The sequence below is a fragment of the Papaver somniferum genome, chromosome 6 (assembly GCF_003573695.1).
Source record: "Papaver somniferum cultivar HN1 chromosome 6, ASM357369v1, whole genome shotgun sequence".
Taxonomy (NCBI): Eukaryota; Viridiplantae; Streptophyta; class Magnoliopsida; order Ranunculales; family Papaveraceae; genus Papaver; species Papaver somniferum.
Genome location: NC_039363.1, coordinates 89,289,397 through 89,340,512, shown reverse-complemented (window position 1 = coordinate 89,340,512; position 51,116 = coordinate 89,289,397). Strand labels below are relative to the sequence as shown.

General features: G+C 37.6%; 2 protein-coding genes, 1 long non-coding RNA gene, 2 other non-coding genes and 4 pseudogenes across 6 annotated transcripts; 4 read left to right on the top strand and 5 right to left on the bottom strand.

Moving 5' to 3' along the window:
- Positions 1-25,971: 25,971 nt before the first annotated feature.
- LOC113285849 (glutathione S-transferase F13-like) lies at positions 25,972-26,598 on the bottom strand. Its single transcript, XM_026534590.1, has one exon. The coding sequence runs from the start codon at positions 26,506-26,508 to the stop codon at positions 26,146-26,148; it is 363 nt and encodes a 120-aa protein (XP_026390375.1). The 5' UTR covers positions 26,509-26,598; the 3' UTR covers positions 25,972-26,145.
- A 433-nt stretch (positions 26,599-27,031) lies between these two features.
- Positions 27,032-27,224, top strand: LOC113292129 (annotated as a pseudogene).
- A 916-nt stretch (positions 27,225-28,140) lies between these two features.
- LOC113291962 lies at positions 28,141-28,279 on the top strand (annotated as a pseudogene).
- Positions 28,280-29,050: 771 nt separating this feature from the next.
- On the bottom strand, positions 29,051-31,283 carry LOC113285848. Of its 2 annotated transcripts, none has more exons than XR_003328976.1 (3): positions 31,134-31,283; positions 30,228-30,297; positions 29,051-29,474 (listed from the first exon to the last, which is right to left on the bottom strand). It is a non-coding gene; the product is annotated as an uncharacterized LOC113285848 (long non-coding RNA). The 2 variants fall into 2 exon arrangements; XR_003328977.1 differs by having other exon boundaries at positions 31,196-31,283.
- Positions 31,284-31,413: 130 nt separating this feature from the next.
- Positions 31,414-31,611, top strand: LOC113292304. The gene has a single exon (XR_003331785.1). It is a non-coding gene; the product is annotated as a U2 spliceosomal RNA (small nuclear RNA).
- Positions 31,612-32,660: 1,049 nt separating this feature from the next.
- Positions 32,661-32,787, top strand: LOC113291974 (annotated as a pseudogene).
- A 7,698-nt stretch (positions 32,788-40,485) lies between these two features.
- Positions 40,486-40,556, bottom strand: TRNAG-GCC. The gene has a single exon. It is a non-coding gene; the product is annotated as a tRNA-Gly (tRNA).
- Positions 40,557-41,058: 502 nt separating this feature from the next.
- On the bottom strand, positions 41,059-42,117 carry LOC113291035 (protein ACCELERATED CELL DEATH 6-like). The gene is made up of 2 exons (XM_026540615.1): positions 41,908-42,117; positions 41,059-41,712 (listed from the first exon to the last, which is right to left on the bottom strand). The coding sequence occupies exons 1-2, from the start codon at positions 42,115-42,117 to the stop codon at positions 41,059-41,061; spliced, it is 864 nt and encodes a 287-aa protein (XP_026396400.1).
- Positions 42,118-47,816: 5,699 nt separating this feature from the next.
- Positions 47,817-47,900, bottom strand: LOC113292256 (annotated as a pseudogene).
- Between the last annotated feature and the right edge of the window lie 3,216 nt (positions 47,901-51,116).

Sequence of the window (51,116 nt, the reverse complement as noted above, 5' to 3'; positions counted from 1 at the left end):
GTTGCAGGCGCCTTTTAGACGGAGAGGTAATGATATCCTTAAGTTACACCTTTGAAGAGTGACCTTGTCGTGGCTATGAATTTTGGGTTGACCGTGTATCTTGAGCTTTTTAGTGGTTGTTGCTATGGTAAAGCTCTGGCTGGTATCTACAAATGAACAGCAACAGTTCTTGGCAGCAGATGTGATCAGAAGAGACTACATTATCGTGTGAACCAAAATAGGTTGGCTGGAATTGCATGGGCGTCCATGGAAGCAAAGGGATTGGCTGGATGCGTAGGCGATTAAACTGTCCACGACCACGAGCTTTGGCGAGATGGATCAAAAAGTGTCCACAACTAAGAACCTTGGCTGGCTGTGGTCACGATCCTTGACAGGGAGGAGTGTGGCGGCTACGGCACGATCCTTGGCAAGGAAGAGTGGCGACTTCTGGAGAGAACGTTGAAGCGGATTATGGAGAGAAAAGTTGAAGCGGAGCGGCTCCTGGAGCGAAACGTTGAAGCAGAGAGGCTTCTGGAGCGAAACGTTGAAGCTGAGCGGCTCCTGGAGCGAGAAGCGGAGCGGCTTCTGGAACGAAACGTTGAAGCGGAGTGGCTCCTGGAGTGAAACGTTGAAGCGGCCCCTAGATGGAAAAGTTGAAGCGGAGCGGCTCCTGGAGCGAAAAGTTGAAGAGGCTCTTTCTGAGTTGTAGCCATGTCCGTCTGAGTTTTGGAAAGAACTTCCCGTCTCTCCATTAAATCGATAATAGTAATGGGAAGGTTGGTTTCCTCTGGCTCCTACAGTCTCTCGTCCCGACGAAGAAGTGGTGGCAGCCCTGGTGATGGTTGGAGGCGTCATGCTCGAAGAAATATTAGGAGTAGCGGCGGCTCTAGCTCTGGTAATAAGAGGCGTCACGTCAGAGGGGATGCTTCCGGTGCTGCTGGTGTTGGTGGTAGAGGATGTAATGCCATGGAACGTGTTGTCTGCGCTTGCGGATGGTATATTGGTGTTGGACATTCCCTTTATGCTCTCGTCCGATACAACCACATACTCTATTCGCTTAGGATCTCTCCACAAAACTGAATTTTCAGATTGCAAATCCGAGTTTATTGTGTGGCGCAATCCTGGTCGCGAGAAGTCCCCAGTCATCCTTTATCATCTCTGTACATTTCTATGTATTTCCGCGACAAGGTGGAGAACCTCCAGTCCACAGGCGTAATTCCCCAGAATCAATCTTTTTTCCTGGACAATGGGCTTCAAAGTTTCGCATTCGTTGTTAGGATGATGAATAAACCTGTGATAGTGGCAATATCTTGAATCTAGCATCTCCTGATCAGTTGGTGGATGCCATACCGAGGGTAGCTGGACTACTCCCTCTCGTACCTAAATTTCCAGTAACTCTATAACTCTTCTGATAGGAAACGAGAAGCGTGGATATTTTGAGTTTGGCTTCTCGCCCATCAGTAGTTGTTGTGGCGGAAATTCTTGCAGGCTTTGGCATGGAGCTCTCTTTGAGGGTGGAATTGACGCTTGAGCGATCATTGATTCATGAGCGGACCGTTTACTTCTGCCGTATTGCTGAAAGGTAATTTCTCTTGAGGAGCCTGCGTCAGCGATGACGACACGCAATGGCTGAATGGATATTGTTCATTGGAGCAGTGTTCGTTTCCATAAGCATCTTGGTAGATTTCCCTCTCTTCAGGTGCTTTTCCATTCAACAAAGCAGTCGTGTTTGCGTACTGTTGGACGACTCTTTGAACTTCTGTGAGGGTGTGAAGATAAATGTTTTCCAACAAGGCTTCATAGGCCGGCTCTTTACCTTTGTCTTGAAGATGTTGTGGCGCACCTGGAAAGTCTCCTCCCCTGGTCTTGTGAAATTGTCCTGGCTCTATGTGTTGGTAGAATCCAATTTTCCGCTCTTCTGCTGCTCCTTTATGATGTGGCTATGTGCTCCATTAGCATCCTCATTGGTAGAGGCGCATTCTTTAGCCAAAGATCTAACATACTTTGTACTACTCTTGAAATTGGCGGGATCTTTCGGATAAGCCTTTGTTGATTCTTTCCATAATCGTCTTATTATACTCTTCAAGATATGAAACGTCTCATTTTGCCGCCTGATAATATCAACTTAGCTGGCAACCATATCCTCTAACATTTTTTTCACGTCTTCCACGGCAGTTGGCTTTCAGCTATTCATTGTTTATGCAAGGTTCGAATGACCCGAATACATCTGGAATGAATCTTTAACTGAAATGGGTTTCAATTAACGATTGAATTGAGCCTAAGACCAATTGGGATGGAAATTAAATTGAGAATTGAATTTGCAACCGAGTCCCACTCTGGTCGCCAATTGTTTCTGGGTAAAAACCGCTTCTGCTGGTTTTGGTAAATTTGGGTGTGTGGATGAGAAACGAGTCTAAACCTAAAATAAATGCACTGCACAGGAGTACTTTAGATTCGAGAAATCAATCTGTACAATCCTGGCCTAAACCAAGAAATGGTCGTTCCAGTCTTGCTTCGGTCACAAAGTAAAGTAGAAGGGTTGGTCTTAGGGAGGGAACCAAAGAAGGTGTTGAGACCAGAATGGTTAATTCTGAAGGTGTGGCTGTTTTATGACTTGTATCAGAATATGGAACTGGCTTGCGGAATGTAAGCTATCAGTTCTTTGGTATTTTCTGTATACTGTGTTGTTGTTCTAACCAAAACTTGTTTTTTGGTCGAAATAGGTAAAACCTATTTATACAAGTTATATTGCATGCACCCTGATCTCGTAGAAAGTGGGAATGATTGAGTGATGGAGAAGTGGGGTCGTGTGTAAATGCCAGAAACCACGTTTCCACTATGAAGGAGAAGGGTTAGTTTACACCCACTACTTCTTGTCGCCACTAACTGCCCTGCTTTCTGACACTTTCTTATAATGGTCGTGTTGCACGCCGCACGCTGTAAACCGGCAGACCAATACCCTTGTAAGTATCCCCCAGTTTGTGACATGTTTGATGTCTCGAGTGTTTTCGTGGAAAACGTGTAGCAGATTGTTATGTGTGGCAAGTCAAAGTCAGGAGACTTGCCTCATGAGAATAGCATGTGATGCTATTAGGCTTGTCTTGGCCGGTTGCCTAAAACTTGCCACAGGCCTGTCAATTATGTGGAGAATTTGAACGGCTGAGATTGTGGCCTATGAGAAAGGGTGACCGTTGATTATGGCAACTTCCAATGGTATAGCAAAGTGGCGCCATTGGCATATGTTAATCGTATGATTGTGTATTTAAAGTATGCCAGTGGCATAGTGGCGCCTGGCGTAGCCGTGCAATAGCGGCATGCTAGTGGCATAGTAGCGCCTGGCGTAGCCATGGTATAGCGGCATGCCAGTGGCATAGTGGCGCATGGCGTAGCCGTGGCAGCTATTTTGGCATATTAGTGTTAGACCCAAATATGGCTCCGGCAACATTGGCCCTGTTGCTACATTAAACTTAAGGCCTTAGGAGAATCATTTGACCTAGTTGGCATGACAACTTTAGCTAAATTAGGTTTGGCGTATCAAAACCCTAATTAGCTCGTGCAGTATGGTTGCGGCACGGTGGTGCTTTATCCAATCGGTGCCATGGCCACACTAAAGGAATTATGGAAGGCCATAATATGGAAATAACCACAGGCGCAAGGATGTCCACAAGTGATTATAAAATGGCGCCAATTTTAGGGTTTGTCGGGTCCCACATGGAGCGTGGCATGTTGTGGGGCCAAAGTGGCGTAATCGGTCCGCGACTCAAAATTAGGGTTTCGACTAGCGCTCTGCCGTGTAATACCCTAATTGAAATATATCATGACGTTTGGACATGAGCAAGAAGTGGGTTAGCACGTTGATGCGCTATTTATGGTACGTTGCCACGTTCGGTATGCTTCTGTGGCAAAGTAACACGTTTAGCATGTTTGACATGCCAATTAGCGCATTGGCGTGACTTTGGAAACCCAATTTTTCATTTTGACCATCTGGCGCAATTTTTCCTCTTTTAATATTGTGGCAGGTTTAGAGCGACCTGATTGGTCGATTAAAAGAGGGGGTCGGCCAAACGCGGGTGTGGCTACACTTCCGCTGTGCGTGTGGAGGATTTAAAGCGACCTGATTGGTCGATGGGAAATAGGTCCTGCAAGTATGGTCCCAACTCATGTGCATGTGGCGGGTTTAAGGCGACCTGATTGGTCGACAGGAAATAGGGGCCGGTCGAGCAACATGGGGTGTGGCCACTTGCAAGTGGCGCCGGCTGGCCTATGGAATGGCCACACCTTCCTTTGTTGCTGCTCCTATTCCGCTGTTCCTTTTATTCCTTCTTTTCTGATTTTGAGTAGGATTTTGCACCTACTAATCCATGGAGGATTAATTACCTAGTTCTCCTAGGCTTAATTTCGACAGGCAAGGTCTAATATACTGCGCAGGGCGCAAAACCCTAATTTTTGCAAATTAGTCAGGATAATATCTGAATATTGTGAATTATCACAAAATTGATTGAATTATATGTGTTGAAACAGAGTTCTTTAAGTTCATTTCCAGAGAGCAGTATGCTTTCCGATTGAATACTTTATGCAAGGACCTTATCCTTGACACTTGGAAATTTGTGCTACTCTGCTGCAAGTGAACACAAATTGCCATGCCATATCAACATTAAGGGTTCAGCCGGGGAACATGGCACAAAAGGCATTCAAAGAAACTTATATTAACTGAATAATACAGGTAAGGTGCCAAAATTTACAGAATATCTGGGATTGTTTCTACATGCACCAGTCTGGATAAATTTCATGTGAATATATTGAGTTGCTCAATAAATGCGCCAGTGGAGAGGTTGGACATTCATCACTTTTATCCATTTCTTTGCAGAGTAACGGCACATTAAATTCAAGGTTTTACAAATTTATCCCTGAACTAAAAACCACCATCAACACATGTTAAAACTCATTTATTTATTTTTACTTCTAGAGCACCTATAGATGTCAACGAACTTAGAATTATGGATGTTAATCTTTTTACTTTCTGAATCTAATGAGAGAGCGTCAGGTACATAATACTGATTGAGATAAATAAATAAAAAATTGAACAAAACAGTAAAGACTTTTTTGTAAATTTAGAAGTAATAGAATTAGAGTATACATGGTCATACTGTCTGCCTCCAAACTTCCCGTCCTACTGAGATACACAGTTTTTCCAATCCCCTTGGTTACCCACCAGAGTATTCTAGTAAGTATCATCTTGTTGCTCAACTTTATTTGAATATATTGCTTGAGAAGAAATATCATTTCTGGTTCCTTTTGTTTTCCTAGCATTAGAGTTCTCAGCACCATCAAATGAACCTTGTCTGCACAATGTTGAAATCTTATAACCATATTCTGGAACGACAAATGGTTTATTTTGGATATTTCTTATTTTGTTATCCTTCTTTGAAGAAATGTCGATGGTTTCTCCCAAATCAAAAGTTGGATTATTATTCTTGGATCAATGATTTCACAAAAATCCTCCCCAAACTTGAATACGTATCCAGTAATAGTTTTAACATGTCCAGTATTTTCTTCACGGTCCCCTTCAACATGATATGCAATAAGATATGATGGACAAAACTTTCTTGGATGATTATTTGAGTTAGCAGGATTTCCATATTTAAAGTCCATCTTGAGAACTTTTCCAGTGATGCCTTCTATTTGGTAAGTAACTTCTTCATAGAGGAATTCTGGAGGAAGCTTCTTTAAGATAATGAGATGGCCATCAATATTCCAAGGGTGCCTGAAAAAGAGAGAGTTTAACAACCACACCCAATATTTCGTTCGACAATCTGTATGGACTAACTCCAATATAATTCCAAGATAATGAGCTAGACAGTCAGACTCAATCAAGGAAATATATCCAAGAGTTATATCTCTGCTTCTCAATGTAATCAGCAAATCAAACAAATAGAAATTAGTGAGCCTGATTATTATGAGAAACAACTTGAAAGGTACCAAAGACCAATGTTCAAGTGTCAATCAATTTTAATCAACAACTAAAGGTTGGATTTACCAGTTGATTAAACTACGCACAACCTGTGATATTTCAATTATATAAACAAAATGTGGAAAAGAAATAACACAGACACCAGAAGCTTTGTTAACGAGGAAACCGCAAATGCAGAAAAACCCCAGGACCTAGTCCAGATTTGAACACCACACTGTAGTAAGCCGCTACAGACACTAGCCTACTACAAGTTAACTTCAGACTGGAATGTAGTTGAGATCTAACCAAGTCTCACACCAATTAAGGTATAGTCGCGTTCCTTACGCCTCTGAATCCCAGAAGGACTCTACGCAATTGATTCCCTTATCTGATCTCACCCAAAACTAAGAGTTGCTACGGCCCAAAGTCGAAGACTTTATTAACAAATCTATCTCCCAAAGAAAATTATATTATGATAGATAAATCTGTCTCCCACATAAATTCCCTATGAATTTTTTTTATGTCTTTTGGTAAATCAAGGTGAACAGGAACCAATTGATGATTCTGTCTTATTTTCCTGAATAACAACCTAGAAATATCAATCACCTCATAATAACTTAACTATATGGTAGTAGACCAAGTTATTGTGGAATCACAAAGAATGAGAAAAAGAGCTTTGTGATTACTTTTTATATCTTACCTATCGGAGATAAATCTCGAGAAAATCTTAGAGAAGATAGTACTCAACACGATAGAACAAGTAAGATTAGAACATGTAACGACAGAGAAAATAGTTGGGTATGGATTCAGAATCACAATGAAGTCTTTAAGTCGTTAATCTATAATGGTTTTAGGAAAAACCTAGGTTAAAGGAGAATCGACTCTAGTCGCAACTAGTATCACACAGAAGGTGTGGGGATTAGGTTTTCCAGTTGCTAGAGTTCTCCCTTATATAGTCTTCAAATCAGGGTTTGATAGCTTAACAAAGCAATCAATATTCACCGTTTGATGAAATCCTTATTTAAGATTTAAGCTAAGTTTGCTTAAAACCAAAGAAATATCTCTCTACCGTTACATGGTCTTAGCTTATTACACACAAATAAAATATACCTTCATTTAGATATAGGTAACCGTACCTAAACGTGCAAATTAAGTTGTCTCAATAACAGTTAACCGAAGTTAGCCAAATGAACACTTTTGTGTTAACCACATTCATCTAAAACTTCTATATCAAATGAATCTAATTGTGTTACTCATAGAGTTGTTCAATTGCTTATATTCTCATAGAAGTGTACGAGACACAATTGAAACAAAATTGGATTTGATTCAAGAGAATCAATTGATGAACATTTAGTCACGGTTTGCAAAGATTGCATTTTTTAATATATACATATACTTGTTCATGAGTATGAAATCATAGTTAACCGATTTTAGAACTTAAACCAACTTAGTTTGCAAAAGGATTTGCAAACTTAAGTTCCGGATTTTGGTCACGTCCGACAGTTAGTAAACGAATATGCATATTGTCGTACCGAACCTAACTTGGGTGAAACTGTTCGCATACTGGTATGCAAACTTGGTTCCGAGACTTTGACAGTTAAAACCGTTTGCATCCTGGTATGCAAACTTGGTTCTCGGACCTGAATCATACTACAACAGTTTGCATACGGGTATGCATACTGTGATATATCCAGACAATGGTTTTAACTGTTCTAAACTCCCAACTCAATAGTTTAAACATCCTTAGAAGACGAAATTAGCAGCCTCACATAAACTATTAGCTTATAAGTAATTTTCAATTGATCAAATGAATACGAAACATTTCGAGTCTACATCAAATGACTGTCTCACACAAATCATGTAAGATGTTTCAAGGCAATTTTCACATGATCATCTTTTGACTCATTATTTAGTTTCCAACTAAACTCGTCAAGAATAATGATGAAGCAAAAATCTTTCCAACACATATCTCGAGAAATATATAAGCGAGTTAAACTCAGCTCGAAATATCAAATGTATATAATGTAAAAGTCTATATAGTTATACGACTTAGTCTCATTAGGAGATCGAATAGAATAGACTTCTGAGTGATAGATAAGTTTTAGTCTCCACATACCTTTTGTTGATGAAGTTCCTCCAAGCTCTCCTCAGTAGATCTTCATCTTCAACCGATGAACGTCGTGAAGTCTAAATCTCAACTACACATTCTATCCTAATCCGAGACATAGTTATAAGTAGACTAAAAATCAACACTTATAGTTTTGATCACCTAAACTTGACAAACAAGATTTATATAGAAACGCTTGCGGTTTCGACCGAGTAGTGCTCTAACAATCTCCCCCTTTATCAATTTTAATGACAAAACTATCAATACATATGGATTAAAAAATAAATAAACTTTGTACCTTCTCATCCAACATTCTTGATTTCCTTGGTTCTTCAATATTGTTACACAACGTCATAGTATTATTACACAACATCAAAGTTCAATTGTATCACAACTTTGACAATAATATTACGGTGATATGTATCACTCTCCCTAAGTCAATACTTCATATCACACTGAAAACCATTCCCCCTTACACAATGATCCATAAACCGTATGTATGTAGTGTGAACTACAAAATAATTCTCCCCCTTTTTGTCAATATAAATTGGCAAAGGTACGAAAACTAGCGGGATCATAATAAAATTCTCAAAGAGATTATTCATGACTAAAAGAGAACATATCAACTTGGTTTCGATGATTTCACATAGTCGAAACTTAATGTATTCATCAAGGAGTTTATAAAGATACAAGATAACTCCTACAATATTCCACAACTACACTCCCCATAGAAGTGGGTCGTGGAAAGATCAATACTTACGGAGCCATACAATACTTTCACATAGAAGTGGATCGTGGAAAGATCAATACTGCAGAATATTCAAAAGTTCATTCTATCTTTTATCAATATTTGCATAAAGACATAATAGACTTAACTTTTGACATATGAGATAATCATAGTTCACGGACGTAAACACACATATCCGATAAAAAAATTGCAATATAAAAAACCATAAGGATTAATACTGCAAAACAATCTTCCAAATAACTTAGAATTTAAATAAATAAATCTAAAACATTGCAAGATGAAAATCGTTGGAAATATCTATGTGTAATCATAATATTTGTTATTCCAAACCCTAGTTATCCTTCTTAAAATACAAGAATAAATTCTCATAAGAAGTTTCCTAGAAAAAAATAAAATAAATAAAAAAATCCTAAGAAGAACAAAACTGAAGGACTTTAGACATAATGAGCAACCAGAGATCGAACAGAACCAAGTTCATAAGTTGCTTTCTTCAGTTCAATCTTCAGAAACTCAAGATTCTTTGTTGCAATTTCAAGTTGTTCACGTACAACCCCAAAATCTTGAAGAAGATTTCCAACCAATTGAGATGACATATCAATTGGAAGATTGTTTTCATGATCAATTGCATGATAGCAGGTTATGAGAAGAGGGTTCTCATGAAACTCGATAACTTTTCCAACTTCAACTTTGTCTTCCTTTTTGCATCCATCCATTGTGCACTCCATGATATCACAAGAGAATCTTGATGATACAGAACGAGCATATATCAGAAGAAAAAGAATCCTTGATATATATATATATATGTGTGTGTGTGTGTGTGTGTGTGTTTTCATAGGGAAACCCTAGAGTCACACGTTTATCTTTCCAAACTTGTCAGTATTGGAACCGTATGTTCGGTCATGAAGCAGGTGCACGGATGTTCATGGTTATGAACCAAAATTCAGAACCAAGGAACCAATGGAGTCTATATTTAGAAGCATGTTTTGACAAAAAATCAACACCAATTTCTAAACTTACGACAGAATAACTCACCTTAAAGGAATTTAGAGCACGAGCCATTTGTTGATAAACAACAAGTTAACTGTCTTAAAGGAAGAACAAAAGAAGTTCTTTCAAAGCAAACAACAAATAGTATTATCTCGAGAGTCAACGATCATTTATATTACAAGTGTAATAATAAACCAGAGCAAGGCTCAACACTAAAATGATCATTATTTAAAAAAAAATACAACAAAGACCACTTTGTCAAGAATCAGATATCTTCTTGAGAACCATGTGCATAAGTAGTCAAGTTGCAAATCGATGAGAATATTGCTTATCAAGGATATTGACATTCTCAAAAAAAATTCCTTGAACATCATCAGAGAAGTCAATAGACATAGCCTCAAGAGAATCAATAAAAGTAGGACAAGTATTACCGGAAGCTGCTGCCTTCCTTGCCTTCTTAATGCTATACTTGAGTCTATTTATATTGGTCTTGAGTTCCGAAACACGATTATTGATATGAATATATTCAGGAACAGTTGATACTTTTGATCCAAAGTTTCCTTTAGCCACGAAAGAAGAGTTTGAAATTTTCTTACTCGTTGGATCAACATGGCAGTCATTTGTCCTTATAACATTACTTCTTTTACAATTGTTAAAAGGCTTTGTCCTTAGAGCATACCTCGGTTGAACCCACCAAGATTTGATATGTCAAGTTTGGTTGTCATATTTTAGTGAACCAAAACTCATTTAAGATTCGCTTGATTAATGTACTAGAGTCAACTTCGTATAGGTTAGCTTGAAAGTATTAGGAAATGAGACATTACAAGTATTGCGAAGACTTGAAGAAGTGAAGAAGTAAGGAGCTACAACCACAACATCATCCTTCCACTTGAGGTTAGTGATATTTGACTTGAATTGTTTCATTCCCTAACGTATCTTTCAAGTCGTGCATACTGAAAAGAAAACTGCGAAGGATGAACACTCTAGATAGACATAGTATTAAGGAATACAATACGAGGTTTATTGCTTAACCATTAAACTTTGTAGATAAGACATCGACATAATCGTTTAAATGCTATTGTGATTATGTTTGGGTATGAGGTGAGGATTTCATCCTAGGAAACAATGTTTTACATGTGTTTTAAGGAAGTAAGTTCATGAACTTGTTTTGTGAATTGAAAAGGAAATCACCAGGCGTTATTGGGATTGATATTCATTGCATATCTTATGACCGACCAATATGTGTGATTAGTATAACCACTCATGACTTGTTTGTGTTCTTGGTGAAACTATTCAATAAGGCCTGACTTATGTATTGGTATGACTTTTATTAGTGAAACCGATCTTAAGTAATCACCTAATGGTATGATCGAGTTTGTGTGTTTGTAAGACTAACTCTGGGTAAAGGGTAACCGATCCTAGCAAGAGGTGCAACACATCACAAAGGGGAATCGATCCTTGTATGAGGTGCAGCAAGGTTTATAACAAAAAGGGGAACCGATCCTATGGACATGTGCAACACGTTTTTAGGCAAAGGGGAACCGATCCTATGGACATGTACAACACATATAAGTTAGATACCATATATATGTGGGGAACCGATCTTAGTACCTAGGCAACCGAATTTTGGAAAGCTAGTGTTAATATGCACAGTACTTACATGGAGGTAGAACCGAAACTTGTTTTGGTAGAACCGTTAAACCCATGATTTGTGATTGAGTGTTCTTGATCAATCACATAGTTCTTGAAAGTCAGATGAACCAATTCTAAATTTGTTTGAAAGTGTGGAAAATCGGTTTCAAGTGTGTAAGTATGAAATAGGACTTACAAAGAAAGGATGTCGACGCACTTTGAACACGTGCAGTAATGCGTATCTTTTATTGTTCAAAGATATTCCTTAACAGCTAGAAGGAAGAAAATCCTAGGATCGAAATTAAATAAGTTAAGAATATTTTAATTAAGGTTTTTAATTATATATATGGAAAATAAGAATTAGTAATGTGCATTTCCTAGTTAAAGATTTTCCAAGGAGATTTTCGGTCATTATTTTGGACAGAGCATTTCCAGGAATTATGAAAACCGAATTTGGAAATTATTATTGCATATATTGAGAATATTTTCGGTTTTAGAAATTCATTGGTGTCCAAACTTCCTTGTCTATAAATACTTGAAGTTTGCATTTCTAGTAAATTAATCCTTCGTGACGGCAAACTTCCCCTGTTGTGTTGTTACTGGTGAAGCCGCCTATTCGGAGAGGAGAGTAACCTAATTAGGCGAAATCTCTTACGGCCGCTCAGTTTAATGTTTTCTTTGGGATTGGGAATCTCTATTAGTACCATTGGTGGGAAACTAGATAATTGCGGTTTATCTTTTGTTTTCGATTGATTTGATTGACTAACGATGGTTGAACTTTGATTGGACCTAGTTTGTTTATGCTTGAGAATCTTCTATTCTGATATAAGATTCACTCAAACTAGTTCGAAGTTTCGACAGGGACCTTTAGACTGTTGTTAGTGCTAAAGACGATGTTGTGATAATCCATTGTTAACGGACTCCGTTCTGTGTGTGATTGATCACAAGAGATTCTAGTAGTTGTGTGCAGGTGTTTATTGAAGATCTAAGAAGATTTGAAGACAAAGAAGAGATAGAAGATTTCTGACTTGGGTTTATAATCTTTGGTGTGCACAATACTTGTTTCGGTAAAAAGAGGATCCAACTATAATCAGTTTATCCTTGTGATAGATTAGATTGATTAGTTTAGTAGATCGATATCAATATAATTCTTTGTGGTTAAAAGTATTGATTGCAAAATCTTAACGATTACTTTGGTAATTGAACATAAGATAGATCTAAGGACCTGACGAAGGAGTTTATTTGAGATGAACAGAAGAGCCTTTGTCCAACTCATATCACTTGGTTGAAGAGAGTTGATACCAAACAGATTTATTGTTCCTTTACTGTTTGGAATACGAATCAAAGGAATTGTTCCAAGTACAGACTTGTTTACAGGTCGGCGGCGTGGGAATACAGACAAAACTAGGTGAACTATAGGTCTAGTTGCTTGGTCTCAACTATACGAAGTTGGTATATTTTGTATAGCGGCTTAATCCTGAGAGTATTTAACAAGGTCCTGGGGTTTTTCTGCATTTGCGGTTTCCTCGTTAACAAAATCTTGCTATGTCATTTACTTTATATTTCCGCATTATAATTCTTTTATTATAATTAAAGTATATTACACAAATGTTAATTCCTATTTACTTGATAAGCAATCCTATTGTGTGTGGTTAAGTCCGAACCTTTTTATCAAGTAAACATACTTCATTGTTGTATTGTTTCGATAACGTATCCATAGACGATCACACGAAGTGTGAACCGATTAGTTGCATTGTCTCGACTCAGTCCATAGACAATCACTTTCGGAGAAAGGACTTATAGGAAGGAAAAGTTTTAGCTTGAGGTATATTTGGGTACCCTCTCCTTTTCAATTGGTATAAGAGCAGGCAAACAAGAAAAGATCTAACAGTCTGTGTTTGGTGCGATCCATCCTATAAGAAAATGAATCTTATGAATATTCAGTTCACGTAATGGCAGGATTTGACTACTTTAAAAGATCGTGGTGGAAAACACGTATAAAGTATGTATACTCTTTTTCCTAAATATGTTAGGAATTATGCATATGTATGTCTTGAGTGACTTAGACGATCCTTTGGCTATTATAGGATTGTATATCATTATGTTATGTAACGATGATACAATAGCCTATGAGACAGTCTGTATCTTGAAAATGCATAAGATTTTTATGAACATTGGCTATTGTGTTTTGACAAAATCAAGAATCTTAAATATATTTTGGATGCCCTATCAAAGTATATACATGTACATTTTCAGATCAAGGACTGTGAATGTTTCGCTTTCTAGGATGCATTTTTGGAAAATATGTGATCCTACAAGGAATGGGTTTTCAGTTAGTAATTCTATTAACAATGGTTTGCTTCATACACCTCATAATTATTTTAATGAAGCAAGTGATCTTTTGAAAATTATAGGAATTATGATTTTGATGATATTTTTAACAAGTATCATATTTTGTTCAAAGTTATTTCTTTATACTCTAATAGAAAATTCTTGAATAAACTTCAAGTAATACTATCAAATTATGGTAATAAAAAAGTAAACAGACTTTTTGACAAAAAATTGGAATCAATCCGAAATAAAGATCCAGTCCATGAAAAACCCGTTTTCCAAAAGAAAGACCTAGATACAAAATCAGAATTGTTTCCCCACAAGCCTTGGTTTCCGATTTTGTTGGTATTTCCTAAAACTAGTTATTTCCGGTTTTTTATTTCAAGTATTCCTATAAAGATAACCTCTTGCTATGTGTTCGAACATATTGGGGAAGATTGATCAAAACCGTAACTAAGGTTTTTCATATTTTCGCAAGTATGGGAAAAAGGAAAACAAGAGAAGAAAAATCTGAATTAGACAAGTTTGTCTTGAATCCATTTATTCCTCCCAAATAGGTTGAGAAAATAAAGTATCCTCACTTGATCAAAGGGAAGCATGTTCCTACGAATTTTGTAGACAACACATGTTTCGAAAGATATCAACCATTTAAGGGAGTAAGCTTCACTGAGGAGAGGAGATTCGATTCAGACGTTTCAGAAATCAGTTATGTGAAGTTTGTTCAAGACCTAATCTGGGGAAATATGTTCGGATTTGAAAAATATTCACCTGATATAGTAAGAATATTTTATGGTAATATTCATAATATTAATCATGAAAAACTTACTTTTATCACGTTGGTTGGAAGTACCTTTCTTCATGTCAATAGAAAGATGATATCAGAAATCATCAACTACAGTATGAAAGGACACATGATCACAGGTTCTGAAATTAAGCACGATAACATTTCAAAACTCATCACTGGTAAAACTGTTGAATGGGAAAAGGGAAAGATGGTAACCAAAGATGTACCCTTACACTTAAGGATCTTCGGTAAACTTTCCGTAGAAACTCTCTTTGCTTGTTCAAGAGATTCTTCTCTATGGAGTAGAGAATTTGCTGAACTTATATACTATCTTCTTGAAGGAAAAAAATGAATTGATATTTGTGGGATAATTATCAATCAAATGATTAAAATCATTGAATCTCTCAATATCATAGGTTTTCATAGAAATCTTGGATATCCCTGTCTCATTACCAAATTATGTGAAAAACCAATGGGGAACAACTTTGGTGATGAGAAAGATACTAAAACTGTCTCACAAGGAATCATCAATCGGATGAGTGGAGCTAAAAAGGGATCTAGTATCTCACATGATCGAATCTATAACAATGGAGATCTCATGTGATCATTACCGCGTTATTCCCGAATATTATCATCTCCCTTAAAATTTTCAATAAAGTTGTTAGCTAAAAGTTGTTCGTGCCTAGCGTCTTTGCGGCTGGATCGACTTCGCCTTGACGTGCTCCTGCTTTTCCTTGATCTTGAACTCGCACGTGTTGCTCGTGATGTGGTTCTTGACCTCTGCTTTTGTAACCTAATATTCTCTTCTCTCAGCTCATCATTCCGGCGCGTTAGGTTCGCGTGTACTTCTTCTTCTCTTCTCCTTTATGCGACTAGACTTTGTCGGAGCTCCTCGATTGTCATGTTCTCTTCATTTTCTTCTATCAGTCCTTCATCTCCAGTCATGTGTTCATTTTCATCCACCGTGTATGAATTTGTGGTATGTACACTGACCTCATCGTAGTTGCGAGCGTCATTTCTCTCCTGAAAATGTTGGATTTGAGCCTGAACTTGTTGTTCTCGATTATTCCTTTATCCCATTGATGGTTCAGCGTCTCACTTCTTCTTCGTCCTGCAGTTCTCTTACTTCTCCTAGTTTCTATCACATGTTCTGCTGTGGATGCTTGTCTCACCATCTGTTTTTTCTTGTAACAATAAAGAAAAAATTACTCTTTAAAGAACTGAAAACTTAACCAATGAAGATTGCTTTTCTGAGATTGAAACTTTTGGTTGAATTTTTTAGATCTGAACTTCTAAAACTTTCAAAGATTCTTAATAGAGCGATGAAAAACTATGAACAATTTTAAGCTTGTTTTTTAAAGAAATTCAACAACAGGGTATATCATTCTGAGCTGATTTCTAACGCCAAAATGTAGTTGTAGGAAATCCTACAACCACACCCTTATGATATTTTAACAAGCAATCTAAGAAACCATAATGAAATCTCTAAGAACTTTTATTAAAATTCAAGAACAAGTACATACATATGAGAAAATCCTAACTTGGGAAGCAAATAAGACACTCTCTCCTCTAAATATCTAATCTCAGACTACCCAAGAAGCTCTCCCCTTCACACAAGGTCGCTTGTCTCCTTATATAGGAGTTTACATAGTGGAGGACATCTAATAAATCCCCTAATTTCGGATCTGGCGTGTGACAATGTTGCATAGGGATTCATCGTTGTCGCATGGTTTCTTTACTATCGCATAGATCTTCACACTTTACTTGTGATCTGGAGATGTCATCTAGTTCGTCATCTTGGACATGTTATATGTGGTCGTGGTCGCATGCTATCTGAGGAGTTACTTCGCATGCTAAACGAGTGTGCGGTATTTTGTACCCACAAGGGAAAAGGCACAATGAAGCAAAAAAGCATCAAGTAATGGATCTTCATCACACAATCACACAAGTTCCATTTATATTCTTATACATTACATTCCTTTGGTAGTAGTAGATATGCCTCCTAGTTTATCATAGGATATTTTCACATAGTCATAGATCCAAATCTATAACTTAACTCATTTACCTTATTAATAGTCACATGTGAGGCTCAGATTAACAAAAGAAAAAAGTTATTAAATTCTTAAGCCCCTTGCGGTTGGTTGCTTACGAATCGCAACTCTCCAAAGGCCCAGTTGTTGATTCTATTGCGCCCGCACGTCATGCTTCTTTCACTTATCTGTCTTATAAGTTCCATCTTACAAACCCTGCAAAGTGATAAATCATTAGAACTCTAGTGCAAGCATTGCGATATTAAAATTAAAAAGAAACATGCACAAGGAACACTCATTATCATGAGAATGCAATATAACCTACAGAGTCAATCATTTGAGCGTTCGAAAAATTTGAGCCTTCAAAAAAACTAGAGATCTTGGTATATACCAGCATATATAGTTCGACTAGAAGTGGGCAAGGCGGTTGAGATGCCACAGGTAAGATATCTTCTTTCTCATCTTAAAGATGGATTCCAAATTTTTTAACTGGATATCATAACTGCAAAACTCATAAAAATCATAACCACCGCCGTTCTCCCCGTGTGCCTCATGAGGGCGCCTGTTGTAGGTCCAAAATATGATTTTAATTGTGGGATTTGTGACGATTGCATAACAACAATCAGATTTATAACCAATGTTTGGTGGCCTCAAACCATTTATACTAGGCATATTATCAACATTGTACTTCTCTACCCATTCATATTCTTGATGTTGATTCTTTTCCTTATCCTCCTTTAACCTTCAACTTCCCCGTGGACGACACATAATTAAGGAAACAGAGTGATCCATCAATTTCAAGTAGTTTAGAATCATTCAAAGATCCCTCGGGATATTTTATTGTGTAAAATGCTTCTTTACTAACATCAAAACCAAGTATCTTTCTCTTATCTGAATAACTTCCGTTTCTAAGATCAGTCAACCAATACAAAGACTCACCAGCAAATGACGCTCGATAGTAATCCTGTGTACGAAGATATGGTTCAGAAACAACCACATCTCTCCATGATTCATCTGGAGTACTCCCTAGCGTAACAATCTTGCACTCTTCAGCTACATCACTTGAACAGAGACAAAGAACCTTGTACTTTTACGTGATTGAATCTTAAGCTAATTGCATGTTAAGCAAACTCCTGAAGACTCTGCTAAAAAGTCTCTACACCAAGTCTCTTGACCAAGTACTGTGTCAGAGTCTAAAGCCTACAATATTGGCATGATCAGTCTCTGTATCTTTTACCAAAATCTGTAACAGAATATTGAAATTGTTTTAATATAAATAGAACTGCTCTCTGCACACTGAATGTCTGGAAGCATTCACCGATAACCTATCTTCTAACTTGGTATCAGCCTGATCCAAGCCGTCTTCCGCTCAAAAAAAAAAACAAACCCACCACCAAAAAAAAAACCCAAAACAACTTCATGGCAGAGACAACAAATACCCTAAGACATGTGCAGATTCATCACCTAGTCACGTTAAAACACACAGAAACAAATCGTATCCTCTGGAAGGAACAGTTCAAACCAATCTTAAAAGGCTATGATCTCAGTGGCTTTGTAGATGGAACAAAACAAGTTCCTGCAAGGACGTTACCTGAAAGTGACGATATAAATCATGCGTTTACAACATATGAGCATCATGATTCTCTCATAGTTGGATGGCTCAATTCAACTCTAACACCTGAAGTCTTGAGCAATGTAGCTCACCTAACAACTGCAAAGGAGGTCTGGGATAAACTAGAATCCGAATATGCACCAAAAACCTTTCATCATCAGATGAATCTGAAAAATCAGCTGTACAACATGTCAAAAGGTAACAAAACTCTCAAAACCTATTTGAATGATGCTAAATCTTTGTTTGCTCAGTTGGCAGAATCTGGCTGTGCTGTAACAACAAATGAAAAGAAACAAGCCATTAGTAATGGCCTTAACCAAAGATATGACCCTATTGTCACTGCGTTAAGCACTGTTGAGGATATGCCTATCGATACCTTTTACTCTCATCTGATCACCTATGACATGCGCCAAGAGTCTCAGTTGTCGTTGCTGCAGTCTCCAGTAGCCAATGTAGCTGTCCCAAACTTTCCCTCGACAAGCATAGGTGATCAACGGAAGAATCAAGTCCAACAAAAATATCCATATTCCAACAATAACATGAATGCTCGTCAGCAGCAGAATCAGAGACCTCCTCAGTTCATTGACAAGTGCCAGATCTGTAAAAAGAAGGGTCATATTGGAGATAGATGTTGGTTTCGCTACGACAAAACCACAAGCAACAACCAGCGTTCAGCACATTCCTATATTGCTTTACCTAGTGACCAGTTTGGCAATCAGTGGGTGACAGACATGGGTGTAACTCACCATCTCACATCTGATATGAGAAATCTGTCCATTCCTCATGAATACAATGGCACTGAGCAGGTTCATGTGGGCAATGGTAATGCACTGTAGATCTCCAATGTTGGTAATGAATCTTTTACGTTTAATTCCCGCACTTTTGCAATGAATCATATATATCATGTTCCTAAAATCAAGACAAACTTGTTGTCTGTCTCACAATTCTGGGGAGACAATAATGTTTATTTTGAGTTTCATGTTGGTTTCTTTGTTGTAAAGGACAAGCGCACGGGGATAATGTTGCTGAGAGGGTTTAATAAGAATGGCCTTTATATGTTTGAAGGGGTAGATTTGATTCAACACTCAATAAAACCTGAAGCTCTGGTGTCCTCTACACTTCCTATTTGGCACCAGCGACTAGGACATCCAATGCTTAGCACTGTGTCCAAAATATGTCATCAGTTTTCACTTCCAGTAACAAATAAAAACTTTGACTTCTGTCATTCTTGCCATGTGAGTAAAAGCAAGAAGTTATCTTTTTCTCTAAGTAAAACAGTTTATAATAAGCCATTGAGCTTAGTTGTTTCATATATATGGGTCTCACCCTCCTTATCAAGAACAGGTTTTCGATATTACATTTTGTTTATGGATGTCTATTCCCACTATACATGGATCTTTCTCCTTGTTCTACGGTCTGATGCATTACAAACATTCATTCTCTTTCGCAAACAAGTTGAGAATCTCACTGGTCATAAGATCAAAATTTTCCATTCTGATAATGCACTAGAATATAAAAAATTTACTTCCTATTTAAATGAGTCTGGCATTCAGCATCGTTTTTCATGTCCTCACACATCACCTCAAAATGGTTTGGCAGAGCGACGAATCAGACATGTGACAGAGTCTGGTTTGGCCTTACTTTTTCATGCTCATATGCCTAGGTCTTTTTGGGCAGATGCTTTTGTTACTACATGTTATCTTATAAACCGGCTACCAGCTTCTGTGTCAAACAAAAAAACACCACTTCAACTGTTGTTCCACAAACTTCCAGACTATTCCTTCTTGAAAGTTTTTGGATGTCTAGATTATCCTTGCTTAAGGAAATATAACAAAGATAAACTTGAACCTAGGTCAATTTAATGTGTCTTTATAGGCTATAACAACGCACATAAGGGGTACATGTGTTTAAACAGAGAAACAAATAAAATCTATATCTCTAAGCATGTGCGCTTTGAGGAAACTACATTCCCATTCTTTCCTCTCAAGAAACAATCCCCAGTGCCAAATCCAGGTATTGTACAATCCAGCACAAGTATTTTCTCTAAGAAACCATTTGGAAATGGAAAATGTAATACAGGGTAATGCTTCACAGTCTCCTGCCACACATACATCAGACAACGTGAATCATTCAGAATCGGCCTCAGAAAGTTTGGCTTACTCTGAGGCAACCATCTCCCCTGCAGCAAGTCCAGCTACTTCAGCGTCTGCAACTGCTTCTGCTCTGCCAGCTTCATCAGCACCTATACATGACGAAGTCCAAAGTTCAACTTTATCACATCCCATGGTCACAAGGGCAAAAGCTGGTATACACAAGCCTATTCAAAAAATGTGCTTGACTGCATCCAAACATCTTCTACATGATGAAGATTTCATGGAGCCAACATGTTTCTCGGAACCAAGGAAAATTCCAGAATGGTGGGATGCAATGGATGTCTAGATCAATGCATTAATTAGGAATGGCACGTACTCTCTGGTGAAACATGAAAAAGGAATGAATGTGGTGGGATCCAAATGGGTGTATCGAGTTAAACAGAATCTAGATGGTTCAATCAACAAGAGAAAGGCACGTCTAGTTTCCAAGGGATATAACCAACAACTGGGAATTGACTATGGTGAAACCTTTTCACCAGTGGTTAAGCCATGCACTATTCTCCTTGTGCTGTCAATTGCTGTAATGCGCAAATGGGATATAAAACAGTTGGATGTAGAGAACGCCTTTCTTCATGGAGACTTGGAAGAGGATGTATATATGCAGCAGCCTCAGGGGTATGTAGATGAGCTGCATCAAACCCATGTCTGCAAACTGCACAAATCACTCTATGGCCTTAAACAGGCGCCTAGAGCATGGTTTTCAAAACTGAGCACCTACCTAGTCCAGTTGGGGTTCAAGGGTTCAATAGCTGACAGTTCTCTCTTCATTCGTCAAACACAGGGATCCACATTGTACGTTTTAGTGTACGTAGATGACATAATAGTGACCGGTTCACATCCAGTTGAGATCTCTGGATTGATTGAAGATCTTAGTGTTGTGTTTGCACTAAAAGATTTAGGAGATCTTTCTTTCTTTTTGGGGATCGAAGTGCTTAGAAAGGGGAAAGAACTAATTCTCACACAGCGTAAGTATGTTACAGACCTTCTGCGCAAGAGAAATCTAGATGGGGTAAAGCCAGTAAACACACCTCTGGCAGTAAATGTGAAAATTCAGAAGCAAGGTACCAAAAGGTTTCATGATTCGACATTGTATCGCAGTGTAGTGGGTGCACTGCAATATCTGCACTTAACTTGACCTGATATATCTGTGGCAGTTAACAAGGTCTGTCAATACATGCATGAACCATTTGAAGAGCATTGGGAACTAGTCAAAAGAATTATTCGTTATCTTAAGAATACAGTAGACTATGGTCTGCATATTTGTTCTTCCTCAGACTTCTCTTTGCAAGCCTACTCCGATGCAGACTGGGCTGGAAGTTTGGATGACAGACGCTCAACGAGTGGCTACTGTATATATTTTGGAGGCAACTTGATCTCATGGAGTGCACGCAAGCAGAAAACGGTATCAAAGTCCAGTACAGAAGAAGAATACCGTGGCCTTGCAATAGCCACTTCAGAGATAATATGGATCCAATCCTTGCTGCAAGAGCTTGGTGTCCAAATCTCACCATCAATACTCTGGTGTGATAATTTAGGAGCCACGTACCTAACTTCAAATCCCATATTCCATGCTCGCACAAAGCACATTGAAATAGACTATCATTTTGTCCGTGAACGTGTGGCTGCTAGTCTACTTCATGTCAGGTTCATCAGTTCAAGAGATCAGATCACAGACATCTTTACTAAGGGGCTTCCATCACCTAGATTTCATATATTACGTAGCAAGTTGCAACTTCGCCAGCTGCAGTACAACTTGAGGGGAGGTGTTAAGGAAACTCCTGAAGACTCTGCTAAAAAGTTTCTACACCAAGTCTCTTGACCAAGTATTGTGTCAGAGTCTAAAGCCTACAATATTGGCATGATCAGTCTCTGTATATTTTACCAAAATCTGTAACAGAATATTGAAACTTTTTTAATATAAATAGAACTGCTCTCTGCACACTGAATGTGTGGAAGCATTCACCGATAACCTATCTTCTAACTTTGCAAATGATGAATACCTTGAATAATGGGAAGTCGAAATGAACATCCAGCAATTGGATTATAAACATGATTAGTAACAACTCCATCTTCTTCGCAAGATAAAAGTACTAAACCATTTATAGAATGTCGAATTTTGAGACTCTTGTTTACCAAACCAGTGTCAGGTCTAAAACGAAAAACCATCTTTTCTTTCTTATCAATATCATAGAAAACAATACCATTAGATTTGACACAAGCAAAATCAGATTCTCTATCAAGATCAACATCACTATAAAACATCCAGATAAATCCACGGTTACTATAAGTTCGGCTTGAATGTAAATCGATAAACTTCCAATCATATTCGACGATTAACTTAGACCATAACTTGCCTACACATCTAAATCTAACCAAACTATGAATAGGTACTCTTGTAAGTATACCATTTGTAATAATATGCTGAGGAAGACGAGGAGTGTTACTAGATCCTTCGTCGCAATCATCATTTCTGACCTTCATCTTTATTTCTTGTTGTTGTTCAATAGATATCTGCTCCCCGGCGGCCATTTCCATAGTAACGACACTTGTTTGAGGAGAGTTGGAATAATTAATGAATGAACGAGATTTTTGGTTTCAGTTTAAAGGTGGACAAAGAAGATAATTACAGAAATCTTTCAAGCTCTGGAGCTCTTTGTAGAAGGGAAATGGAAGTGAAACTGCTACTATTAGATGGTGATGACTTTGTTTTAATAGAACAACGTATTGTTTTAGTCCGTGACAACGCAAATTGTGGCGTTAGTTTCGGGATTATCTACCCGACGTGCTGTGTGCATTGTCTGGCATGCTAAGACTCTCCGTGATTGACGAGAATATAATCAAACAAGTAGTACTGCTTTAATACTAGTACCTACTATCATTGACTATCCTAGTAGACTCTACTTGACTTTGGTTTCCCATGGACCAAGTTAAAATCCATATTAATTTCAGACGGTGAATTTAGAGAAATTTTTTGACGGGGGTGTTTTTTAAAGGGGGCATGGGGTCAAATGATATGTTGACATGTGTCAAATATATTAATGAATTCTATTTCCAAAAATACAAAAAAAGTGTATTTGTGGAGAAAATTTTGTTTTCTTAATTGGTGTTGGTATTTTTGGAAACAAAACTCATTAATATGTTTGACACATGTCAACATATTATTTGTCCCCCATGCCCCTTTCAAAAAATGCCCCCATCAAAAAATTTCATTGCCAAGAATATAGTACACAAAATTGGTTAAAAATACCAAAATCAACAATTCCTGGGTGAAAAGGACACTTAGATTTTGATATTGTTTAAATGGACAAAAATGAAAAAATAGTCGGGATGTAAAAAGTTTCATCCTACCCATTTTCAAATACATTTTCTTATTTTTAATTTACATCAGGATGCATCCAGTTTCATCCTGGCTATTTTTTAAGTTAAAGTCAGGATGAATCCAGTTTCATCCATGCTATTTTTTGGTGTCCATTTCACCCATACTAATTTTTACTTGTCCATTTGAACCATGTTTTAAAAATATTTGGACAAATGACCCATTTTCCGAATATAATATGGGTGTCGAAGGTCGAGAGGCGGTTGATGCTTTCCACAAAAAAAATTGTATTTTTGATGGACACGGGAGTGTCCATAGGAACTTTGACGAAGGTAGATGGTTTCGATGCAATTGATCTGATGTTGTACTCACACTCTTGTATCTTGTTGTTGCGGAGTACCTCGAATGATACTTGATTACCTCTTTTTGCGTCTGGTTGATCCATAATTTCTCGCCAACGTGTGCTAATGATGGCGAAAATTGTTGTATAATCATCCCCTGGATTGCGCCGGAGTCCTACAAATGAAGCATGCACCCGCAAAACCCGGATGACTCCTAGCTGCTTCTTCCGTGTTAATCTTGATCCAGTTAATGTTCGAAATGGACCATCCTACCGAGATTGTTGAGATCTTTTTGGCGCCTCCTGGATGGTTAAGTGTCGTTGAATCTCCTGGTAAGATCGAAGGTAAGAACTTTTATATCTACCAATTAGATCATATTTATAGATGTTTCTTTGAAAGAAAACAGATTAATCTATGTTTCTTTGTAAGAAAACTGATTTATCTATTAATTATTACGTTTTTTTTTTTCTTATTGGTTGACCATAAACTTCAAAGTGCCATCACTTTGAAAATCATCTTATGTTCACTTTTTCATTTTGTAGGAGTTAAATATTGGATGATTTTAGACTAGCTCACTGCGATAAACCTCAAGTCAAGTGAGATCATGTGGCCTTTAGCAGCCGTCTAACGTTAGGATAGGTGTTGGGTAAAATGGATCGGCGAGTCTCCATTCTCTTTCGGAATATATTTTGGGATTTTTTTCCCGATAAAGCTATCATTTTCGTTTAATATTGGGTGTTTTATAGAATGATCACACACCCCTAATTAGTTTTACAAAATGATCATAGTTTTAATTAGTGTTTGCAAAGTGGTATTTTTCCATCCGACTTCACTGTTTTGAAAAAAATGGTCTGACTTTTGTCTTAAACACCCCTCTGGAGTTGTTTAGGTGATGGTGATGAACTGGTGGTGGTGGTGGCAGCGGCTATACCCAAGAGAGGAGGCGGTGAACCCTCTTAGGGGATGTGATACGAAGATCCTGAATGCGGGCTGAAGTTCCGTTGAGATGGATCCTGATCTATTTCACCAGCATCAGCAACAACAAGCAGCAGCAACACCACCACCTGCAAGCAAGAACACCAAACCAGCAGCAAGCAACACTACTGTTCATAACCAGATCCATTATCAACTCAGCTCAAAGCCATCACTAGATATATTCCATTAACAACTCCCAACACCGGATTCAGCTTTTATGCACCACCACCTCCAACCACAGCAACACCTTCTTCTCAACCTCAAATACACCACATACAACTACCTCCGATTCTTTCTTCTCTCTAATCAACAGATTCAACCTGCAACTGCTCACTAGTTCCACCACCATACGCTAATTCAGTTCATAATTCTTCATTCAAGCAACCCTAATTTCACCTGAATCTACACCCCTTCATCGAATTCCCGTAATTCATAACACACTAATTACCATCGTTTAATTACTGATTCTAAATCATAAAATAAAACTAGGGTTGTTAGATCTTACCTCTTTGCATCTCTAATCTTCAAAAGCACAGAATCAAATTAGGGTATGAACAAGGGTTTTGCGGTGATTCATGATTTCGCCGCCATCATCTCCGTTTCTTCAGAGCCGAAAATATCGAGCAGCTGTTGCGGGGAATGAGGCAGGAGAAGAATATGTAGAATACATGTATCAGGGTTTTCTTGAAGGTCTTAATCCGACGGTCCTAAATATTTAGAGATTTGTCATAAGGGTAATCAGGTAACTGCACCACCTGACATAACTCTGACACTGACATAACGGGGCAGTTACCTGTCTAGTGACTGCTTTGTGAATATTTTGTAACAGTAGGACCTTTTTGTAAACCAGAATAAGGAAGTGTGACTGTTTTTGTAAATACTCTTTAATATTTTGGATTGTATGGCGTAGTTAATGTAGAACCCATTGTAAAAAGGGCAGTTGCAAAATCATGATTCGCCATGTCCGATATCTACTCACTGTTACAAATATAATACTGCTTATACGATTTAAGCAATCAAAGTGAAATTAAATTTAGAATTAACTGGCTTGAGACAACAATACTATTTCATTATTATAGGTACGACCACTTTAACACACTTGCATATTCCATTCCCCGTACGCTTATTAAAATTGAGTACATCACACCACAAATGCGCCCTAGAGAGGTTTTGTGACAAACATTTTACGGAACCAAGTGATCACTTGCTACCCAAGGTCATTCCTTGGGTAACCTTTAGTGAATCTGGCCTAGATGAAACAGCTTCCCACCATGCCTTAACATGAGGCCTAGAATTGATCAAATTAGCATGTGGAGTCTTCATAATATAGGTAATATAAGGAAGGTGATTAAGATCAGCTAGTGTATAACTATCTCCTGCAAGATATGTACTGCTGCTAAGCATCTTTTCATAAACATCAAGGACTGCCCCGACTTTCACGACGTTCTCATCGATGGCCTTCTGATCTGGTGCCCAACCTCTCATAGGAGCAATGAAGGTGTGAAAGAAAATAGGTCCCATTGCAGGGTTGAATTGTTGAGATTCTACTTCACATCCAACCATTACTTCTGCGAAACCATGAAGATTGCCATGTTGAAGTAGATCTGTTCCCTGGTCTTTGTATTTGTGAGCAATGTAACTACAGATGGCTCTTGATTCTAGAAGACAAGATAAGAATTCTAGGCAATTCTCATGCCTTAAGAATATAAATCTGACCAGTGACCATACCAACCTGTTACGTAGCTTTACACACAACCGAGAAATTAACCAACTTTGTACAACTACTCTTAGGGCCCGTTTGGTATGAGTTTTGCCAAAGGATACTAAAGCTTTTAATGAACGGAAAACACAAAGAACGCATAAGTGAGGTTGTCTCCACAGAGAAGCTTTTAAATATAAGAATGCACCATTGGAACTAGACCACTGAATGTTGCAAACTCCCAATATTCATTTTGATTGGTGCGCAACAGGCAAAAAACTACATAGTGTTTCACCTTAAGAAAACTGTTAGTCCCACATTGCTTGTGCCGATAAGAGAAAGGGGAAACGATGGATCATAAAAGCAAGAGAAGTAGAACGGAAAAACATACTTACCTGGACGGGGTCTATGGATGATCATGAAGGTCCATGGCCTAGGTTAGCGACCTCCATTGCACACTAAGGAGGGGTGCTCGCCTAAGATCTTCCCAAGAGGGAGAGTCTACGTCATAATTTGTTCCTGAGGGGTACGCGTCCGTCATAATTTGTTCCTGAGGGGTACGCGTCCGCGCGGCCCCTGCCAAATTTTAAAACTAAACTTTGTATCCTGCTTGACAGCTTGTTGGCCTTTAAGTTTTTCCAGTTCCTTTTTTGCAGCAGAAGCTGCCCCTGCTTAGCTGACAAGTGTGCTTCAACGTAGTATCCCCTAAAAATATTTCAGTTCCAGCTTTGCTGCGCATTATTCCTCCTTTGGTTAGCAAGTCCAGAAAGAAACTTGGACTGGCATGTTAAATCTGGCATGGCATTTGTGTACTAACCGAGGCGCTTCAATTACTGGTTGAAAACCCCCTCCATGGCATCAGTTTCTCAATGTTGAATGGAAAACCGTATGTTGTTGATCTTATTTGTGATGCATCACAACACAAACCCAGCTCTATTTGTGATTTAAATTGTTGCCAGTAGTCCTCTTTCGTTACTGGTATAACCAATTACATAAGATTTTATCGGAGTGGTTTAATGTACACAAGATCTGACACCAAGTGTCTGTAATAGATATCTTATCTAAATGCTGTTTTAATACACCAACAGCACCAATGGCAACTTGGATACAACTTTCAGCTGAGATTCTATTGAAGAACCATTCCCACATATTCAAACACCGACATTCATACAGTTTAAGTAAATCACCAAATCAAATTCGAACTTTCTCATAAACCGCTCGTTTCTAGTAACTCCCAACCATGAGTCACTAAACATGCATAAAATGGGGATTTTTCTAATTTCTCTAGGAACTATTTGTGACTAAATACTAGCGCATGCTTCAAATTGAATCCTTTTGCAGGTTAAGGGCAACCCACATTTTTTTAGAAGCCTACAAGTTGCTAGGCTGTTTTTGGAAGTGAGAGTAACAAAATTTAGTCCCATGTTGTTCAAGTCTGAGTTAGGGATGCGAATGAAGGTATTATAAAATGCAGTTGATGCATGACTTCAAAACTCATCTTTGCGCTTGGGGCAATGACGCAGCTAATGAGGTAATAACCGAGGCGCGTCAATTGCTGGTTGAAAACTATTTCCAAACCCCCTCCTCGGCCTTGGGTCTCCCAGGGCTGTCGAGAAGATCCAACTCCAGTCTGGTGCAGGAGATAAAAATCCAACTCCATGTTTGAGCTGCAGTCTGGTGCGCTAAATTTTATCTCCTGCACGCTATCAAGTCCCTGGTTGTGTTTTAGTCAACTTACAAATCCAACTCTAGGTTTGAGCTGCAGTCTGGTGCATCTTGTCCAAATCCTTAAGCTATAAACTCATGTTGAGAATTTAATCTCGTTGCTCCATTGGTTAGAAATGGTCCATCTGTCTATGGGAAACACGTAATCTCCATGCTATTTATACATCTAAAGGTTTTACATAAAGTAGAGATGTCAAATGTCTTTTTTGAATATTCATCGGTAAATATCGATTGAAACACTCTTGGGTAATCCCTTGGCAATAATGAATTTAGAAGTATCAGTTGGATGCAATGGATCTCAGAATACATACTAAGATTGATTTGGACAAACTGCGAAAATTATCAGGCAACACAAAGGGCACTTTAGCGCAGCGGTAACCCCAACGTGTTCCACTCTGATACCTGATTCCTTGTGGGTGTTCAGGTTCATACGTTAAACTGGTAGAGGGGCAAGTACAATGAACAGGACATGGTGGTCTAATTTTCCAAAACTTGCTCAGCTTCAGCAAGGCCAACGATGAAACAGAAAGAAAAAAGTTCCAACTCTATTTTTTATTGTTATAGTTCTTGTTCTTGTCATATCGCAGTTGCTAGAAAGTATGGACATCAGAAATATTTTGAATTCATCGGCTAAAAGCTATATTTCCTCTTCTTTGTTTCTTGTGCAACATTTGTCATAAACAAACGAAATTTGAAGGACAGTGTAAATTCTATCAAAAACTAGCAATAGCACAGTATGAGAGAGGCTCAGTAACCAGTGGTGCACTCATTGGATGTACTTAGGGATTTCCCCTTCTCTTAAGAGGGAAAGAGCGTACACTCCACTATCAACGAGGTCCTCAATGTTGTGAAGGGATTCCTCTTCCGCGCCTAGCATGAAGATAGCACGAGCCTCTGCTTTCTTGGCCAATCTTGCTGCGAAGTTCATGGGAAGTTTTGTGGAATTGAGGCTTCTTAATATCTGACAGTATAGAGAAAGGACTCGTCCTCTATTCCTTGCCAAGTCCTCGGCTGTTGCCCATATCAAACCCTTAGCCATGTTCCCTAGCAACAATTAAATAGCTGTCTTCTCTTTGTAAATCAAGATGTTTGATGTCTTCCACCACTGTACGCAAATCAACCACTTGTCAGTCTGCATCTGATTTTTATTATATATCTAAAGTTAGAGAGTTTGGTCTAATCTACAGTTGGACTCTAGAGCACAATTAAATGCAAATAAAGTATGCTTATTAAGTTGAATAGTTCTGCATTGGTTTATTCACTACTAATTGAGTAAGATGCGGATCATTCTTCTTCCATATCTTGCCTGAGAATTAGAAATATAAGAGAAACGGCTCATACAACTTCTGCAAAATATAGATCCAAAATGAGAGCATAGAGAAACACAACTACAGCCCTGACTAAGGCTTTTACAATTGATCTATCATTGTCAAAGAAAAGCAAGCAAATAAAATATGGCAAAGGAAACCAGTTAAGCTGTTGACTAACAAGGTACAAAGTTTCACTCAAGCAGCTCACACTCAACTAGCACATGATGAAGGTCAGCTACCTAAAACTGCATTTACCCTCGTAACAATTTTTTTTTTCAATTACTTAAACTTTTCAAAAATTGCATAACATGATTTCTTTGTTTTGGTAGATCTCATTTATCAAGTGAACGCATATGGAAGGAAGTGTGTATAATTCCAATGATGGCAGTATTTTCAAACACATGAAGATTTAATGAAACCCAATTCTTAGAAAACCCCAAACCCCAAACTACTAAAAAACAAACAATTAAAAGATACTAATCAAAACAGGCTATATCACTAATCATCGTCTCAAAAAAACTACGAGGATTAAAAAATGAATGGTGTACCTATCAACAGAGATCCACCACACCAAAGATATCTTCAAGCTCCTCCCTTCAGACTCTGTCTATCTTTCTACTGATCAGAGAAGAAGAAGAACCAAAATTTCACTTCACTGGAAGCAAAAAAAAAAAAAAAAAACTTATACCATCACAACTAGTCTAGACGTACAAGCAATGCGCCTGCCATTCCATTCCAACTAAAATTGAACTTTTCATTTAATATTTCTTCAATCATAACTACCCATTTACACAAAGGGTTGGTTTAACAATTTTCTCTTGTTTCTTTTTCAGTCATATTCTCTTACTGCGGTGACCATTATATTAAGTTTAAGAAATTAAGAAACATTTTGCAGCACATAAACGAACTGTCATAGGGATAAGTAGTAGTTTCCATGGGAACATCCCATTCAGGAAATGTACCCAATTAGAATTAAGAGTAGAGCTTGTAAAATTAGAAAACCAATAACCAAAAGATTATGAAGTAGAGTACTCGAGCTAAACTTAAAAGAAACACCACAAATTCATACTTTCTTGAACTGTTTGCTAAGACTCAATGAGTTTGAGAACCAGTCTTTGTTATCTCTCCATTAATATATTCAACTGCGATTTTCTTCGATTTCACACAACAAAAATTAAGGTACCAACTGAGACACCCAAATCAACTTTTTCATTGGGATATTTTGTCAAACAGTTGCAGTTCATGTAACAGACGTTGTATTTTACATAGTTGAAGTTCAACATACAGCCAAAGTTTCATGAAAGCTTCATTCCTGAGAACCATTACATCTAAACCCATTCAAAATGTCATGAAAAACCACTCAAATTTTGGGACGGTTACCCGTTACCCTCAGTGACTGCTAAATTTTTAAATATACTGTAAAAGAAAACAAATCAAAACGTACGTAGCAATACCTGTATTAGTTTGCCAACTACTCACAATAAATAAGCATATGGAAGCAGAAAATTGTGCTCACCGCTAAGCCCATGTTCATTGCCAATTCTTGTTATTTTAGTATGTTCCAATGAAGCTGTGAGAGGATAGAAAATTATAAGGTTCCCTCGAGCCAGTTGGATACTAAAACATCGGCACCTAGCGGCAGCAAACTAAAGATTTAGTCCCACATAGACAAGTCCAGAGTAGAGGAATTGAAACAAGAGAATATAAAAACAGGAGCTCAAGGATAGAAGAAGCATACCTTTCTCGGCCTTTTGGCTAAGATCAAGTGTAGTATCTGTTCTTATCAGGTTAATATCTGATATGCCGTCCATCGGATGGCATGATATTAAATTAATTTTTTTCCTGGGGGAGCTCCCATCACAGCAGCTTGCTGCTGGGGTTCTCATGTGTCGCCTCTGCGTTGCACTACTGCAAAGGTCCGGCGCACCCCCACCAAATATCAAAGCTAATCTTTTGCACCAACCTATAGAAGGCCTAGTCTTAAGCTTAATTATGTGGATTTTTAGCAAACTTGTAGAAGGCCTAGTCTTAAGCTTATAGTGGTGGCTAGGCTGTCTATGTCACTCAAAAGTTACACACCTTGCTACCTCTTATTCTAACTAGTTCAGCTCAAGTTGCAGTTTCAAAATTTGCAAGATGGAACGGAAAATTTAAACTTCCTTGATAACCTGTAGAAGGCCTAGTCAGTAACACCTTATTACCTCCAACTGTAACTGTACAATCAATATTGTACAATCGATCTAGAAACAAGTGCAGCTCAAATTGCTGTTTCTAAATTTTTTAGAGGGCCTAGTCTAAAGCTTTTCGGTAATACCCAAGGCGCGCCAAATTGATGGGGGAGTTCCCATCACAGTAGCATCAGTTAGCTATGCGGTAACAGCCCCTGCCCAATTCATTCAACTAAACTTGTCTCTTATCGATGGAATGCATCAGTAAGCTACGGTTGAGCTGGCTGCGATATAAGATCCAACTGTTCCATTGAAAGATTTATACTTCAGGCCACTGGAGTGAATCTTGCATCTTCGCTTGCTCTTCATCAAACATTTCAGCTGAATTTTGCTTTTTGGCTACGGAATTGAGTCAGGAAGGTGGTACTTGCACATAAGCATCACTTTCTTATTCTTCTTCATCACCCTGAAGATAAGATTCTTTTTTGACATTTTACTCAAAAGCTCATATCATTGACAGAAAGCTCACAAGCTTTCATATGCTTGTGATCGGAGTGTAGACTGGAGCCTTCTAACAAAATGAGGAAGGTAACCTTTCCTTTCCATTCTCCTTGGAAACAAAATGAATGAAGTATGGAAGCTTTGAAATCCCACTATTCCTCCTTTTGTTAGTAAGCCCAGAAAGCTGGATTAGTTAGTAACTTTGAATCTCAGTTGAAATGAAGAGAAATAATCCCACATGGACTAGAAAGCACAACTCTGCTCAAAATGCTCTGTATAAAGTAAGCGCTTCACTCTACCAATTGATTCACGCAGCCGTGCGGTAAGCACAAAGCAAACTATTCTTTCGCCTTTTACTAAAGAATACCGTGTGCTTGCCGTTTATAAGCGGCATATGCCTATTTTTATTTTTGGAGGGTTTCTCTTTTCTAAAGAGGAACCCAACAATACTCAAAACCAATAGTTTAGTTTTTATGCTTGGCAGCATGTGCACATTTTTGGCAACCTTAACAGGGAAAAAGATCTCTTCAATAAATGGTCAGCGAGAGCCAGTGTATGGCAAATGATTTGATAGTCCGTTTGCCTGCCCTTAAAATGTAACAGTTGTATATATACGGTAACCCCCATATCAATCGTGATTAATATCATTAACATCCACTTAATATGGTGGAGTTCCCATCACAGTAACTTGTTACTGGGGTTCTCATGCGTCACCTTTGCATTGCACTTCTGCAAAAGCCTGGCGCACCCCTACCAATTCATTTAACTAATCTTTTGTCCGAAAATAAAGTGACGATGCCTGCATGATTAAGTCCTGACTGGTTGTCTTCTAAAATTGGCGTTTAGTACTGTAATTGAAGTTTCGAGTCTAGTCTAGAATTACAGTTGTGATTGGTATATGTTGGGAGGAGTGGATGGCAGATGGACTTACTTGAAGCTCTCTACTAGAGGAGTGGATGGCAGCTGGACTGCACAGAAAGGCCTTACTTGAAGCTCTCTACTAGAGGAATTGCCGACTGATATGGTCCGTTTTTCTTCGAAGCTTCTCCCAATTGAGAAAACGTCAAGATAACAATCCATTCGGGGTGATGATACATTCAGAAGACGGGGCAACAATTCATACCAAGGCATGAATTCGATTTGTTGTCTTTAAGTTTTCTGCTTGGCAAATTTTCTGGAACTCAGAACATTCTATTCATTTTTATTTTCTAGACATAGAAATGGCTAAACGAGACACAGAAGTCACACAACAAAAGACAATGTTAGATAGTGTGTCTGGCTCCCCATAGGGAGTAAAGGATGTAATTCAACAGTCTGATATGAGAGGTTTATCTTGTGTGAAAGAGAGAAATCATAAGAATCTCATTCCTAATTCACTTAATCTCTCAGAAACAGTCAAGATTATGCAAACATGGTTATTGTGCAGGCATAACTATACTGGATTTTTGATGGAAAATGTTGTGATAAAAGTAGTGATAGGTGGAGGTGGTGTTGCAGGTTTAGCAACAGGCTTGGCACTAAAAAGGGTTGGAGAAAGCTGAGAGTCACTGGTCCTGGCTTGAATCTTTTGTCAAATGCTTAGATTTCTCTTGAATCACTTGGTGTTGCTCACAAACTTACTTCTATCTACAAACCTTACAAAAAGTAAATCATTCAAATTAACACTCTCTATGAATTTCCTTTTGTATTTCATTGGCTTCAAGCACCGAAACAGTTCACAGTATATAACTTCACGGGTGTATGCTCTGACAAAACAAAAAAAAAACAAAAAGAGAAAAAAGGATGTAGAAGTGGGGCATCGATCCCCATACCTCTCGCATGCTAAGCGAGCGCTCTACCATCTGAGCTACATCCCCAATTTGTGAGTAGAATAGCGTAAGCGATTGTTCCTTTAGCTTAAACAAGAATTTTCAACTGCTGCATCACCACAGGGACCAAGCCACCAAGGTGTCGTCGTCCGGTGCATTACATGACCAGCTGTAATTTGAGGGTGGGAAAACGTGAGTCTACTAAACTCATTCCATTATATTAACAAATCGAATGTACTTTGTGGTTAAACGTGAAGGCCAGAGCAGTTCCTATGGAATGAACAAACTCATTCTATTATATTAACAAAGTTTGTTCATTTTGCTCCCACTATGGACTCAACAAACATGAAAAATGGATGCTCAAATCAACAAATTTGTACATTTTTTCATTGAGTTGGAAGGTGTAGCGCGCGCTTGATGGAAGGTCGGGCTGGCTTCGCTCAAACGCTGGCGCTTGTCTTTCTACTGCCCACTTGTAGTTCAAACTCCAGCGTTTTTTGTTAACACGCAGAGTTTTATTAAAAGCGCCAACAGCTCCTTCCATCCAACGACTGTTACTCATTTTTGTTTCCCAACAAATTCAGTTCATCTCGAGACTTAAAACTCACACCTTCTTCATCACTACCTCAAAATTACAGAATTTCATACCATCTCAATTTTTCTTTGTTCATCTCCGAACAAAACTATCCATATCAACTCACTCTACCAGAAAAAATCCCATCTCTAATATTAGAGCATTTCTCGGTCGAACTAACATGCGTTGCTATCTCAAGCATGTTTGTCAATGTTGGTGATCAAAAGTATAAGTCTTGATTTCTAGTCTACTATAGCTAAGTCTCGGATTAGGATAGAAAGTGTAGTTGAGATCAAGGACTTCATGGCGAATCATCATACAAGAAGAAGAACTACTCAAGGAACCGGTGGAACTTGTCGACAAAAAGGTATGTGAAGACTTGAACTTATCTGTCACTCAAAAGTCTATCTACTCTATCTCCTACTTCTTGAGACAAAAATTCGTATGCTATATATAGACTTAGATTATACACATTTGGTATTTGGAGCCGAGTATACCTCGCCTATCTATATCTCGAAATATGTGTTGGCAAGCGTTTCGCTTCGACCATGTTTATCTTTACCTAGTGACGAAAGTCATGATATGTTTCAATCACTTTGAAAATTGCTTTGACGAGAAATGGTATAACAACTATATAACGTCCTCTAAGAATGTTTCATTGGTTGGAATGAGAGTTTATATTACATAACCAATGATGGACATAACTATTGTTGTGGAAACACATATGTGCATAAGTCCTATCCCTTGAACCAAAGTTTGCTAACTTTGTTGATCAAGAGAAACCGGAAGAATTGCTTGTTGCCAAGTCCGCGAACTCAGTCCGCGAACTACCAAACTTCTCATCCCGAGAAATTTTGCTGGAGTTCACAAACTTGTTGCGTGAGTACTAGTCCGCGAACCGGCGGAAAGTCTTTGCCGAGATTTTCAACTGGAATTTGTAAACTCTTCCCGTTTGTTTAAGTCCGCAAACCTAGTGTGCGAACTTAAGAAGGTTATATATCTGAAGATGATTTCTGAACTTAAACTTATAATGACTAAGGAATGCAGTTTGCAAACCGTGGCAATAAAAGTTCATGAGCCGATTCAAGTGAATCAAATCATCTTTGCTTCAATTGTGTCTTGTGTAGTACATACGATTTCCTTGCAATTGAATAACTCTCTAACTAGTTCATTTGAATTCATCTGAACTAGTTATGGTGAAGAAGAATATGGTTGGTATGAAATGCTCATATGACTAACCTTTTGGTTAACTATTGTTGAACCAACAATGTACACGTTTGGGTACGGTTAACAAACCTAGAAGCGTGCATTTCATTTGTGTATAACAAGCTAAGTTTTCGATCTAACGGTTGAGAAATATTAGCTTGAATCTAAATCGGGTTTTCATCTAATAGTGGATATTTTTCGCTTTGTGACCAAGGCGAAACCCTGATTTGAAAGACTATATAAAGGATACATATAGTATTGTGTAAAACTAATCCCCACACTTCACGTGTGATACTATTTTGCGTGCTAGAGTCGATTATCCTTTAACCTTTGGTTTTCTTCTTCTAAAACCAGGTTAACGACTTAAAGACTTCATTGGGATTGTGAAGCCAGACCGATACTACTTTTATCGTATTTGTGTGATATGACCTTGCATCTTCTATCGTACGAGTACAATCATATTGATTGGTTTGAGATTAATATCTCTGATAGGAAAGATATAAAAAGTAGTCACAAACATCTTCGTCTCATTGTTTGTGATTCCGCAACATCTTGTTTCGCTACCACATGATTAAGATTGTTGTGAGGGGATTGATTTATCTAGGCGAAATATTGGGTAGTGGTGTTAGACCCCGCTTTTTCATCTATAAAATTCATTATTAACAAATATAGCATCCTCACAACAATGATTACAACAACGTTCACAACAGCAATCACAACAACAAACACCACAACAAATACCACAACAAACACAACAACAATCACAACAAGAAACACAACAAGAAACACAACAAAGAACCGCAAGAATTCGTGATGTCAAGTATATAATGGATGAAGACGAGTCACTTTGCAGAAGTTATGTTTTATATACACAGTATGAAATAAATGGTACTTATCAAGAAAAAAAACTTTTTATGATAAGATATTACAAAATTTTGGTGAAGAAACAGGTAACCCCAATAGACATGATGGCGATGGGTTGTCTCATCGTTTTCACGCAATTTCAGCAGCCGTTAGTGAATATGTAGCTTTGATCACTCAAATGTGGCATAATAGAAGAAGTGGTGAAGGCGAACCGGATGTGAACGAAGATGTCGGGAAGAGTGGCAAAGATCCCACAAAACGAGCTTCCAACATGAAGCTTGTTTCACCATTTTGAGGGTGCTTAACATGTTTAATCCATACTTGCTGGAAGGTCATCAAGTGCCTGCAAGATCACCACATGGTCCAATCACGTAGGATTTTCAGAATGGAGGACCTTCTTCCTCGCCTGATGGAACTCCAAGTGGTCAGGAACAACACAACACTAATACAGACGTTAACACCAACGTCAAGAGAAGAAGAGGAGCTGGTAAGAAAGCTTCTAAAGCAGCGAGAGACGCAGCCCAACGAGCAGCAGTAGGAGGTTCAAGCGAGTTCATCTATGCTGATCTCAAGGAATTCGAGATGCAGATAAAAGCAGATAGAGTCAGAGACCGTGGCATTGCTTTAAATAATCAACAAAAATGTCGTCTTTCGCGAGAATAATACTACATGGATAGTAAGCTTTCCAAGTTACTCTCCTTGAACACTGGACTAATGAATGGACGACAATAGGCTGGATGGACTAAGCAAATGGATGCGGTCGAACAACAAGCCCATGCCGAACAATAACAAGTCAATGAACAAGTCCCCCCTCAACAAACTGGCTTGTATGTGAATGTGGAAGAAGACGAAGATGATGCCTCGGAAGAAAACGAAGATGAATACAGTCTTGCTAACTGATTTTAATTCTTTTTGAATTAAGTTTAATTTAATTCAGTGTAGTCGTTTAATTTTATTCAGTTTAGTTTAATTTAACTGTAATCGTTTATTTAAAATTACTTTTAATATAATTGCCTCAATTTTAATTTTTAGTGTCGTCGTTTAAACAAACAACTTTAAATTAAAAAACATATTAATTGAAACAAACAACAATACTAAATTGAAAATAACATCTATCTGCCTCTCCCTCTGCCTCGCCCCTGCGCATCGTCTCTTGCTCCTTTTAAAGCCCAGAGGTGCTTAGTTCAATTTTGTCTTAGTTGTGCATAGATTCCCCGATTGTGGAGTATGCCAGTGGCAAGTCTATATTCTCTTGTTGGGCGCCCATGCTCTACCACAAGATTCGGCCTCAAATCTTCATGACCCTATCAAATATTGATCTCATGACCCTATCAAATATTACTTAATTAAGTAACATTTCACATACTAAGAGCTGGTATTATCTCCTTCCTGCAAATTGAATAATAGAATGACCGCATTGCAGATAAATCATAATGATAACAAGAATGCACCAATGAAATATCCAATTGCTATAACATATAATTCTATGTTAGTTTTGAAAGATTCAAAGGAGCTAGCAGTTATTGTCCAAGCCAGTTATTGGAGTTTGTACGAAATTGAGTATGATATCCAAAGGTACAAGTTCAAAAAAGAAAAAACTTCCTAAATCTAAAGCTCCTAACGTCTCGGCAGATAAGCTCGTGGATTATGGATCTTTATGGGGATTAGAGTTTCCACCTATGAAGGCCAACCGTGAAGAAATGTTCAGTGATCTCGCAAAAAACCACGATGATTTAATAATAGAAGATGTTGACAAGGGATAACTATTTTTAGGCAGTGATCCACGTTGTAGTTTGCAAGTTGCTCTTTGTTTTTTTAGGTTTTGCAAGATGTGTCTTCTTTTGTTAACACTCTTTGAATTCTTAGAATTTCCTTTTGTTTAGCTTTGCTTTTTGTTTGTGGGTTTTTCGCTCTTTGTCTGTGTATCTGCCCGCACACAGCTTGTGTGTTTTTTAATCTATTCTTTTGAACGATCAAAAAAAATATTCTAGATTTCTCAATTTAGTATCATTACCAGGAATTGGATTCGAATGTTTAACCCCAAATGGTTTTGGATTACAATCAATGAATCGTTGTCAATATAAATTGGCTCGGTGTAACTTGAATTGTTTGGTTTTGGCGCGTCTCCAACAGGTTCTCTGTTGAACTTGACCCTAAAACTTAAAGGAAAATGCCAACTTTGAACTTCTGTGTAGCATGCTCGATCGTAAAACTTGAGACAACTTGAGTAGTCAAGGTAGATTTTGGATAAACTCGTTCACATATGTATGTTCTAATGAAGCTGTGAGAGGATACAATATTTTAAAGATGCATTCTTATTTGTAACACAAAATTGGTCAATTAACCCAATAACGATAATTTCTGGGTAAAAAAGACATGTAAAATTTGATACTGTTTAAATGGACGAGAATGTAAAAATAGTCAGGATGTAAACAGTTTCATCCTACCGATTTTCAAATACATTTTCTTATTTTTATTTTACATCAGGATGCATCCAGTGTCACCCTCGCTATTTTTTAAGTTTAAGCCAGGATGAATCCAGATTCATTCTTGCTATTTTTTTGGTGTCCATTTCACCCATACTAACTTTTACTCGTCCATTGGAACCATGTTTTAAAAATATTTGGACAATTGACCCAATTTCTCTATTTGTAAGCAGTATACCGATTCTTGGTAAGAAACAGACCAGAAGCTACCAGTGGAATATCCACCCTTCAACTTTTGGGTCATTAAGCGAGTCACTTTATCTGAAAAAGCAAACTACTGTGATGTGATGGCTTCTACTGGGCTTACCTTCCAAGTTATCTGTTTTCAACCTTCAGGAGCAACTGCAATACAAGTAGGGCTGAACATGGTGTCGGTTAACCGTTGGAAACCGACCGAACCAGACCAATAAGAAAGAAACCGAACCAAACCATTTAGATTTGGATTGGTTTGGTAAAAAAAGTTGAAAAACCGACATTACTGGTTTGGTTTTGGTTTGACCTGAAAACCGAACCAAAAACCATTGGGAAACCGATTAATTTTTAAACTTAGTTTTTACCGTCGATTTAAAAGTATTAGATTCTACCCATTGATTTAGAGGATAAATAGAAACCCTAAATCTAATATTCCATTATGATACTCTCCCTCTTTCTCTTTCTCTCAGCCGCCTCCCTTCTCCACCCCCAACTACAGCTGCTGCTACTCGACTTTTTTCTTCCCGTCTTCCTTCTTTTTTATTTGTCAATAACTAAATTAAGATATATTACATATCTTCTTTTGATCTCTAGAATTAGAGTAAGCTTTAACAATTCTTGATTTTTCTTTTTTTGTCTGTATATTTGTGTAAACCAATACTTTCGGCAACTACGATTTTTTTATCTGTAAATTTGTGTATTTTTTTTTTGGTTTGACATAATTATTGGTTAACCAAAAACCACTGGGACAAACCGAAACCAACTGGAACCATTTGGAAACCGAACCAATGGTTAATGGATTGGTTTGGTTTAGATTTTTAGAAACCAATAGTATTGGTTTCGGTTTTGGTTTGGCTAGAAACCGAACCAAAACCGACCATGAACAGCCCTAAATACAAGAGCTTCCCTTGATGTACGTGTTATCAATTGACCGTCTACACCCTCCAGAGGAATAAAATTTGAACCTCATATAATCAAAATGATAAAAAAAAATAAAAATAAAAGAATGCACCAGCCGGGAATCGAACCCGGGTCTGTACCGTGGCAGGGTACTATTCTACCACTAAACCACTGGTGCTGAATGCTCCATATTCCTTATGGCGACGACTTGACAAAGTTACAAAAACAACGCGTTGAAGTGTTCCAAATAAGTCAGTTTTGCTTCATGGCTCATATGGCTAAGTTGGAACTTCCAACCAAGTAAGAAATGCTCGTAGATCATCTTCTTTTCTCGAAATGTTAGTTCATCGATTCACAAATAATCTCCAATCTTACAACATATAAATACTGGTGGCGCTTAGCCAGTGTGATCAATTTTATACAGAAATTAATCAGTCCAGAAGCAAGATTTAACTGGAAAACTGAATATGAGCAAAAAGATTGCAATCTGAGACACAGTGGGCAGTCAGTCATGCAAACGCACATAAAAATGATTTTACATATGTACTACTGTTGCACCTCCAGATTAACAGCCAGCTGACAAAATACAGGACATCTCAAAAAATATTGGCTGTTGGCAGTTGAGAAATCCAAACTCAATATACCAACAGTATCCCGACTACTTTTTTGCTAATCTAATTTCAGCTATCTTTCTTTGTATTGAACTGTTGGCTGGGGATATATCTATGTTTTTGAAGCGGGCTACTCCAGTACGTGGAACGAACCATTTCAAAAAACAGTGGTAACTGCAATGATGCAAATAATGTCAAAGGAACACAACTGAACAACGCTATAGGAATCGCAGCCCATGAGAACCTTTCTCCAAGCACAATATACAATGACGCACCAAATGCAACCAATATGGTCGCCATAGATATGAAGAGAGTTACAAGTCCCACTATCAACTTTCGTGGCAAGGACTTCAAGAAATCAACTTCCGCGTACCGGGAAGTATATGTGGCCAAAAACATGAGTACTGATGTGACAGAAGAGAATAACGCTGTGGCATCTACTACCGCAAAAAGTGTAAATGAAGTCTTATGATAGAAAACTGGGGTGCCATTCTTTGTGCTGTTACTATCACTGACGTTACCACCAGGTGCAGTAAAAGCAGCGGCAAATGCTACTGTAGCAATAAGGGCTGCTACTACCATGCACGATCCAGATGTATCCTTCAACAGTTTTTCTCCTTTTTCCATTAACTCTTTGTGTTCCTCCATAAATATATGGCGAGCTGTATCCCCTTCCGCATTTCTCTTGAGCTTATTTTTCTCAAGCATCATATTTTCAACCCCCTGAACAAAGTGAAATGACTATGAAGATCACAAAAGAGTCACATCGCAAAATAGAAGATGTAAATGAAATATACAAAATCAAAGGTGCATTTGATATCATAAATGGGACGGATATATATAGGTTTCAGATTTGAAGAAAACGTGCACAAAGACGGTCAGGCATAGAATGCAGAACTTTATTAACCTTAAGTAGACAGAGATCAAATGCAGTTCTCGTTGCATCTGAAGATATGCTCCAAAGATCGTATTAAGATGATCAGAGGGTGCTAACTTGGCAGCGTAATGCAGGACAGTGTTTCCCTCTATATCATTCGTATCAACTAGATCACTAATTCCATCTTCACTTGCTTCACATATGAGATCCACGATCATTTCATTTGGTTTAGCTATAGCTAGTTGCAGCATCGTTTTCCCCACCGTATCGATATCACACTTCATCAGGTACGGAAAGGTTTTAATACATTGCTTTACAAGTTCTATGGTTCCTTGCTTTGTAGCCGTCTTGATGACGTTCAAACCCAAAGTTAGTTAGGATAGTTAACAAACATGAATAGATGCAGCGTTCCCAGAATGTACGCTTCCTTCCACTTGCAAATGCAAACGGCCTTTCTGCAATCAATTCCAATCCACATATCTTAGCTACTTTCGTCCTCTCAGTAACCAGTCTTGGAAACCGCTGTACAATGGACGATGCGATATCTACAAACCAAAAGTTTAACCATGTTAAAAACAATTAAAATTTCTTGTAAGCATGCAAATAAGAATAATGGCATACGGTATGCCGCATACCTCTACAATCAGAAATGTTGTAAGTAACCTCTATTAAATTCAGTACATATGCTTGTTTTTTGTTTTTCTGTATTAATTTGTTAATTAATAGTTCAGCATATTAATTATTAGGAGTTCTGCGCACTTACTGTTTATCCTACACAAATTACTAGCACCTTGATGACCTGAGAACGGACTGGGATGCTCGTGTCTCGTTACAGAATATAAATACTCAACTGTTTCTTTCTGTCCAACACTGATTGTTCCAACAGCAAGTAAAAATGGCAGCAACTTATATACGTCCTCGCTTATTATTTGGGTTGCCTTCGGGTTCTTCGTTACAATCAACTCGGCAGCTTTAGCATATCCACATGCGGCAGCATAGTGAAGAGGTGTTAAGCCCTCTGCTGTTTTCTTTTCAAGTGCTTTTGGGGGCATGAGTTTCAAAATCTCCTCCACAAACATCAAATCCACCATATTATATATAGCTAAATCCAACACTGTGTGTAAATCACTAGTGATGGGCTTCGTAATTGCTTCAGGATCCTCCAAAAATTTACTAGCCTCACCCCAGTCACCATTTACCGTTGCCTCATGTAGCAGCTCGTATCCATCCAAAACAAAGTTATTCACCACTTGACCACCCTCTTCTTCTTCATCTTAATTCAAACATGCATAGAAGGGATACAAGATCATAATTAAAATATTCGTATCATCAGCTCTAGTAATTCTTTTATTAGAAAGAAAATTGTAGGACATGCAATATAGCTTAGTTACCAGACTCAAGCTCCTTTTCTATGATTGTTTGATATCCTGTCAAATCACTCAACTGCAGTTGTTGCCGATGTTCAAATGCATGCAGATCTTTACTATTAAGATCACCAGGTATCACCAGTATTATCTCCTCCTCATACACTGATTTTGACAGCATGTTCGTGTTTACTGTCAATTTGTCTATAGCATGATCACTACTATTGGCAGCAATATGTTTTTCTTGTGCCACTACTGTTGACAATGATGCTAAAGCTACAAAATATGCACCAAATATAAGAAGATGTTGATATGTATACTGCTCCAGATTAGAATTACTCACATATATACATATAAGTTGGAGGGAGGATTAATGACCATTTTATTCACACACTATCTCACAAGATTTAATGCAATTTATATTTCTAATCCGAATTACCAGATACACTAATTTCAACCGTTAATTTGCAACGGTTGATGGTGGTTATTCGTTCGTTTTTTTTTTTCTTTTTTTTTGTATAGGAATGTAGAGTTTTGTAAAAAAAATATGTCACAAAAATACTAACTTTCATTATTTGTGAGATAGTGGGCGAATAAGGAAAAATGTTCAATTTCTAAATGCACAATAGGTCGTTACATACCTGGCTGATTCAGACGCGATAGTGAAGGATTTTGGACAACTTTGTGTTTTCCCTCGTCAGTTGTGCTGCTTGTTAATATCTCCATCATTTGATGCTGAGTGGTTGCAACTTGATGCTGAGTAGTTGCAACTTGATGTAGAGTAGTTGCATGAGACTCGCTTGTTTTGCTTGTGACTCCGCTTGTTTTACTTGTAAATCGACCAGTATTTTGAGTAAACCTATCATCATTTCCTGGTGAGATCGATTGTGATTATGATCATGATCATTCCCTAACAATTCTTTAGCAGCAGACATGGTGGAAGCTAGACACACGCCTTGGGGAAACTTTGTGAGATGAAAATCAGGTGTGTTGGGAGTCTTTAACATACACTCCGAAACATACAGAGTTGCTCTAGATGGCGACGAACATGATGAATTATTATTCATTGATTTGTATATATTTCCGACATGGAATAGTAATTTTATTTATTAAAAGAATATTATCCTTTTCAATCACGACGATTAAAATAATTCGAGTCAGATTACTTCAAGATTGTATCAGTGTACAACTAGCTAGCACTCAATGTATAACTAGCTAGCAGATTAATCAGGATGGTTCCATGACAACTTGTTATTCCTATTGTCAAATCCGGCATTTCTAACATGCCAACTATTATATGATTAGCTTAAGTAATGATGTGCATGTGCAACCACCGTTAATAATTTATCTATTTCAAGAAAGTCTTCTTTCTGACACATAATGGTCCTCTTCCCACTTGATGACAGTCTGCACTGTAGTGTCTACAATATTTTTACATCCACATAAAGAATAGAACCTATGAACCTCTCCACTTCCTTGGTTGTCATTTCACTCATGAAGGCTACAGTTTCTTCTTATTAGTTTATATGAATCTCTGGATCAATGCCACAACCAAAGGAGACACTCAAACTGAAACTGGAGAATTGATTCTAGCTTCTTATGAGCTTTTAATGAATGGAAAACACCAAGAATGCATGAGTGAGTGTTGTCTCCACAGAGAATGCACACACAAAAAAAATAACAAATAAGAAGGGTTTCTCTTTTTAGTCTTCAAGTCTTGGTAACCTATGCCAATTCAAGAAGCAATATTCCTTGGCACATTGACAGGGAAATATATTCTGCTGAAAAGATAGAACCACCTGCAGAAGAGAACTGGAATTCAATTTGAAAAGAGTAAGTTCATTGGTGAACAATTCAATTTCAAAATTGCATTCAGTATTTTTTGGTGTTGAGCTGTGGAGTATGAGTTTTCCTCGGTGCCTAAACTAGAGGATGTTTTAGTGTTTTTAAGATCACGGGTTCACAGTAGAAAATCCAATTACAACATTTGTGTCCTCGGCGAACTTGAGGAAAGCTCCACTCATCTGCCCTTGTTAGCACATAGTTCATCGCCACACCCATAACTGCATTTCTTAGTTCATTGTTTGGTGACAGACACGGTGAAGTTGAAAATGTTTGGTATCATTTGATGGCTGTTAATATTCCGGTTAGAGACCTTGTATTTTCTGAAAAATGTGTGTTTAAATTCATGTAAATTTATGAACGCAGGATTATAGAGTGAGAGAATCTTAGATAGATTACCCATTATGTTCCAGTATGACCGGACTGGTTATAGATTAGTTGATACATTCTGCACAATAGATCATAATTCATTGTTGTCAGAATTAGCATCCACATCAACAGCGACATATGAATGTGATGAGGTTGTTCAGACAGATTACCCATTGATTTCTGCAGATTATAGAGATAAGAGCTGAGATCTTGGGCTCTTGTAATGGCTTGATTTGCGTGCACACCAACTACCCTAGTGCTATTGACGAGGATGCTATTAGTCTTTGGAATCCATCTACTAATGAGTACAGGGATTTGCTTACCTCACGAAACCATTTTTCAAGTAGTAACACTGGATTATATGGGTTTGGCTATGACTGCAGGACTTACGATTACAAGGTTATAAGACTCGTAGACTATTTTTTGGAACATCATACTGGATCTGACGTCGAGGTTTATACATTGCGATCAAATTCATGGAAAGATACTGATCAGGGACAATATTTTTTTTCCTACTCGCGAAATACCTGGGGTAGTTGTAAGAGGAGCTCTTCACTGGTTAGGAGTTAGAACTGGAGGCCACGACCTCATTATATTTTTCGATATTGGCAGTGAGACATTAAGGAATTGGCACTAGTAGAAGGGCCTCTGCTACATCAACCAGATTGTGATTCGAGTTTCGACAACACTAGCTTGGGAGTCCTAGGAGTTTCGACAACACTAGCTTGGGAGTCCTAGGAATTTAAGAATGGTGAGACTCTTGGTTCATTATGACGGGAATCATAAAACAAAGAATATAGTGATGATGCTTGGAGCTGAAAGGATTGTAGGAGCAGCAAATTTTGTGCCCGGCCTTGTTTCACTTAACATTGGTAGTCAAGTTCTAGAGGTACTATAATTAGTGCTGTCCGATTTAGAGAATGCCAACTCTTCTAATAATTTTGCTTATGTTTTTTGTGATTCTTATATTCAATAAGTTGAGTAGTAACATGTGTATATGAAAGCTTAGTCCACAAACATGTGATTGTTAAATTTTTAAGTAAGAGAAAAAAAAAATTTGTATAATTTGATGGTTCTTTCCAATAACATGAGATGAGACTACATGATCATTACACGTCTCATGTCTCTATAAGGTATTCAGTCCAGCAATAGTTAAAAAGATGTCTAAAATCTAAATTCTCTTTCTTGATACATTTAAGCTTTCATAACCAATAAATGCCCCGGTTCACCTAAAGGGGGCAGGGACAACCAAATGCCCTCAATGCAGCAACTGAGATACTAAAGTTCATTGTGCTGATTCACACCTATCAGATATACAAAAAGATATAAAATTTAAGATGTTGTCCAACACCTAATTTCCCTTTGTTTTGTATCTCTACATGTTCTAAGTGCTTTGTTTACTAGGAAGGATACCGAATTTTCTATAAGACAAACAAGAAAGTGCTTTATTTTGTATGGGATCCAGTACCCTCCCAGTAAACTAGCACCCCTATTAGGGTCCATAATATTACACCATTAACACGGACATCTTACATAACTATGTATGTACCAATATCAAAAAAGATACATTCTTTTTGTGGGGAGGATTGCCCTCAATACAACTATTTATTAACTTTTAATTTCAACACAACCAAGAATAACTCCTATACATAAAACAGGGCATCATATGACATTTTTCTATATTCATAATGAATATATGCTCACAACCATGAATATCTGGTATCTACTATACTTATTTTCCAAAGCACCAAATCAAAATCATCACACAGATAAAGAACAACAAAGTGCTTAATACATATTGTTCTGCTCAAAAACTCGAAAGGATATGCAGAAAAAATTGTTATGCTCTACACCATCATATTGTAAAGACAAGTGCTTAAGACACATACCCAATTTGAGGATAAGACTTCACTACTTCAAATAAACACGGTAGATTATCATAGATATACTAAAACATATGACTAACAAGCCAATCAATACTGAGAGTCTACATCTGATTTCAAAATGCCTCAGATAGTGTAGCATATGAAATTCATAGGCAGTGTAGGCCAAGGTATTCACTAAGAGCCTTCACACATCTCACCATAATAATAATAATAATAACAAACAAGAAGAGGAAGAAGAATAAAAGTGATGATGATGATGATGATGGAGAAGAAGAAGAAGTGGAGAATGTAAAAGCTCTTAATAAAAAGCACTACAACCGCTCCTCAATGTGATTTTTTTCATCATTGGGCAATGGAGTTCACTAGGTCGTGTGTGAAAATGCAAGCAGTAACAGAAAAAGCAACAGTTAAATATAAACATTCAAACTTAACATGCTACACAGCCATTATCAATTTGAAATCAAAGCAATGAATTTAAGTTATAGTACTAGTGCATCAGAGATTTTCCCAAGAGACAAATCGAACATCCTCCGAAGAGTCTGAGTCCCTGTCTAATCTGTCATCACTTGCACGATTCAGCTTACAAACAAATAATGAAATCAATAAGATTTATCTGAAGATCTAATTTCATAAAATGCAGAAAAACAGTTCAAATCCTTGAACTGATAAAATAAATGCCCTCAGATCTCATAGCTATAATAAATCATTCACAGTATTATCAAAGAGATTTCATAACAAGTCTATCATCACCAACCAGAGAGGGAGGGAGAAGAAAGAGAGAGAGAGATGGGGATAGAATGAGAAGAGATAAAGAAAGAAAGAAAGAAAGAAAGAAGAGAGAAAGAGAGAGAGGTGGTGGTGTTTCAAGGCTCATCATGAAACCTCAAAGCAAACTGTTCAAGAAAATATGTTTTCCATCATTGGGCAAAAAATCAAATATGTTGTTCAAGAAAAACACAGATCTGAAATAATAGAAACTCTAGGAAAAACAATCAAATCAGTAACAAAATCAAGCTAAAGTTTAACAATTTATTGAGAAAGACGGAATAATCAGTATCCAAAACCCAAAATCTCCTACCAGAACCCTAGTGAAGAAAATGGAGGAGCAAGGGCGGAAGAGATGAGTCTATATCGTCAGATGAAATCCCTAATGGGAATCTCGGGAAGAGATAAGACTTGAGCCCGTTGAAGGTGCAAATATTTCACGTGCCTCTATTTTCTACACGAGCACGACCTAATCTAATGGATTTATTATTTTTAGTACTTGGATTCATGATTGGTATGCCCTAATACCAGTTTACTAAATATTGATACCATTTTATATGGGACAGAAAGATTTTAAGCGACCCTGATCATTGGATCGGTTAAATGATATCATCCCCTAGTAATATCGATATCAGACTATATAAATCTCATAAGTTACCGTATTTTAGGGGTGAGCAACGGATGGGTGGATGCGGAGTCGCGTTCAATCCATTAAAATGAAGGATTTTAGAAATACATTGCATCTGATCCATTATCCGGCGGGTTTGACATTCACGGGTGAGTGAACCGAGTGGTTGCGGGTGGATAGACAAATTTCAGCCGAAAAATTGACAACAAAATCAAAGTACAACTTTTTTCATTCCCTAAACATTTTCAGACGTGGACATCTCAATTTTTGTTGGAATTTTTCATCGATCTGTTTTTACCTTTATCTTGCTTGTGCTACAATGAGCTGCATCTATTTTTACTGCTGGCTTGTCTTGCGCAACAAATGTACAAAGTAGAGCAACGTGTGCAACCACATAACACCTCACATACATGAGGTGAGTCATTAAAAAAAGTTACAAGGCATATGGGATTATGATGTTGTTAGAGCACTGATCGTTCGAACTCGCAAGCGTTTCTATCTCAAGCTTGTGTTGTCAATGTTAGTGATCAAAACTATAAGTCTTGATTTCTAGTCTACTTATAGTGATGTCTCAGACTAGGATAGATTGTGTAGTTGAGCATGAGAATTCACGACGTTCATCAATTGAAGACGAAGAACTATTAAGGAGAGCTTGTGGAACTTCATCAACAAAAGGTATGTGGAGACTAAAACTCATCTATCACTTGGAAAGTCTATTTCTACTCTATCTCCTATATTGAGATAAAAATTGTATTACTATATAGACTTTACATTAGGCACATTTGAGATTTCGAGATGAGTTTAACTCGCTTATATCTTTCTCGAAATATGTGTTGGAAAGCTTTTTGCTTTGACCACGTTCATCATTATTCTTGACGAAAGTCAAAAGATGATCATGTGAAAATCACCTGGTAATATCTTACATGATTTGTGTGAGACAGTCATTTGATGTAGACTCAGAATGTTTCTTTTTGATCATTCGATCACTTGAAAATTGCTTATAAACTAATAGTTTTTGTGAGACAATTATTGTCGTCTTCTAAGAATGTTTCAATGATTGAAATGGAAGCTAAGAACTACAACACATGTCTGGATACATTATGGTTTGTGTACTTAGTGTACGAACTGTTTTGACGAAATTCAGAAACGGAAGTTTGCATACCCGTACAAACTTATTCAACTATTTAAGTCAGGGTACTTAAGTTTGCATACCCGTTCGGAAACTGATTTAACTGTTGAAGTCCGAAAACCAAGTTTGCGTACCCGTTCGCAAACAATTTAAACTGAGTTCGTCCGGAGCTAAAGTTCAGATACTCGTTTACAAACTGTCGGCTTGTGACCAATGTCCGGAACTGAACTTTGCGTACCCGTTTGCAAACTTAAGTTGTTCAAGTTATAAAATCGGTTAATTATGATTTCATACTCATGAACAAATACATTTACAAATTAAGGAATCCAATCTTTGTAAACCGTGGCTAAAATGTTTATGAACTGATTCTTTTGAATCAATTCGATTTTGCTTCAATTGTGTCTTGTATACTTCTATAAGAATATAAAAAATTGAACAAATCTATGAGTAACACAATTAGATTCATTTTATTATCAATTGATCTAGAAGTGTTAAGATGAACAAGGTTAAGAGAAAAGTTTTCATATGTCTAACTTCGGTTAACTATTATTGAGCCAACTCAATATACGCGTTTAGGTACGGTTACCCTTATCTAAATAAAGGAATATTTTATTTGTGTGTAACAAGTTAAATACCATTTAAATGTGGAAAGATATTAGCTTGAATCTTGAATCAGGTTTCATCTAACAGTGAATATTAAGTGCTTTGTTCCAAAGTTATCAAACCCTGATTTGAAGACTATATAAGGGAGAACTCTAGCAACTGGGAAACCTAATACCCACACCCCATGTGTGATACTAGTTGCGACTAGAGTCGATTCTCCTTTAACCTAGGTTTTTCCTAAAACCATTATAGGTTAACGACTTGAAGACTTCATTGGGATAGTGAAACCAAACCCAACTATTTTCTTTGTAGTTGGGTGTTCTGATCTTGTTGTTTCCTATCATATTGAGTACTATCTTCTCTGAGATTTGCTCGAGATTTATTCTTCAATATGCAATATAAAAAGTAGTCACAAACATCTTCCTCTCATCGTTTGTGATTGCACAATATCTTGTTTCACTACCATACGATTAAGATTAGTGTGAGGTGATTGATATTACTAGGATGTTCTTCGGGAATATAAGTCTGGTGTATCAGTTGGTTCCTGTTCACCTTGATTTATCAAAAGACGTAACAAAACTCATAGGTATTTCTGTGGGAGACAGATTTATCTATTCAATAGACTTTTCTGTGTGAGATAGATTGGTTTATCAAGTCTTCGACT

Bases quoted from the DNA above. Each gene is read 5' to 3' on its own strand.
- LOC113285849 (XM_026534590.1), bottom strand. From the start codon at position 26,508: ATGGTTGGATGTGAAGTAGAATCTCAACAATTCAACCCTGCAATGGGA.
- LOC113291035 (XM_026540615.1), bottom strand. From the start codon at position 42,117: ATGCTGCAACTAGCTATAGCTAAACCAAATGAAATGATCGTGGATCTC. The intron at 41,713-41,907 runs GTCTACTTAAGG...CACTTTGTTCAG, and splicing joins GAGAACTGCATTTGATCTCT to GGGGTTGAAAATATGATGCT.